This window comes from Loxodonta africana, chromosome 16, assembly GCF_030014295.1.
Source record: "Loxodonta africana isolate mLoxAfr1 chromosome 16, mLoxAfr1.hap2, whole genome shotgun sequence".
NCBI lineage: Eukaryota > Metazoa > Chordata > Mammalia > Proboscidea > Elephantidae > Loxodonta > Loxodonta africana.
This window is the reverse complement of record NC_087357.1, coordinates 1,250,042-1,322,130: the sequence shown is the minus strand read 5'-3', so window position 1 is coordinate 1,322,130 and position 72,089 is coordinate 1,250,042. Positions and strand designations below refer to the sequence as shown.

The 72,089-nt window shown below is 37.6% G+C and overlaps 3 pseudogenes; 1 reads left to right on the top strand and 2 right to left on the bottom strand.

Moving 5' to 3' along the window:
• Positions 1–3,851: 3,851 nt before the first annotated feature.
• Positions 3,852–6,073, bottom strand: LOC100657115 (olfactory receptor 6F1-like; annotated as a pseudogene).
• A 14,911-nt stretch (positions 6,074–20,984) lies between these two features.
• Positions 20,985–21,928, bottom strand: LOC111748875 (olfactory receptor 14K1-like; annotated as a pseudogene).
• A 26,014-nt stretch (positions 21,929–47,942) lies between these two features.
• Positions 47,943–50,342, top strand: LOC100656835 (olfactory receptor 2AK2-like; annotated as a pseudogene).
• Positions 50,343–72,089: the final 21,747 nt, after the last annotated feature.

The following is a 72,089-nucleotide window of genomic DNA, read 5'->3' as shown; positions in this document are numbered from 1 at the left end:
GTAAGGTTCATCCATGACGTAGATGCATCAGAACTTCATTTATCTTTATGGTTGAATAATGTTTCATTACACGTAAGTACAACATTTTGTTTATCCACCCACCAGTTGGCTATTGTGAATAGTTATGCAGTGAACATTAGTGTACAAATATCTGTTTGAATCCGTGCTTTCAGTTATTTTGGGTATATACCCATGAGAGGAATTGCTGGGTCAAATGTAATTTTTTGTTTAACTTTTTGAGGAATCACCAAACTGTTCTCCACAGTGGCTGCACCATTTTACATTCCCACTAGAAATGTCCAAAATTTCCAATTTCTTCACATCATCATTAGCAATTGATATTTTCCTCTCTCTCTCTCTTTATAATAGCCATACTGTTGAGTACAGACTGTTATCTCATTGTGGTTTTGATGTGCATTTGCCTAACGAATAATGATGCTGAGCATCTTTTCATGTGCATGATGGCCATTTGTAGTCTTCTTTGGAGAAATGTCTATATTCACTGTCCTTTTTTTATTGGGTTATCTATATTTTTGTTGTTGTCAGAGTTCTTTATATATTATGAATATCAAACTCTTTTTTTAATGTGCTTTAAGTGAAAGTTTGCAATTCAAGTAAGTTCCTCATACAAAAAACTTACACACACATTGTTATGTGACCCTAGTTGCTCTTCCCACAATGCTAAAGCACACTCCTTCTCTCCACCCTGTATTTCCGTGCCTATTCAACCAGCTCCTGTCTCCCTCTGCCTTCTCATCTTGCCTCCAGACAGGAGCTGCCCACATAGTCTCATGTATCTACTTGAGCTAAGAAGCACACTCCTCACCAGAATCATTTTATGTCTTAAAGTCCAGTCTAATATTTTAATCTTTGTCTGACGAGTTGGCTTTGGGATTGCTTTTAGTTTTAGGCTAACAGAGAGTCCAGGGGCCATGACCTCTGAGGTCCCTCTAGTCTCAGTCAAGACCATTAAGTCTGGTCTTCTGGTAGAATTTGAAGTCTGCATCCCACTTTCCTCCTGCTCCATCAGGGATTATCTGTTATGTTACCTGTCAGGCCAGTCATTGGTTGTAGCCAGGCACTATCCAGTTCTTCTGGTCTCAGGCTGATGGAGTCTCTGGTTTATGTGGCCCTTTCTTTCTCTTGGGCTCATATTTCTCCCTCATATTTTCCTTGTGTCTTTGTTGTTTGTCATTCTCCTTTGCTCCAGGTGCGTTGAGACCAATTGATGCATCTTAGATGGCCACTTGCTTTTACAATCCCAGATGCCACTCACCAAAATGGGATACAGAACGTTTTCTTAATACACTTTGTTATGCCAGTTGATCTAGATGTCCCCTGAAACCACGGTCCCTAGACCCCTCCCCCCCCCCCGCTACTCTGTCCCTCAAAGTGTTTGGTTGTATTTAGGAAACTTCTTAGCTTTTAGATTAGTCCACCTGTTCTGACTTCCCCTAAATATCAAATTCTTATTGGATATGTAATTTCCAACTATTTTCTTCTGTTACATAGGTTCTTTTAACTTTCTTGATAATGTCCTTTGATGTACAAATAGCTTCATGTTTGTTTTTTGGTAATGTCCATTTTATCTATATTTTCTTTAATTGCACAGGCTTTTGATGTCATATATGAGAATCCATTGCCATGTATGAGGTACTGAATATTTAACTTTATTTTTCTTCTAAAAATTTTATGGATTTAGCTCTTATATTTAGGTACTTAATCGATTTTGAATTAATTTTCATATATTTTGTGAGGTAGGGATCCAAATTCATTATTTTGCCACATGTGATCATTAAGATTGTGTGCCAGCTTGACTGGGCCATGATTCTCAGTGGTTTGGCAGTAATGATGTAGTTTGGTAGTCAAATAATGATGTAATCACCTCCATGATGAGATCTGATATAATGTGATCACCTTTACAATGGGATATACTGTGAGTAGCCAAGTAGTTGAAAGGGCATTTCCTTGGGGGTGTGGCCTGCATCCAATATAGATGGACATTCTGGCAAGGCCCACTGGCTTTTGATCACTCTTGATCCTGTACCTGGCACCTGTTCATCTGACCTCCAGTTCTTGGGACTTGAGCTAGCAGCTTACCTGCCTTTCTTGGGATACATCAGCCTCTGCAGTCTGTAAACCACTGGCTTGTCATTTTACCTGCCAATCTTGGGTTTGTCAGCCCCTGCAGCTATGTGAGTCAGGAGAGGCTTCCAGTCTGGCCCACAGACTTGGGACTTTCCAGCCTCTACAACTGTGTGAGGGGACGTTACAGGAGAAGTCAGCACAACTGGACTAAATCAAAAGCTAAGATGTTTTCTGAATACAGCCAAACGCTTCGAGGGACAGAGTAGCAGGGACAGGGGTCTGGGGACCATGGTTTCGGGGACATCTAGGTCAACTGGTGTAACAAATTTTATAAGGAAATATTCTGCAACCCACTTTGCTGAGTGGCATCTGGGGTCTTAAAAGCCAGCAAGAGGCAATCTAAGATGCATCGATTGATCCCAACCCACCTGGAGCAAAGGAGAATGAAGAACCCCAAAGGCAAAAGGAAAATATGAGCCCAAGAGACCCTGATGGAGCAGGAGAAAAAGGGGGTGCAGAACTCAAATTCTAGTAAAAAGGCCAGGCTTAATGGTCTGACTGCAACTAGAGGGACCCCAGAAGACATGGCCCCCTGACTCTCTGTTAGCCCAAAACTAAAACCATTCCCTGAAGTCATCTCTTCAGACAAAGATTAGACTGGGCTACATATAAGTCACAAAATGATACTTGTGAAGAGTGCGTTTCCAGTCTAATCTTTGTCTGCAGGTGAGATGAGAAGGCAGAGAGGGACAAGAGTTGGTTGAATGGACACGGAAAATACAGGGTAGAAAGGAGGAGTGTGCTGTCACATTATAGGGAGAGCAACTAGGGTCACATAACAATGTGTGTATAAATTTTTATATGAGAAACTAACTTGAACTGTAAACTTTCACTTTAACCACACACAAAAAACCTAAAAACTTGTTTTATTTTTATGAATGAGCACTTTATGTGTTTTTCTTTCATGTAAATTGTTCATAATAAACCAGTTTAAAGACAAAAATTATTTTAATTGCCAAAAAAAAAAAATCTAAATCGAAAGTATATCACTTTACAATATATCATGTATGTACTGCAAAATTACATTTAGGTATAGTTCATTAACATAGAAAGGAAATACCTGATTTAGTAAATTTTATTCTGTATTTTCCCAATGATTTTCTTCACTTAACATTAAATCTTGGATACAATTCCATGTCAAACTGACTTATCCATTTTAAAACTAAGACTGCTCTCTCCTTGTTTTTACTGTAGGGAGATGAAGAGCAGAAGTGGGAAAATGTGTTGAAGATAACTTTTATTGAGAGTGATACTAGACATTGCTTTTGTGGTCTTGAGAGCCAGTGACTCACCTTTGGAAATATAAATGCTATTTGTCTTCAAGGGAAGTGAGCAGGTTTACACCAGTAGTTTTAGTTATTTAGAAGTTCCCATTAAATAAGCTTAGAAATATTGAATATTTAGTCATGAATTTGAACCTTGTCCTCACAGTGAATAAAGTAGGGAAGCGGACCAGGTATAATTTGATTCATTATTATACCACAAGAGGTAGAACTTCAACATAGACATGCTTTTTGAATAATAATATTCATCACTCATACAATGAAATATTTTTTCGTATTTCCCTCAAACCCCTCTTCCACTCCATTTTTAACTGGAGACTTGGAAGAAGTTTCAAATAATGCAAACAAGGTTAAGGGAATAGCTGCTATTCGGCATAAAGGCTTTTCTCCTACGAGAAATCACCCTCATTGCATAGGTGTAAACTAAAGAAGAATGGGACACGTAGAATACAGCTGCAGCCTGGTTCAAGTTGTAGAGCCCTGGTCTGCTTCTTCTAACCCAGAGCCATAGGAAAGTGTTCAGATGAAGGGAAATGAACCCTTCATGTGTTGATGATTAAAAAGGGTCATACCTTGGTTCCCTAAGGGATGAGCCCCTTTGGAGAAAAATCAGTTAACTACTATAATTAGCAATCCCTTATTTTTCCTCTGAAGCCACAGGATGCCATGCCCTTGGTGACTTGCGTGGACTAATAATCAGAAGCTCATCACTCTTTTGGTCTCTATGAGTCAAAAATAGACTCCATGGCACACAACAAACAACACACTTATGCAAAGGGCTTCTACTGCCATATCCAAACCTTCCCCTGTCCTGATTATCTACTTTTTACTATTCATCACCCACATTTTGGACAGCTTAGTAAACTATCCTTGTTAAACAAATGTGGCACATTATACTTGCAGTTCCTAATTTCATCTGTATCTATTTTATTATATTTTATCCAAAAAATATTATGCTGAAATAATTACATGTTCTGATTTCAGTTATCCTTTTGTTTAAACTTTTCCTATTTCTCTCACCTCGTCATTCATAAATATCATTATTCTTAAATTGTTCACATTTGTGACAAAAAGAAAAACTTTAAGAAGGACAAGAATTTATAGTCCAATTAACAAAATATCCTTCTCACTGCATATGTGCTCCTAATTTTATAAATGGAACTCAAGGACAAAATTCTCCTTAAAAAACAAAGTCTGCTTACATCAAAAACAGTAGCACCAATTTACTCAGTTTTTTGTTGTTTTTCACTTTTTTTTCCCCTTCTCTGTACATAGGGTCCCTCATGAGTCTTAATCAACTCTGTGACAATGGGTTGGCTATCATGGATGGTTTACTTTGTCTTCTCATATTCTTACTTGAGACCTGTATACATTTGGACACAATTTACAGGAGATTTGTTATGTTACAGGCAATTTATTTTCTCTTCCATTTCTTTAGCACTGTTTCTCTTACGTCCTTGTTACTGAACATATAGATGAAGGGGTTTAGTACTGGAGTCACCACATTGTTCAGGACAGAGACGGCCTTGGTCAGATCTAAGGCATCCTTGATTGAGGTTCGGACATGAAGGAACATGGTAGATCTGTACCAGATGAGCACCACTGTTAGATGAGAGAAGCATGTGGAGAAGGCTTTGCTCCAGCCGCTGGCTGAGGGGACCCAGAGGATGACGCTAATGATGAAGACATAGGACACCAGGGTGATGAGGCAGGAACTTAAAATGACCACAAAAGCAATCACAAAGGCCACGAGCTCCACTATCTGTGTGCTGGTACAGACCAGGGCAATCGAGGGGGTGATGTCACAGAAGAAGTGATTGATGGCATGTTGGCCACAGAAAGAGAGGCCACTGATGAGGGCTGTGGGCACTGCAATGGCCAGGAATCCACAGACCCAGGAGCCTAGGGCCAGCTGCACTGAAAGCAAGCTGCTCTTGATGGCACCATAGTGTAGAGGATAGCAGATGGCAAGATAGCAGTGGTAAGCCATGGCTGCCAGGAGGAAGTATTCTGTGCAGCCTAATGAGAAAACAAGGTACATCTGCAAAAGCAGCCAGTGAATGATATGGTCTGGCTTTTCCCCAGGAGGATGGCCAGGGTCTTGGGGACTGCAGCTGTGGTATACCAAATCTCCAGGAAAGAGAGTTTACTCAGAAAGAAGTACATGGGGGTGTGGAGCTGGTGGGAGGTACTCACCAACGTTAAGATAGCAACATTACCACCGACTGTGAGGACGTACATCACTAGAAAAAACACGAAGAGAGAGAGCTGAAGGGCTTGGGAGCCTGGAAAGCCCAACAGAAGAAATTCCTGGGAGACAGTTCCATTGTCTGTGCCCATTGTGGTACTGAAATAAAGCAGGAAACAGAGACTCAAGACTAAAAGACTTTGAAACAAATTACACACTCCTAGAAAAATGAAAATAAATGAATTCATGAAAGAGCGTGAACTGAATGTAGATATTCAGACATTTTCTTACCTTTATGAATGCCTCTTCTGTACCCAGAGGAGTGAATGGTTAGTATCTGTTAATTTAATGCAGCAGTGAGTCATTTGTTACTATAACCAAGTATCATTTTAGGAAACTAATCTGCAAATAATTTTATCTTTGTTTGCAAAGATTGTAAATTTAAGATACAAGATTCAAACCCAGCCTCTCTGTCTCTATCAGCCTGTTTTAGGCATCACCATGCATTTGGTTCAGCCATAAATTACATCTAAACCCACAAGGACTACCGCATTTCATTTTGACTCACTATTTTCTAAGTCGACTTTTTGTGCATGGTCCTTGAATAAAAATGTATAATTTTGTCTTTGTTCAAAAATCTGCCTTCCAAACATAGGTTCTTGTCACATGCATATTTGACAGTAATAGCTTCCCAATTGCTCCTCTAATTCCTAGGCTTTGTGCTCAAAAGCACCCAAGTGTCTGTTAACAGATGAACGAATGAATAAAATGTGATACATACATACAATGGGATATTATTCATTCATAAAAAGAAATAAAGTCAAGATAAACCTGCTAAGACACGAATAGACCTTGAAAATGTAACAGTGAGTGAAATAAGTCACACAAAAGGACAGATATTATATGATCCTACTTATATGAAATATTTAAAATAGACAAGTGCATTAGTGGATACTGAATTTCTCTTAAAGATTGCAAGCATTTGGAAATGAATAGTTTTTATAGTTTCAGCATATGACTGACAATTGATTTTACTGAATTACATGTGAAAAATTGTTGAAATGATAAATGATTTGTTATATACATTTCACCACAATATTTTTTAAAATAGTCTTCAGAAATAAACTAAAAGAATTTGAAAAAAAATGGTTTCAAATTTTTTTTCCTCTTTCCACAATTTTACTATGGGTCTTGATTTTTCATGTTTAAACTCATTAATGTGATATTCAAAGTTCTCCATTACATGAATACATTGTTCACACCCAGAAATATTCCTATATCCAGCAATGCACTTAGGCAAACTGCTTCCTTTATTTAAGACACATGAAGCTTGCTTCCACTTTAGTAACTTCACTCGGTATTCCCTTTTTCCCCCTTTCTTCACCGCGAATCACACTCTTAAACTCAACAAATGTCCTATACTCCATCAATCTCAGTTTTCACTACATGTATTCAGTATCAGAGTGTATATATGGACTGAAAGTGTGTCTATAAAGTAAAGTGGTCTATACATCAGCCATACCTCATTTACAGAGGAAAGGGTTTTAAGGTCATCTAGATCTGAGCGTCACAAGTACTACTCAGTATGTCAATTACCTGGGGTTCTTGTCAAAACGCACCTTCCAATCCAGTCACTTGGGGTGGGGCCTGTGAGTCTGCATTTCACACAAGCTTCCAGAAGATGTCCCTGGTCAGAGCAGCAATGATTTAGTATTCTCCTAGTTTTTAAACAAATAACCTACAGATCAGAGAAATTGCATTAGTTTTCCAAGATGTACTTGGTTAATCCATTTCTGTCCAGCCTATTCTGACTCAGAGCGACCTAGTGGGACAGAGTAGAACTGAAACCAACTGGGTAGAAACCAACTGCCACTTCTTTCTTCCCTGGTTTGGTTGGTGGATTCGAAAAGCCCATTTTGATTATCAGCTGAAAGCTTAACCACAGTGCCACCAGGGCTTCCCTAGGTAGTGCAAGAACCTAGATCAATAGTTAATTATAAAGATAGAGAAAAAACATTTCAGCTGTCTTAACTTAAATTTTTTTATACATGTCTGTGGCATCTAATTACAAGATTCAAGGAAATGATAATTTATATTCAAGTATGAGTCACTGCTCAAAGTTATTTCCAAAATCCACTGATATGAACAGCTTCTATTTTAAATCACAAGATGTACGAAGAAAATAATAAGATTTATCATATTCCATTTTCAAAATTGAAAAATCAATTTGCAATGATGGTAAATAAGAGGATCAATAGAGTATTTATTATTATATTATGAGATGGCATTTTTCAAATTTTACTTTCAGTTACTCTGTTGAATTTGTCAGATCATGAACTCATCACATTTCCTCGAAATACGTGGTAATAATGCCACATATTTTACTACATATATACACTATTTTTATTTGATTATTTTTAGTATTAGTTGTAAGAGACTGTATATGGAACTCTATGCATACATTTTAACAAGAGTTAAAGAAAAGCAGAAAGAGAAATAATTTGATTTACTATTTTTAAGTAAATTACCTTTCGATTTTTCAAATTAATTCATAGCTTGATCTATTTTATATAGAGCATATCCAGTTCCTGAACAAGGGCAATAACTAATTACTAATTTTATTCTCTTGCATTTGGGGAGTGTTTGATTTTGAGTATACAAAATAACATGTCTTTTTCATACAAACATGCAATATTTTAGCAAAAATAACTGCATGTAGACTGTTTTTAAATTATAGCATTTTTGAAGTATTGTTTGTCATGATGGATCTATCAAACAGGACAAATTTGTGATTATGTATGTTCCCATTGATCAATCATTGGATAGAACATGTCAGATATGTGATAACCCCCATTCACTCACCCAGTTACAACTCTTTCTACCATAAATGCAAGTTCCATAGACTCTGTATTTTGATTTCACCTTTTCTCACTTCTCACATGATTTTCTTCTTTTAAAAGTTTTTTCATTTCCATCATTCTCTCTGTCTCTTTTTTCTTTTTGTTTATCTTATTATTTTATTAATATTAACACTTATTACCCTTCAATTAGCTCAATCTTTCATAGTCTTTGAACATTGTTAGTAGTGTTCTCTTGTTTCCTTTTGTCTTGTCTCTCTGACTTTGTCCAGTCCAGTTTCTGTCTAACCTCTCTCCCGATCTCTTACATTTTCTTTGCCTCACACGGCCTCATAATGAGTTCCCTATTGACTATTTGCTATTAAATTATGGCTTAAATATTTATGGATAAATATTCTGGGAGAAGGTAAAATATTACATCTCTGTCTTGGGTATTTAGGGCTAGTGCAAGGAGACATGGCCTTATTGATAGATTTTTGTTAGATCATTCTGAATGAGCGGTTTCAAAAACTTATCAATAAAATGATTTAAAGAACTAAACTATAAAGTTACTAGTACAGGAAAGGAGCATTTCCTTTGGGTTTTAAATATGTTAACCTAGTTCTTTTGTCTTGCCTAAAGCTCTTTAAAACTAATTAAGCATAATCCAATTAAACAAGTGAACTAATTAAAACATTGATAATTTAATATGAAAAGTGATGGAACTGAAAATTAAATAAAATTTATTTTCGGGATAAGAAAATTAAAAAAAATAAAAACCTGGTTGTCTATTAGACTAAAAAATAGCAGGCTGAGAGAAAAACAGCTTTAAATGGAAATAATTTCAAACAAGGACCTGTTGCTATTGTAAAGTATCATACAGCTCCCTTCTTTGAGTAATCACTGCTTTATTGCTGTGATAAGTTTTCTTCTTTAAAATTTTTTAACTTCTAGAAATTTTGCCGTTTGAAATTATATGAGTAAGAATGAAATATTCAACCCTTGCTGTTGTTGTTAGGTGTCATCAAGTCCCTTGCTAGGAAGCATTATATCACTTCTACACAACCTCAGTTTCTAACCCAGATGAAGAGCTTTAGACAAGGAGTTCCTGTGAAAAAATTGCAGATATATCTCTATATTGTATTTTCTAAAGTAACAATCTTTCGGTCCAGTTTATAGTTCAGATCTGATTTTGACCACTTTAACCATAGCCTTGCTTTTCTTTCAGGCTATCAGAATGCTCCTTCTATTAAATTTCACCTAAACTCCACCTTTCTGCAAAATCTATAGTAATTATTTTACTTTGTTGGTTCCTCTGGTTTTCAGTCTCCTTTATTGCAGTGAGTTTATAAATCTGAGTTTGTTGGACCAGTGCTCTGTCCCTAGTGGTCTTAGGCTGATTGAGTTGGGACAGAACAAAAGAGTGCAAACACATGCCAGAAATCATATACAGGATTTTTTTTTTTTTAACTCTAACTAGTTCTTCATATGCACTCACTTGCAAGCTTACATATTGTGCTGCTCAATTAACTTTTATCTTCAAGCTATTTGTTGATAAGCATTCTTTTGATAACCACTGAGAACTAAACCACTGTACAATGAAATTTAAGGGATAGAAGAGTTTCTATTTCTCCTTGTTTTTTTTCACATCTAATAGATTTCATTCATTTGTGAAGTGACCTGAAAATATTTTAAACGGTATCACCACTAATGCTTAATAAAAGTAGATTTATTTCATAACAGCCAAAAACATATGATGAAAATCAGAAATCAGATTACAGATCGAATGCTTTGAGTTTTAAGAGGATCTTCAAGTTGACAGAAGGTTTAAAAAAAGTGGTAGAAGGTATTTTAAGGAAAAAAATGCTCTTAGAAAAATGAGGCAGTAGGTTATTATTTTTTACATATTCATTTATTATTTTTTGCCTTAGTGAATGATTCCAGTTGGAGAGCCATAGGTATAGGAATTTTAAAAAGTCTTGAAATCTAAGACTAAGGTATAATATTCAGATACTGAATTTAATACATTAGTTGATAAGGTATCATGCGTGTACCTGATTAAAGCATGAAAAAGAAGGTATATGTTTCTTAAATTTTTTTTTTGCGTCATGTCTTTGAGATGTCCTATTCCTGAAATAGAGTTGAGTTTTTAAAAATGAAATAAATTAAATCTTTAAACTACAAAACTGTGTATTGATTCTGAAAAATAAAAAAATACAAAAAGTTTTATTTTTATATAGTTGTTTTGCAAGGCGATTTGGTGCATGTGTAGAAGCCTTCTCTCCATTGAGCAATGACTGACTGTGATGGTACGTTTGTGTGTCAAGTTGGCTGGGCCATGATTCTCAGTGGTGAGGTAGTTATGATGTACCTTTGCAGTCGTGGTTGGAGGTAATCACCTCCATGATGAGATCTGATATAGTGTGATCACCTCCGTGAAGGACAGTAGTGAAGGGAAATCCTCCCGATGAGATGAACTTTGAGCAATGCATGTGATTATTCACTTTGCTTGGAAGGAGAAACAGTCAGATGTGCAACTGTACACTGTTTCATGGGCTGTGGCCAGTGGTTTGGAGGAATGGTCAGGGACTTGGAAAGAACATGATTGGAAAATTGGAGACAAGGAGGATACACCCCCACACCTCTCTGAATGGGCCAAATAGGTGAAGATATTTGTGTCTCATGAGAATACTCACCAAAGAGTTTCTGTTCCTGCAACCCTATGTTTTGCAGGTCTAGGGGTAACAGTTCCAAAAGGAGGAATGCTCCCACCTAGACACACATCACTGATTCATTGAACTGGAAGTTAAGAATGGCACCTGGCCACTTTGGGCTCCTTATGCCTCTGCATCAACAGGCAAAGACAGAAGTTACCATATTGGCTGGTGTGATTGATCCTGATGACCAAGAGGAAATTGGATTGATACTGCATAATGGAGGTAAAAAAGAGAATGTATGGAATGCAGGAGATCCATTAGGGCATCTCTTAGTACTACCATACCCTGTGATTAAAGTCAATGGAAAACTATATGAACCCAATTCTGATATGACTACTAATGGCCCAGACCCTTCAGGTCACCCCACCAGGTAAAGAACCACAACCAGCTGAGGTGCTTGCTGAGGGCAAAGAGAATATGGAAAGGGTGGTAGAAGAAAGTAGTTCTAAATATCAGTTATGACCATGTGACCCGTTGCAGAAATGAGGGCTGTAACTGTAATGAGTATTACTTTGTGTGCATCAAATATATTTGTTTTCTTTACCTATAAAATAAAAGAGATAAACAGGGCTAGTGTATCTGGTTGTATGTGTGTTAGTTGTATCATGTTAGGCACAAGTATGACTTAATAAGTGTCTTTATTCAGAGACTATGTATGCTTGAAGATATGTGTACAGGTGCCAAGTTGACAAGGGGTGGACTGTGATGGTTATGTGTCAACTGGGCTGGGCCATGATTCTCAGGGATTTGGCAGTTATAATGTAGTTCGGCAGTCATATAATGATGTAATCACTTCCATGATGAGATCTAATATAGTATGATCACCTCCATCATGGGATCTGCTGTGTGTAGCCAATCAGTTAGGGAGGGCTTCATTGGGGGTTGCGGCCTGCATCCAATGTGGATGGACTTTCCAGAAAGGCTCCCTGGGTTTTGCTAGCTCTGGATCTTTCAACTGGGCTCTGCTCATCTAAACTTCAGTTCTTAGGACTTGAGCATGCAGCTTCACTTGTTTTGCTTCTCTACAGAACCTGCCCTAAGACACTGACAGTACATAACTTCTGGTACAATTGCTAACATTTTATTTACTGTAGTTTATTCTTCATGTTTGTATTCACAGTAATTATCTATATTAAGAATGGCAAAAAAAATTATTCTTTCAAGTGTTCCAAGAAGAACTGTATGAATGACTTACAAGGGGAGGAGGAGTGGGGCACTTTGATCTCCTATCAGATGTTGGCATAATGACTATCATGGTGTAAGCTGAAGGGGAGCGTGGCACTGAGATGTGATGGGTGGCTAGGATGGTCTGCAACTGTTCTCTCCGGCTCCACATCAACCCACCCATGAGAAGGAATGTCTATATCATACCTACTAGTTTTCCATCACAATTTGTTTTTGATATTTTTGTTTTGCTCTAACATACATTCTACCAATCATCTATCAGTTTGTTGTAATGTGATGGCTTGTGCGTTGCTGTGATGCTGAAAGCAACGCCATCAGTATTTTAAATTCCAGCAGGGTCACTGATGGTGGAAAGGTTTCAGCATTTTCCAGTCAATAGAGAACAGGAAGAAAGTCCTGGTGATCTGCTTCTGAAAATTAGGCAATGAAAACATTATGGATCACAACAGAACATTTCCCAACATGCTTGCTTTCTACATGTCCTCAGGAGGGACCAATCACTAAAAGAAAGGATTGTGTTTGGTGAAATGAAGACCCTACGTGGATGAAGGAGACAATCGCGGGATTGATTGGCACAGTAGCCTCAACAATCAACTCCAACATGCTGACCATGACTTGGAGTTGATTAGGCAGCAGCTATCTATCTCTAATATACCTTAATTAAAAAAAAAATTTCAAAATCACAAAAAAGTTAAAATGATATCACAAAGAATTCTAAAAAAACCTTACCCCAATTCCTATTTTTAATGCTTTGTCAGAGCTTGGGCAATAAAAACAGAAAACTGAATATTGATGTAGAACTTTTGTCTAGCTTTTGTCCATATCCCATTTTAGTACATTTTTAAGAAAAGTTTTAGGCTTACAGGAAAATTGTGCAAAAAGTGCAGAAAATCCTCATATATGTCCATTTACTCTTGCACACAGTTTCCCCTATTAATAACCTTCGGCATTAGTGTGGTGCATTTTTTTGCAATTGATGAATCAATACTTACATACTGTTATTAAATAAAGTCCATAGTTAATATTAGGGTTCACTCTTTGTTTTATATTCAAGGCATTTTTTGGCTCTCAGGGACTTTCTCTAATTTCTTCAGCTTCAACCTGAACTTCCATATGAGCAGTCAATGGTCTGTTCCACAGTCAGCCCCTGGTCTTGTTCTGACTGATGATATTGAGCTTCTTCTTCTCTTTCCACAGAAGTAGTTGATTTGTTTCCTGTATATTCCATCTGGTGAGATCCATGTATATAGTCACCATTTATGTCGTTGAAAAAAGGTATTCGCAATGAAAAAGTCAAATTGTATCGTGGGATATCCCGCATCGTTTTTATCACCAAGGCCATACTTTCCAACTACAGATTCTTCTTCGTTTCTGTCTTTTGCATTACAATCACCAATAATTATCAATGCATCTTGATTGCATATTTGATCAATTTCAGACTGTAGAAGTTGGTAAAAATTTTTAATTTCTTCATTTTTGGCCTTAGTGATTGGTGTGTAAATTTGAATAACAGTTGTATTAACTGGTCTTTCTTGTAGGCATATGGATGTTATCCTATCACTGGTAGTGCTGTACTTTAGGGTAGATCTTGAAATGTTCTTTTTGGTGATGAATGTGATGCCATTCCTCTTCAATTTGTTATTTCAGGCATAATAGACCATATGATTATCTGTTTCAAAATGGCCAGTCCCGGTTCATTTCAGCTCACTAATGCCTAGGATATCAATCTTTATGCACTCCATTTCACCTTTAATGACTCCCAATTTTCCTAGATTCATACTTTGTACATTCCACATTTCATCAGAATTTACAGACCATCTCAAGAATAGATTTGACACAGTGATCACAAATGACCTAAGACCAGACGAATTCTGGAATCACATCAAGGACATCATACATGAAGAAAGAAAGAGATCAGTAAAAAATGGGAAAGTAGAAAAGACCAAAGTGGATGTCAGAAGAGACTCTGAAACATGCTCTCAAATGGAGAGTAGCTAAAGCAAACAAAAGAAATGATGAAGTAAAAGAGCTGAACATAAGATTTCAAATGACAGCTCAAGAAGACAACGTAAGGTATTGTAATGGAATGTGCAAAGACCTAGAGTTATAAAACCAAAAGAGAAGAACATGCTTAGCATTTCTCAAGCTCAAAGAATTGAAGAAAAATTTCAAGCCATGTGTTGCAATTTTGAAGGATTCTACAGGGAAAATATGGTATTTTCTGTCACCTCATATGCATGCAGAAACCCTGGTAGCATAGTGGGTAAGGGCTACAGCTGCTAACCAAAAGGTCAGCAGTTCGAATCCACTAGGTGCTCCTTGGAAACCCAATGGGGCGGTTCTGCTCTATCTTATAGGTTTGCTATGAGTCAGAATTGACTGTTTCATATGCAAGCGAAAGCCGGACAATGAATAAAGAATACCAAAGAAGATTCAACGCCTTTGAATTGTGGTGTTGGCAAAGAATATTGAATATACCATGGACTGCCAAAAGAATGAACAAATCTGTCTTGCTAGAAGTATAGCAACAGTGCTCCTTGAAAGCCAGGACAGCGAGACTCCTTCCCACATACTTTGGACAAGTTGTCAGGAGGGGCCAGTCCCTGAAGAAGGACATCATGCTTGGTTAAGTAGAGGGTATTGAAAAAAGAGGAAGACCCTCAATGAAATGGAATGACACACTGGGTGCCACAATGGGCTCAGGCAAACAAAAATTGTGAGGATGGGGCGAGACCAGGCACTGTTTCATTCTTTCGTACGAGGGATTGCTTAGTCGGAACTGACTCGTGACACCTAACTACAACTTTACATTATACAGTTCTATAAGTTTTGACAAATACATAATACCATGTATTCTGCAAATTATAATATCATGCAGAATAATTTCACTGGCTTTTACAATGTTCCGTGATCCACCTATTCCTCTCTTTCCTTTCCCCTCTGAACCTCTGGCTACCATTGATCTTAATACTCTCTATACTTTTGTCTTTTCTGAAATGTCATAGAGATAGAATCATACAGTATGTGTGATACTTCTTTCACTAAGTAATATGCATTTAAGGTCTCTCTATGTCTTTTCATAAAGAGCCCTGGTGGCACAATGGTTAAGCACTCAGCAGGGAACTGAAAGGTATGAACTGATCAAATGGGAAAATAGTCCACTTTGTAAGATAGCAAGTCTCATCCAGTTCTAAGTTAGATTGTTAATATAATACAATACCAATAAAAATTCAATGAACTTTTTTTGTTGAGCTAGACAAATAATCCTAAATATCACTTGGAAAAATACATACACAAGATTAGCTAGGAAAACACTGAACAGGGAGATTTATGAGGGAGGGCTTACTGTACCAAATATTGAAAATAATTCAAAGACTGTAATAACACAGTGAACTATAGGTGCCTGTGTAAAAGTAGAAGAAAAGAACAGAACAAATGAAAGGAGAGAAGACAGTGGAATAGCAAAGAAACTTGGATCCTACTTCAGGTAGACATCTAATATATGGTTCAAATGGTGTTGCAAATCACTGGGGCAAAGATAATCTTTGATATGAATGACGTTAGAACAATTCTGTAGTCATTTGCCAATAGTAAAACTGGATCTATTACTCATGCCACTTACAAGAACAACAAATGAATCAGAGTTCTCAGTGTAAAAATTGAAATGATACAAATAATGCAATAAAAAATGGAAGAATTTCTCTATAAGCTAGGGAAAGGCCTTCTGACCAAGACCCAAAATGCAGTAGGAGAATAGTTTGGTAAATATGCCTACATAAAAATAAATGCATGAGGAAAAATATCGTAGGCAAAGTCAAAGACAAATATCAAGCCAAGAGAATATGTCTGTGACGTGTATCGCTCATAAATGGGCTAACATCTTAATGGAAGCAGATCAGCAGACCTTTCTTCTGAACCAGTGCTGAGTGGGTTTGAAGCCAAACCATCTTTAGGTTAGTAATGGAGCGTAAATCACTTGCATCACCCAGTGATCTTTTGATTAAAGATCACACAGGTAAAATTCCAGATGATCTATCTATCTACATACATATATATACACTTGTATTCAAAATTTTAGATGATTTTTTATAAACATACACCTATGTGTGTTTTCACACCTTCAGTTTCTGTTTTTTTGCAGTGGATAATCTATTTCTGAAATTTAGTATACACAAGATAATGTGTATAATGATATATTCTGTGTTTTACTTTTTTCCCCCTGCAATGTGTGTTTGTAGAATCCTCACCATAGATATGTAGTAATTGGCAATGTTCACCAAAGGTGGAACATATTATGAGCCAGATCTTGGTTTTCCTGGTTTGATGCACAGCTATCTGCATGCTGTTAGCAGGTTATCTAACCAAACAAAGTTTAAACAGGCTCTGAAAATTTGCTTCAGCCCATCTGAATTCCCCTGTGCTGGCTTCATTTTTGATGTGCAAAAGATACTTTTTACCTCCCCTTATGAAGGTGAAGGATGATGACAGGGTGACCAATACCAGAGTGGGAGTAACTGCGGTGAAATCAGTCTTTCACATATGTATAATTATTGTACCTTTGCAAATCGTCTTAAAATTCTATTGAATAGGAGGAGAATTAAGAATAGGGTGTTTTTTTCTTTATTACAATGGTTATTTGAAATCATACACATAGGAAAGTAAAGGGATTCATTTTCTTGCACTATTCATTAAACAAATAAAAACAGAGTCTCAACATAACCATTTAGTCAATCCTAATCAACACATAGATTATTGTCCACTATATTGCTGGAAGTTGAGCCTCCTAGGTTGGAAGACATTCAATATAGACATGGCTTCAACAATGGACTCACGCATGCCAACCATGGTGAAGATGGCACAGGATCAGAGCTTTGTTCTGTTGTGCATATGGTCACATAGAGCCAGAGCGACTCAATGCAACTAACAACAAATCAACAAACAGCCAGTACACTGAGTAATCTAATATGTTCCAGTTTCTTGCTTAAGAGTATGGACTCAGGAGTCAAATTGTTTGGTATGACCATGGGCTTTGCAAGTTACTAGTTTGATTTTCTCATTCTATTTTATTTATTTGACCGTCTTGGATGTTCATTCTGTCTACATTTCTATCTCCCCTTTGCTTCAAATTCAAACAACCAAAATAATGCTTTATATTTAGAGTCATCATTGAAATCATATTTCAGTCATTCTCTAATGGAAGATGGGGCCAAGATGGAGGAATAGACAGATGCTTCTGGCGAGCCCTCTTACAACAACCACCTGAAAAAACAAGTGAAAGAAACATTAAAGGCAAAGTTAGAAAACGAACTGAGTGGCAGGGGGAGGAAGAAGCAGTTCAGAAGCAGACAGGAGTTACCAGACCTGAATCGCTGGGAGCCCTCAGGCACCATTCCCAGGAGGGGTTGTGGTGGGCTGGTACTAGAATCAAGCTGCAGTTTCTGCAGGGAAAAGCATCCAGCCACGCAGTCTGCTCATACCTCTGGAACCAGAGAAGAATGGTGCTCTCGGCAAAAGCTAAGTACTTGCATACGTTTTACTGTACCCCCAGCCCCCAAGCCGGCTTCAGTGGCTGTCGATTCCCCTGGGCCTAAGATAGGCCCTGTTGAGTGCCTAGACGCATCCTCCAGCCTTGGAGATGGAGTAAATTCGCAACTGGGGGAAAAGAAAATTTGCCAGCTCCACTAACAGGGGGAGCTCAGGACAGAAGTGGCTCCTGTCCATGCATAAACAATCCATGGACTTTGAGTACCTTTCCCCCCTGCATGGACTTTTGTGAGTGCCTATTTCAGGAAAATAGGCCCTTGTTGGCAGACTACAATTGTTTCAGCTGTGCTGTAAAGAGGTGGGTGTTTGATGTTTGACACCGCTTTGCCTATTAAACAGGGTCCTCACCTACCCAAATCAAGGGCCTAAGGACTCATGGCTCCACTCAGGTTACCCAGCCACCTGCAACAGAGGTCCAAGGATAACTGGTACTTCTCAGTCCTTACAACCAAAAACTTTGGGTGCCCATGGTCCATCTGCAGAACCCCCCCACCTGTATGCTCTAGGGAAGGGGGACATGCTTTCCTCAGAGACACTTGTGGGATGATTCTCAGCCTTCTGCCTTGTTCAGAGTGTGACCCCCTGCTGCAACCAGATATTGGTACCTAGACCAATCACCCCTGCTAGGACTGTAGGACATCACCTGTACCACACACTCGTTGGTCAGCTACCAGGACACCTAAGCTGAATCTATACAAGAAAAGTGAATAGACTCCTAGACTGATATACCTGATAACAGCTCTAGCCATCTGGGGACAGGACATCAGAGCTCCAAAGGCAAAAATAATCTAGCTGGCTCAGTTAAGGAACCCATTTGGGCGTATCAAAACAAACAAAGCAAGAAGCTATGACACAGTAAGCAAACATAAAATAAACTAATACAATAACTTCTAGATGGCTCAGAGACAACAGTCACTATCAAGTCACGTAAAGAAACATACCATGATCACCTCAACAAGCTCTCAAAACAAAGAATCAAGGGATCTTCTAGATGAAAGTGCCTTCCTGGAATTACCAGATGCAAATTACAAAAGATTAATATACAGAACCCTTCAATCATTCTCCAATGTAAAAATAAAGCTGATAATCTGTGACAAGCACAGCTATTGTGGCTTTTTTAAGGAAAAATGCATAAAAGTTCTTATAGGGATGTCTAGTGCATAATTACATGCGGTTGTTATTATTGTTATTAATAACAGTTCTTATGTATGACAGTCTCTAAAGAGCTATTTGGTGCACTTCAAAAGTCAACAAAATTGACATATACATATCTATTCCAGATCAGGATTGTCCAATAGGAATACATGCAAGAAATATACATGTGTAATTTTAAATTTTAGTATTTTTTTTATATTAAAAAAATTTTAAAGAAACAATATGAAATATTTTAATAATATATTTTAACTCAGTGTATGTAAAATATAATTTAAATAATAAATATTTATAAACAATTATTATTGAGAAATTTTGCACTCTTTTTTATAAAAATTCTTAGAAACCCATTTAGAGAAACTCATTTTGACCACTAAACTTTCACTGGAAGCACTTAACTTGTCTTTAGATTTAATGTTTTCAGTTAAAAAGTGTATTCACATAGCCAAGTTGTTCCAAACATACTTTAAAATTTTCCAATAACTGAGTCGAGTATCAGTTTTTAAATTAAAATTAGTCAATTTCTTTGTCATATTATCCACATGTAAAGTACTCAATGACAACATGTGTTTAGTGGTACCATATTTGCTAGCACGGTTCTAAAGATAGCTCTGGTTTTACAGTTTACTTCTAATTATAGAATTTCTACCCCTAATTAAACTATTTTATTCTCAAATGAGTGTTTTCTGAGAGCTTGTGTTTTTATGCCCCTTTTGTGTGTTTTTCCATGTCCTTTCTGCTTGTATGTTTTGATGTTATGATGTACCAAATCATTATTTCAATAAAAATGTTTTTTAATTTGTAAAAGAAAATATTTATAATTTTTCTTAATCATCTTTTTGCATTACCATATTGCTCATCCTCTGAAATGCAGTCAATGCCATTTGAAGACCACTTTTCTTGAATAAGCAGTCAAATGACTAGAATTAGACATTTTATTCAATTATCTACTGGTGGAGTCTTTTAAATAAAAATTTTAATATGTTAAATCATTTTGTAAAATCCTGAACAGTCTTCACTCAGTAATATATATGTATGTATATGGATATATATAGTCACATATCTATGATATACAGAGATAAAAAACCATATTGCATGTCACATGGTTAAAGATAGCATTTGAAATAAAATAATAAATAAATCTGTTTTACACCACACCTAAGTATGCATCTTTAGGGTATTGCGAATATTACATGTTGATAGTCTGGGAAAAGTAGAAAGTGGGATTTATCACAATGGGAGAAGCAGTGCAGAGGATGCTTTCAGAAATTCCAATGAGTTATAAAAACAAGTAACTCAATGTCAGAAATCAACACATTAGATGAAAGGAAGTTTCAATAAAAATATGATTTACATCAAAAGAAACAAAGATGCAAAACCATTTTCTGAAATCTCAGGAATGGGTAAGCAATTGTAGTAAATGTATAATTTTCATCTTCAAACATGTATTAATCAAATAAGTGAAGCTCGTGATATAATTAACAGTACATTTTTTAAACAGCAAAATTATGTTAAAATTAAAATTAACAAATAGAGAAATTAAGAAGCTAGGAAGAAAGTTGAACCAATAAAATTAACAGATGGAAAAATCAAGGATATTAAAGCATTAAATAAAGAGAATGCTAGGGAAGATGAACGTTTTGGACAAACTAGAAACACATACAGACCTCATGTATGGGGAGCTTCAGAATAAGAGTCAAACGCATCAATAGGAAATGGGAATAATAGGAAAAACTTCATAATTTCTGCACATATAAGAAATGTAAAGTACATGATTATAGGAGAACGCTTACTTTCTGTTAAAACTGATAACCTGAGCTTATCATCAACAAGAATCCATGATATATTGATCTCTAAACAGAAACAATTGCAAACAGCTAGTTGGTGACAGAACAAGAAAGGTGATTTTACTTCCTAACTTCCACTTTGGTTACCTTTCCATTACTCAGGTGCTTCTAACATTCCACAGGATTTTATATAGAGCTGATTTAATGTCCTTGTTCCTCAGACAGTAGATAATGGGGTTCAAGGTTGATGGCGCCACAGAATAGAACGCAGGCACCAGTAGGTTTAGAAGACAAGGTGCATTAGAGACTGGCTTTAAATAAGCAACAGCACCTGTTACAAGGAACACACCACAACGAGATGAGGCGGGCAGTTGGAAAAGGCTTTTGATTGATTCTGTCTGGATGGAATCATTAACACAGTGGAGAAAATATACACATACGAGACCACAATGCAAACTAAACGTGAAAATGCATAACAGACCCCAATGGGCACACTGATGTTAATGGTGGCACATTCTTCAGAATAAGTGAGCTGTAGGAGTGCAGGAACATCACAGAAGAATTGATAGATCTTGTTGGAGCCACAGAAGTTGAGAGAGAATGCCCCACCTGAGTAGAAGATTCCCAAGGCCCCACCGTTGAACCAAGACACACCCATCCTCTGAACACAGGCCCTCTTGCCCAAGACAGCCTCATAGTGCAGAGGGCAGCAAATGGCAACATAGCAGTCATAGGACATTGCAGTGAGAATGCTGATCTCCAACTCTGCCAAGAGCACCAACAAGAAGAGCTGCAACGCACACCCCAGGAAAGAGTTGAAGTCAATGAAGGTGATGGAGTTGAGGATGGATTTGAGCACGGCGGCAGAAATGAGACACAGATCTAAGAAGGACAAATGCCTGAAAAAAAGTACATTGGCGTGTGGAGGTATTGATCAGGAATTGTGAGAAGCCTGATGAGAACATTTTCAATTGTGGCCACTAACTAGGTAGATCAGTGAAAAGAATGCAGCATGTAGCCTCTACAGCATCCAACTTTCAGTGAAGCTGATGAGCAAGAATTCCATGATTAGTGTATGATTGGTCATGTTTTGAAATTATAAGTCACCTATTGAGTAAAGCAAATAAAGTTATGTTAATATATTATTGTTAATTATTTAAGGTCCACCAAAAACATATACTACTATTAATTATTTAAGGTCCCCAGATGATGCAAAGGAGTCCTTGAATGGCAAAAATGATTACGTGCTCCATTCCTACCCCAAAGATTGGCATTTTTAACCCACCCAGAGGCACCTTGGAAGACTGTCCTGGTGGTCTGCTTCCAAAAGGCTACAGCTTTAAAAACCCTATAGAGCAGTTCTACTCTGCACAAATGGAGTCGTTATGAGTAGGAATTGATTTGACAGTGACTAAAAATAGGCAGTACGAACAATTTGAGCTTGACTGCCAACCTAATGGTTGACTGTTCGAGGCCATCCAGCAGGACTGCAGGAGAAAAGGCCAGCAATCTGCTTCCATTATGATTACAAAAAGAAAACCTTATGGGGCGCTTCTACTCTGTAACAGGTTGGGTCTTCATGAATGGGAATCAACTTGATGGCAACTAACAACAACAACAACAACATTAATTGTTTGGTCTAGACAAAAAAGCTTAAAAGTACCAAGACAGTCATATTTTTAGTCTTCTCAGGTATAAAACAGCTATGGGTATAATAGTCCAATTTACTTGGCCTTAAATTAATGTGAAAGAAGAAATGAGCTCTACACACTTCTCTAATTACTTAAAATGATCTCTATTGTTGTTGTAAGATGCCATTGAGTTGTTCTGACTCATAGTGACCCTATGCACAACAGAAGAAAACACTGCCCTGTCCTGAGCCATCCTTACAATCGTTGTTATACTTGAGCTCATTGTTGCAGGCACTGTGTCAATCCACCCCAGTGAGGGTCTCCCTCTTTTCCGCTGACCCTGTACTCTACCAAGCATGATGCCCTTCTCCAGGGACTCATCCTTCCTGACAACATGTCCAAAGTATGTAAGACACAGTCTAGCCATCCTTGCTTCTAAGGAGCATTCTGGTTGTACTTCGTCCAAGAGAGGTCTGTTCGTTCTTTTGACAGTCCGTGGTATATTCAATATTTTCGCCAACACCACAATTCAAAGGCATTAATTCTTCTTCGGTCTTCCTTGTTCATTTTCCACCTTTCACATGCGTATGATGTGATTGAAAATACCATGGTTTGGGTTAGGCACACCTTAGTCTTCAGGGTGACATCTTTGCTCTTCAACACTTTAAAGAGGTCCTTTGCAGCAGATTTACCCAATGCAACGCGTCTTTTGATTTCTTGACTGCTGCTTCCATGGCTGTTGATTGTGGATGCAAGTAAAATGAAATCCTTGACAACTTCTATCTTTTCTCCATTTATGATGATATTGCTCATTGTTCCAGTTGTGAGGATTTTTGTTTTCTTTATGTTGAGATGGAATCCATTCACTTTCAGCAAGCAAGGTTGGGTCAGCATAACACAGGTTGTTAATGAGTCTTCCTCCAATCCTGATGCCCTGGTTCTTCATATAGTCCAGCCTCTTGTATTATTTGCTCAGCATACAGATTGAATAGGTATGGTGAAAGAATACAACTCTGACGCACACCTTTCCTGACTTTAAAACAACCAGTATCCCCTTGTTCTGTCCAAACAACTGCCTCTTGATCTATGTAAAGGGTCCTCATGAGCACAATTAAGTGTTCTGGAATTCCCATTCTTTGCAATGTTATCCATAGTTTGTTATGGTCCACACTGTCGCATACCTTTGCATAGTCAATAAAACGCAGATAAACATCCTTCTGGTATTCTCTGTTTTCAGCCAGGATTCATCTGATATCAGCAATGATATCCCTGGTTCCATGTCCTCTTCTAAAACCGGCATGAATTTCTGGCAGTCCCCTGTCAATATACTGCTGCAACCATTTTTGAATGATCTTCAGCAAAATTTTGCTTGCGTGTGATATTAACGATATTGTTTTATAATTTCCACATTCGGTTGGATCACCTTTCTTGGGAATAGGCATAAATATGGACCTCTTCCAGTCAGTTGGCCAGGAAGCTGTCTTCCATATTTCTTGGCATAGACGATTGAGCAACTCCAGGGCTGCATCTGTTTGTTGAAACATCTCAATTGATATTCCATCAATTCCTGAAGCCTTGTTTCTCGCCAATGCCTTCAGAGCAGCTTGGACTTCTTCCTTCAGCACCATCGGTTCCTGATCATTTGCCACCGCTTGAAATGGTTGAACATTGACTAATTCTTTTTGGTACAATAACTCTGTGTATTCCTTCTATCTTCTTCTGATGCTTCCTGCATCTTTTAATGCTTTCCCCATGGAATCCTTCACCATTGCAACTCGAAGCTTGAATTTTTTCTTCAGTTCTTTCAACTTGAGAAACGCTGAGCATGTTCTTCCTTTTTGGTTTTCCATCTCCAGCTCTTTGCACATGTCATTATAATACTTTACTTTGTCTTCTCGAGCTGCCCTTTGAAATCTTCTGTTCAGTTCTTTTACTTCATCAAGTCTTCCTTTTGCTTTATCTGCTCGACGTTCGAGAGCAAGTTTCAGAGTCTCCTCTGACATCCATATTGGTCTTTCCTTCTTTCTTGTCTTTTCAATGACATCTTGCTTTCTTCATGGATGATGTCCTTGATGTCATTCCACAACTCATCTGGTCTTTGGTTGCTAGTGTTCAATGAGTCAAATCTATTCTTGAGATGGTCTCTAAATCCAGGCGGGATATACTCAATGTCATATTTTGGCTCTTGTGGACTTGCTCTGATTTTCTTCAGTTTCAGCTTGAACTGGCATAAGAGCAATTGATGGTCTGTTCCACAGTCCACCCCTGGCCTTGTTCTGACTGATGATATCGAGCTTTTCCATCATCTCTTTCCACAGATGTAGTCAATTTGATTTCTGTGTGCTCCATCTGGGGAGGCCCGTGTGTATAGTCACCGTTTACGTTGGTGAAAGAAGGTATTTGCAATGAAGAAGTCGTTGGTCTTGCAAAGTTCTATCATTCGATCTCCATCATTGTTTCTATCACCAAGGCCATATTTTCCAACTACTGATCCTTCTTCTTTGTTTCCAACTTTCGCATTCCAATCGCCAGTAATTATCAATGCACCTTGATTGCATGTTCGATCCATTTCAGACTGCAGCAGCTGATAAAAATCTATTTCTTCATCTTTGGCCCTAGGGGTTGGTGCATAAATTTGAATAATAGTCATATTAACTGGTCTTCCTTGTAGGTGTATGGATATTTTCCTATCACTGACAGCGTTGTACTTCAGGGTAGATCTTGAAATGTTCTTTTGACAATGAATGCAACACCATTCCTCTTCGAGTTGTCATTCCCAGCATAGTAGACTATATGATTGTCTGATTCAAAATGGTCAATACCAGTCCATTTCAGCTCACTAATGCCTAGGATACCGATGTTTATGTGTTCCATTTAATTTTTGACGATTTCCAATTTTCCTAGATTCATACTTTATACATTCCAGGTTTCAATTATTAATGGATGTTTTCAGCTGTTTCTTCTCATTTTGAGTCATGCCACATCAGCAAATGAGGGTTCTGAAAGCTTTACTCCATCCACGTCATTAAGGTCGACTCTACTTTGAGGAGGCAGCTATTCTCCACTCATCTTTTGAGTGCCTTCCAGCCTGGAGGGCTCATTTTCCTGCACTGCATCAGACAATGTTCCATTGCTTTTCAGAAGTAGACTGCCGGGTCCTTCTTCCTAGTCTGTCTTAGTCTGGAAGCCCAGCTGAAATCTGTCTTCCATGGGTGACCCTGTTGGTATCTGAATACTAGTGGCATAGCTTCCAGCATCACAGCAACATGCAAGCCCCTATGACAAACTGACAGACACGTGGGGGAAAATGATCTCTAGGTAAGTTTATTTCTATTTGGATTCACAGTGTTAGCTATGTAATTACAATCGTAATAAGGTGTAACTTTAGCCTACTTGATGGAAGTTTTGGTGAGTTAGAAGTCATGGATAGATTTTCTGCTTCCTGCACAGTGCAATCTTTTAAAATAGTCTCTTATGAGGAGATGCTATACTTGATTATTTCCCATTTTTCCTTAAATACATGAATGCTTTGCTAAAAATTTCATTATAGTGTGTTTTTTTTTTTCGTTTTGTGTACTTATCTGGTATAACACACACCACTCATTGTCATCAAGTTCATTACAACACATAGCCACCCTATAAGACAGAGTAGAACTGCCCCATAGGGTTTCCAAGACTGTAATTCCTATGGAAGCAAACTATCACATCTTTCTTTCTCAGAGAAACTGTTGAGTTCAAACTGCTAAGTGCTTTAACCACTGCACTACCAGGATTCGTTAGATACCTAGATATCTAGTATAACACACACACACCCACAAAATAGAAAGCTAATCTAGTTATTTGACAAATTGGTTTTCAAATGTATTGTGAACTTTTTCATGAAAAGAGCACAACCTGAGACTACAAGCCAGATGTTTAACATAATATTCTAGGTAGGATTTAATTAACTGTGAGAACAAACAAACATAGCTGAGGAGTGCATCTGAGAAGAGAGGCTGAGTATCCTCCTAACTTAAAGATTCACAGATCAGATCATCTGAGGTCACTGCTATTGTTAGGTGCCATCAAGATGGCTCCAGCTCATAGTGACCCTATGTACAACTGAGCAAAACACTGCCAGGTCCTGCACCATCCTCACAGTCATTATGTTTGAACCCATTGTTACAGCCACTGTGTCAATTCATCTCATTCAGGGTCTTCGTCTTATTTGCTGACCCTCTACTTTACAAAGCATGATGTCCTTCTCCAGGGACTGGTCCCTTCTGATAGCATGCCTGAAGTATGTGAGATGAAGCCTTGCCATCCTTGCTTCAATCCAAAATTGGTTTGGGGTCATGTTTCCCTCCTCAGAACACTCTTGTCTTAAGAGTCTGTCTTTGATTTTACTTCAGCATCGCTTGGATGACAATTTCGTCACTTGCCCATGCAGTCTTACTTCTGCTGCAATACTTGTGGCTTTTTCAGAAAACACTCTAAAATCAGAAAAAATAATCTGGCTTAACCTTTTTAAATGAAACTTGTCTCTGATACACATGGCTTTAATTATGCACTGACTACAAAAAGTTGGGGGAACTCCCTTCCTCACCCTTGCAGCCTCTTTTCATCCATCTGTTCTCAGTCAGGCTTCTGAGAAGTCCCTGACCTGGGCCCATCACTGCTACATTATCCTCCTTCTCTGTAACAGTTGTATTTATGGGTGATGTCAACATGGCAAAGTTTCTTCTGAAAGCTAAAGGTACTGGGACTCACAGTAATTTTCCTAGTTAGACTCTTCCACCTGTACAAAACCTTGCATTTAGTTTAAGGTTAGTACCTTCATTATCTTAGTTCCCCAGGACCTAACACAGTGATTGTACAACCAAAATGAGGGCAGCCATTATTCATTCTCCTTATGACAGTGACAGTCCCTCCGTGTCCCTACTTTTAATGTTCCTCCTCTCCACCTGGAAAAATGGACTTGGGATTTCCGTAGGCTCTTTATGTAGTTTCTGCAGCTTTCAAGTAATGGTTTCTTAACTATTGACAAATTCCATTTTGTTCATCTATTTCTTAAACTATAATTCCAAGAAGTGGAAGTCAGAATATGCTTATGTGATCTGATCTGAACAGTGAGGTTTTTCGCTCATATTCTAGACCTAAGTTTTGATGACTGAGACCAATATTTACGTTAATATCTGAAACATAAACCTACTGATTTCACCATCAAATATAGTTCTTAATGTTTTTCTAGTATGAAATTCTCCAATAGCTTAATATTATTATTCTATCTGAAATTCTAAAAAACTGAAATAAAATTTTTTCTATTTTTATCTTATAGAAAAAAATTTCTTGAAGTCAATTATTAACAATTAATACATGATCCAGAAAACAAACTGTCATATTTTAAAGTAAAAATTGCCGTATTTTAAAGAAAAAGCAAAAATATTTACATGTAAAAATCAAGCAGTTTAAAATAGTTAATGGACCCTCTATATATATTTTTTAGTATCCTGATTTCATATTTCTTTTCAAGGGTTTTGAATTACTAGCAGAAAATTGAATAAATAGCAGAACAAAACATTACATAGAAATATATCTTTTAGGAATTAGATTTATATTATTTTTAATTAAAAGCAAGGGTTAGTACTAAAAAGAGAGTAACATAAAGACGAAGAAGAAAAGAGAACAAAAAGTGACCTTAAAATACATTGTGGTTTTAGGATATCAAAAAAAAAAAAAGGTGAGAAATTTATGGCAAAGAGCCAAGAGAGAGATCTGGGGCACCTATCAGTACTTTGTGCATGCACACACACATACACACACCTCCCCACACAAAACATACACTCAGGCACATGTACATACACTCACACAAACATTGTCCCGGAAACACAGATACTCACAGAGGGCCACATGCATACAGAGGCATACGCCCAGACACACACTCAAACACACAGGCACATACACAAAGAAACACATACATGCCAGGCACACATGGACACATAGACACTCACACAGACACACGCATATTCTGTACCACTCTCCAGAAAGTGTGCTTTGTGAATCAGTCTAGATTTTCACAGTCATCATGTTAAGAAAAAAAAGTTATGATTTCAAGAATAGTAACGTGTTTACATAAGTTTTTTGTAAAACATTCAGTTATTTTCTAAGAATGATTTCTAATCTTCAGCACTTTAAGAATAATGATGTATGTAATTTTCATGCTATATGACTGACTTGAAGAGAATCCAGTGAAATCTTGGACAAAATAAGGGTGATGAGAGGAGGAAGAAGAGGGTGGTTTAAGAAAAAAAAAATAGAGAGATAACTGAAGTAATTGTAAGAAGGAAGAGAACCACTTAGCAAAGTTTACAGACATCAATTAAAAATGAGAGAGAGTTTCAAGGAAAAGGGAAACAGCATCATGTGCTGCAAAGATTATCACGAAATAACAAAAAATTAATCCTACCTCTGTTTATGACAGTAGCATTGGTCAATTATAAGGGAGCTAATTGAAAGAGTAGCAGGATATGAACTGGGTCAGATGAGATGAAGGGGCAACTAAACACATTCATTATATACACTATATATGCTGGCAATTGAAACCCAGGATAAATATAAAGCTAATTATTATGTGATCAGTGATGTAGTACAATTTTTTTTTATCTTGAGCATTGAACACGCAATTCCCTAAATTCAAAGACACAGGAAGAAAGAATGGACAAAAGGAAGAGAGAGTGAGAGAAATGGGGAAAGGGAAAGAAAGGAAAGGGAAAGGGAAAAAGAACAATGAGGATGATGAGGGAGCCAAAGAGAGCAGTACACATTAATGCAACAATGTTTTGGGAGAATGACGAGCTGTAGGAACAAGAACGTTTGAGGGGATAGAAGATATGATAGGGACAAAGAACGACTTTTCCTCTGGAAAAGGAAGAGAAGAATATAACCATAATCTCTTGAATGTAAGGGGACCATTTCAATAGGCCTTTATTTTGTTATGTCTCCCATCCACATACTAACAGGGTTAGCAAGAGTAGACACTGTTTCCAGGATGAGCACTCATATCCCTACCTTCAGAAAACCCATCCGTTCCAGCACAGATGATTTTCTGAGGAGTAAATTAACTGGTGCTTTGACGTTCAAAACTTATCAGCAATTGGCAATTTCATGGTATTTAACAAACTTTGAATAAATTTACTGGAGAAAGACGGCCCTGGTAAAACCTTCAGAGCGATGAAGGAGAGCCAACATATAACTCCCAATGAACTAGATCTGGCATTTGTAATTATGCTGTTCCACTGCTGGGGATAAAACCTGGAGCAGCGTCTACATGTCTACATACAATTCCACATAATTAAATAAGGGTTTAAAAGGCGTGTCCCCATCAGCCTTCTAACACTGTGAAATGTTTGTAATATATGCAACATTCCTAAAATCAAGGAGCGCTTAAGGGGGCTCTAAATATTGGGTACAACTAGAATGCTCCTTAGAAGCAAGGATGGCAAGAGTGCATTTTATATATTTTGGACATACTTTGGACAGGTTGTCAGGAGGAATTAGTCCCTGGAGAAGGACATCATGCTTGGTAAAGTATAGGGTCAGCAGAAAAGAGGAAGAACCTCACTGAGGTAGACAGACACAGTTGCTGCAACAATGAGCTCAAGCATAACAACAATTATAAGGATGGCGTAGGACCAGTCAGTGTTTTATTCTATTGTGTGTAGGGTCACCTAACAAAAACAACAACAAATATTGGGTGGAGCCAGGTACATATCTTTCTCCACTATTTATATATCAAATTGAAAATAGGCACAGAGTTTCTGTTTGAGGTGATTTAAAAAAAAATTTGGGAAGTAATAGTGGTGATGGTTAAAAACAAACAAATTTTGTCACAATGGGAAGGAGAGGAATGGTGTCCAAGGCTGGGTTCTCAAGAGAAGCAAAACCATAAATACACACTTCTATACATATATATTTATATATGACTATATAGAGAGAGAAGAAGAGAGAGACGTAGGGATTTATATCAAAGAAATGGCTCACACAGTTGTAGAGGCTGGAAAGTCCCAAGTAAATGGAAGAGGGTGGAGGCTTCTCCTGACTCTTGTAGCTACAGGGGCTGGGGAACCCAAGATTGGCAGGTAAAATGGCAGGTCACTGTTTTACAGACTGTAGAGGCTGATGAATCCCAAGATAGGTAGTAAGCTACTAGCTCAAGTCCTATGAACCAGAGGTCTGATGAACAGGAGCCACTGCAGGATACAGAGTGAGCAAAATCCAGAGAGCTTTCCCAGAGCGTCTACATATATTGGATGTAGGTGGCATACCCCTCCTCCGGAAACTCCCTTTCAACTGGTTGGCTTCTTATAGCAGATCTTGTCAAGGCGGTGATTTTAGTATATCAGATCTCGTTATGGAAGTGATTATGTCATACATAGCTGCCAAACTACATCATAACTGCAAAACCACTGAGAATTATGGTCCAGCCAAATAGACACACAACTGTAACTGTAACCAAATTCCTCAAGTTCTTGTCCTGTCCTATTAGTCCATTGAAATAAAATGGACACTGATTGCAAGGGAACCAGAAAGTGGCAATTTATTGTCTGCGCAGACAAGAGGCAAGTTGGGGCCTAGCATGAAGGTTTGGCACCAAATACAAACCACGGTTAGAGGCTGAGGTTTGCAAGGATGGCAAATAATGTTACAATTATCAAGCAAAGTCAGTAGAAGCAGCATTTATAGAATAAGACTGAAAAGAATGCTCTCTCAAAAACTTCTAGATTTCAAAATAGTTTAAAAGGAAAAGGTGGTAAAAAAATAAATAAGCAATTTGGAACTTCTCTTCTCTCCAAAGTTTTGGAAAAAAAAAAAACAAAAAAAACTCTTGTTTTTAAGTTACAGGAATAGCCAGAGAGCATTGCAATTATTTTCCTATGTGCTTTCAGACTTCTGTTTCAGATTTACCAATTCAAACTCATGATGATTTTGATTGAGCACCTCTGTCCTCTGCATCTCAGTCTGTGTGTTGTTGTTGTTGTTAGGTGCTGTCGAGTTGGTTCCAACTCATAGTGACCTCTTTTCTGCTGATCCTGTACTTTGCCAAGCGTGATGTCCTTCTCCAGGGACTGATCCTTCCTGACAACATGTCCAAAGAATGTAAGACGCAGTCTCACCATCCTTGCTTCTAAGGAACATTCTGGTTATACCTCTAGGACAGATTTGTTTGTTCTTTTGGCAGTCCATGGTATATTTAATACTCTGCCAACACCACAATTCAAAGGCATCAATTCTTCTTTGGTCTTCTTTATTTGTTGTCCAGCTTCCACATGCATATGACGTGACTGAAAATATCATGGCTTGGGTCAGGCACACCTTAGTCTTCAAGGGGACATCTTTGCTTTTTGACACCTTAAGGAGGTCCTTTGCATCAGATTTGCCCAATGCAACGCGTCTTTTGATTTCTTGACTGCTGCTTCCATGGCTGTTGATTGTGGATGCAAGTAAAATGAAATCCTTGACAATGTCAACCTTTTCTCCATTTATGATGATGTTGCTCATTGTTCCAGTTGTGAGGATTTTTGTTTTCTTTATGTTGAGGTGCAATCCATACTGAAGGCTGTGGTCTTAGATCTTCATCAGTAAGTGCTTCAAGTCCTCTTCACTTTCAGCAAGCAAGGTTGTGTCATCTGCATAACACAGGTTGTTAATGAGTCTTCCACCAATCCTGATGCCCCGTTCTTCTTCATATAGTCCAGTTTCTCGTGTTATTTGCTCAGCATACAGACTGAACAGGTACGGTGAAAGAATACAACCCTGACGCACACGTTTCCTGACTTTAAACAGATCAGTATCACCTTGCTCTGTCTGAACAACTGTCTCTTGATCTATGTAATGGATCCTCATGAGCACAATTAAGTGTTCTGTAATTCCCATTTTTCACAATGTTATGCATAATTTGTTATGATCCAGTCAATAAAACACAGGTAAACATCCTTCTGGTATTCTCTGCTTTCAATCAGTCTGTGTAGTCAGTCTCTAAGTTTTAAAATACAAAGGAAATGTGCCACTGATGTCCTATGTCTCAGGCAAATCTTGCTCCAATGAGGACCAAGGATTTTAAAACAGTTACAAATGGACCTTTGTAGACTACATAGAATTCTCCTGGGAGGTCAGACTTTCAGATACACTTAAATTTCATTTTCTAGACTCTAAAGCTTAGGAGACTCTGTCCTTCTTGTCTCCCATCTCAGATTTGAGAGCTGAGGGCATTGTCCTTTCCTCCAGTGAGAGAAAAGGGTTGATCTCTGGAACTCATTAGAAAGAACCCTTCCAGCAATCCTTTACTCCTTCTGTGTATGTGATTACTGAATCCTAAGACATTCATTTGCTTCTAAATCATGTAACAATTTAAATTTAGGTCTGCATCTACATAATCTTTTTCTTTCTTTTTTTGATTGTGCTTTAAGTGGAAGTTTACAAATCAAGTCAGTCTCTCATACTAAAACTTATACACACCTTGCTATGTATGCCTAGTTGCTGTGCCCCTAATGAGACAGCACACTCCCACTCTCCACCTTGTATTCCACATGTCAATTCAGCCAGCTCCTTTCCCCCTCTGCCTTCTCATCTCCCCTCTAGACAGGAGCTGCCCACACATTCTCATGTGTCTACTTGATCCAAGAAGCTCACCCCTCACCAGTGTCATTTTCTGTCTTATAGTCCAGTCCAATCCCTATCTAATGAGTTGGCTTTGGGAATGGTTTCAGTGTTGGGCTAACAGAAAGTCCAGGGACCATGACTTCTGGGATCCCTTCAGCCTCAGTCAGGCCATTGAATCTGTTTTTTTTTTTTTTAAATGAAATTGAGGTCTGCATCCCACTGTTCTCCTCCATCAGGGATTCTCTGTTATATTCCCTGTCAGGGCAGTCATCGGTTATAGCCGGGCACTGTCTAGTTCTTCTGGTCCCAGGCTGTTGAAGTCTCTCCTTTGTGTGGCCCTTTCTGTCTCTTGGGCTCATAATTACCTTGTGTCTTTGGTGTTCTTCATTCTCCCTTACTCCAAGTGGGTTGAGACCAATTGATCATCTTAGATGGCTGCTTTCTAACGTTTAAGACCCCAGACACCACTCACCAAAGTGGGATGCAGAATGTTTTCTTAACACTTTTTCTTATGCCAATTGACCTAGATATCCCCTGAAACCATGGTCCCCAAACCCCTGCCCCTGCTACTCTGGCCTTCGAAGTGTTTGGTAGTATTCAGGAAACTTCTTTGCTTTTGTTTTAGTGCAGTCGTGCTGAACTCTTCTGTATTGCGTGTTGTCTTTCCCCTCACCTAAAATAGTCCTTGTCTACTATCTAATTAGTGAATACCCCTCTCCCTCCCTCCCCACCCTGTAACCATCAAAGAACATTTTTTTCTGTGTTTAAACTATTTCTTGAGTGCTTATAATGGTGGTCTCATACAATTTATTTGTCCTTTTGCAACTAATGCCTTCCAGATTCCTCCATGTTATGAGATGTTTTGCTGATTCATCATTGTTCTTTATCATTGCATAGCATTCCATTGTGTGAATATACCATAATTTATTTATCCATTCATCCATTGATGGCCACCTTGGTTGCTTCCATCTTTTTGCTATTGTAAACAGTACTGCAGTGAACATGATTGTGCATATATTTGTTCATGTGAAAGCTCTTACTTCTCTATGAAATATTACGAGAAGTAGGATTTCTGGATCATATGGAAGTTCTATCTCTAGCCTTTTAAGGAAGCGCCAAATTGATTCCCAAAATGGTTGTACCATTTTACATTCCCACCAGCAGTGTCTAAGAGTTCAAGTCTCTTCACAGCCTCTCCAACATTTATTATTTTGTGTTGTTTGGATTAATGCCAGCCTTGTTGGAATGAGATGAAATCTCATTGTAGTTTTGATTTGTGTTTCTGTAATGGCTAATGATCTTGAATATTTTCTCATGTATCTGTTAGCTGCCTGAATGTCTTCTTTGGTGAAGTGTCTGTTCATATCCTTTGCCCATTTTTTAATTGGGTTGTCTTTTTGTTGTTGAGTTTTTGGAGAATCATGTAGATTTTTTTAGAGATCAGACTCTAATCAGAATAGTCATAGCTAAAAATTTTTTTCCCCCTGTCTGTAGGTAATCTTTTTACTCTTTTGGTGAAGTCTTTAGATGAGCATAAGTGTTTGATTTTTAGGTGCTCCCAATTATTTAATTTCTCTTCTGATGTTTGTGCATTGTTAGTAATGTTTTGTATACTGTTTATACCATGTATTAGCCCTTCTAGTGCTGCCTCTATTTTTTCTCCCATAATCTTTATTGTTTTAGATTTTATATTTAGGTCTTTGATCCATTTTGAATTATTTTTTGTGCATGGTATGAGGTATGAGTCTTGCCTCATTTTTTTTTTTTTTGCAGATGAATATCCAGTTATGCCATCACCATTTGTTAAAAAGACTGTCTTTTCCTCATTTAACTGACTTTGGGCCTTTGTCAAATATCAGCTGCTCATATGTGGATGGATTTATGTCTGGATTCTCAATTCTGTTCCATTGGCCTATGTGTCTGTTGTTGAACCAGTACCAGGCTGTTTCAACTACTGTGGCAGTATAATATGTTCTAAAATCAGGTAGTTTGAGGCCTCCCACTTTGCTATTCTTTTTCAGTAATGCTTTACTTTTCCAGGGCCTCTTTCCCTTCTATATGAAGTTGATGATTTGTTTCTCTATCTCATTAAAAAGTATCATTGGAATTTGAATCGGAATTGCATTGTATCTATAGATCGTTTTTGGTAGAATTAATATTTTTACAACGTTGAGTCTTCCTATCCATGAGCACGGTATGTTTTTCTCCGTATGTGGGTTTCTTGGAGTAGTGTCTTGTAGTTTTCTTGGTATAGGTGTTTTACATCTCTGGTTAGATTTATTCCTAAGTATTTTATCTTCTTGGGGGCTTGTGTAAATGGTATTGATTTAGTGATTTCCTCTTTGAAGTTCTTTTTGTTGGTGTAGAGGAACCCAACTGATTTTTTGTGTTTATCTTGTATTCTGATACTCTGCTGAACTCTTCTATTAGTTTCAGTAGTTTTCTTGAGGATTTTTTATGGTGTCTGTGTATAAGATCATGTCATCTGCAAATAGAGATACTTTTGCATCTACGTAATCTTTACTTTGGCTGTAATAATCTTGGTCTGAGATTGGGAGGGACACTAAGAAATATAGATTTTGGGAGTCTGTAGTGTGGATTTTGTTTAAGTCCTTGAATCACAAACACATTTTTCACTGATTTTTCTGGAGGCTGGATCTAAGCCAGTGCCCAGTGAGGATAACTTACTTTCAGATTGCCACTAATGACCAGAGATATCTGGGTAGAAAATTCCCAAGAGACTTAATTTGCAAGATCTGTAGCAGTTCTCAAGGAATGTCCATGGGGTACTTATGAGCATCCCGAGAATCACTGTTCTTCTTGGAAGCAACGTCATAACAAAACTCCAAAAACTAGTTGTCATCGAGTCAACTCCAACTCATGGTGACCCCATGTGTGCCAGAGTAGAATTGTGCTCCTTAGGATTTTTAATGGCTGATTTTTCAGAAGAAAATCACCCGGCTTTTCTTCCAAGGCACCTCTGGGTGGGTTTAAACTTCCAGCCTTTCGGTTAGCAGTCAAGCACATTAACCAGAAGCTCAGCAGGACTTTCCTACGTTGGAATAGGTGGACGTATTTTCAAAGCCTGACCTTGTAATGTTTTCTTTGTCTTCTAGAGAAGACACGAATCTCCCCTCATTTGTCCACTGGTTTCCTCTGAATTACTTCCCCTGAGGTTTTTGTCCTCCAGATGCTGTGGATGATACACCATCCATGTTGTTTATGCCTTGTTTCTGTCATCTCCAACCCCTTGTTCACACGCACGCATTCATCATGGAGTTGATGTTTGGATTATATCTTCCTCCTCATCATTTCTGATATCATCATGGTATTTTAAAAACACTTGTCTTAAGAACCATATTACAGTTGGCCCCATGGACCATCATCACGTTTAAACTCTCCCTTTGTCCATCTGAGGCAACTGCCATGCAAATTCTTAACCCTTGGACACTTGTTATTTATTGTTTATACATCCTAGTTTTTGAACATTGGAGTAAAACACACAACTGTAAATGAACATGATGCAATTTCTTATAGGACCACTGTAGGTAATGGGTCTTTCTTCTATTTAAAATTTCCCCCATTCTCTTACATGCTCCTTCAGAAACTCTTATGATATGTATGTATACACTGTCTCTGTTTTCTAAGCTTCTTTAAAATCCCTTTGTTACCATTGGGTTAATGACATATCACCCACTTTTTATGCCTCTGGACCTCAAAGGTAAGGGGTGGCATAGTGGTTAAGAACTCAGCTGCTAACCGAAAGGTTGGCAGTTTGAATCCACCAACCACTTCTTGGAAATGCTATGGGGCAGTTCTACACTGTCCTAAAGGGTCACTCTGAATTGGAACCGACTCCAGTGACACCTAACAACAACAACAGATGCATTTAGAGTAAAGGTGAGTCCCTTCTTGAAATGCATGTAGCTCAGCAGCCCAGAGTTGGAGCCTCATTGTTGTGTAGTTTGAGCACTCTAATTAGGTGATACTTCCTGGATGTGTTAGTTTTGTAAACTTTTGCCTTTTTTGCCTTTATTTCTGAGATATAAGGCTAGCAAGCATAATTATGGCTTTCCTGTGTGGTAGTTAGGGAGCCCTAATTTTTTTTTTTAATTTTTTTTTCCATGTTGTATTTGGAAAGCCAGAGATTCCCCATGTAACCTAACGGAAAAGCTTTTACAATAAATGATTTATAAAACTTTCATTGGTATATTGTCATACAACAGATCAGTGGTACCAGTGGTACCAGAGTGCCACTTGCCTCATTTGTGGCCAGGTGATATTTCTCAAAAACCATATTACCAACCAAAAATTTGAACATAGTAAGCACGCATTCCAATACTGAAAACACACGCAAAAAAAAATTAATGAGAAAAAAATGCAATTACAAAAGTTAATTGTCTTTAGTATTTCCCATCTCTTTGTATCTCAGTGTTCAATTCTTGATGGAGACGCTTTCTACAGGACTATCTCCTAGTTTCTCTCTCTCTCTTTTCTTCTTCTTAATTTGTGCTGTATCTGCTCTGGATTGAATTTTGATTTTCAGTTGTCATTTCTTTATTTCTAGAAATTCTGTTTCTTTTTCAACTCTTACCAACTATGATGTTTTTATCTGTATTAATACTTTATACTTTATTTTATTTTTAAAACATGTTGAAATATTTATCCTTGTTAAGTAATAGTTCTAAAATATAAAATATTTATGTGTCTGATTTTTTTTTACTCTAGCTTTGGCAGCTTGTCTTCTCATGTGTTATGTGTACGTGTGTGTGTGTTTTGTTTGTCTGTTTTTAATTGTGATCGTTTATTCCCTTGAATTTTTTCTGTTACTGAGTACTATATTTAAAGTGAGTTACATCGAGACATAGGAATATGTTTCTGTGGAGTGCCCCAGGGTAATATCAATCCAGAAATCCTCTAAACAAAGCTAAAATTTTCATATATTACAGGTTATATGAACTCTTGTCCCAATCTCTCAGAAGAGCAAATTGATTCCAAAAAATGACAAGAAAGGGAGAAATTCTGAAATGTTTTTCTACATATATTTACTGTTTAAAGACGTATGTGTCCCCACCATAACTTTTTGCTGAAGCATTTATTTTCTAATCATACAAGGAATTCTAGGTTTACCCGAATGGTGACCTTGTTCCAGGTTATATACTCTGTTCTCTGGGCACTTTCATCTAAAGTCTAGGTACCCAAGAAATGAGATTCCTCCATGCTTTTGCGTATCTGTAGTTTCTTTATTTTAATACTGAGTAGTATTCCATTATACGGGTATAACTCCATTTGTTAATCCATTCACCAGTCTAGGGACATTTACATGCAAGTAGTTGTGTACACATATATTTTTATTACTTGTGGGTAAATATTGTTGAATATTCTCTAGTTCTAATATAGTGCCACACTATTTTTCAAAAGTGGTGGAGCAATTTTGCATTCTTGCTAGCAATGTATGAAAATTATACTCATTCCACAACCTCACTAACACCTGGTATTACCAGTCTTTTTAATTGTACTCTTCTAGAGTGTGTACAAAGGAGTGCTGGTGGAGTGATGATTAAGTACCCAACTGTTAACCAAAAGGTTGGCAATTTGAACTTATCCAGTAGCTCCATGGGAGAAAGACCTGGCAATCTGATTCCATAAGGATTACAGCCAAGAAAACCCTATGGGACAGTTCTACTCTGTCACATGTGAGTCAGAATCGACGGAACAGTACCAAACAACAACAGTGTGTGTATAGCAGTATTTTGTAGCTTTTATTTGCATTTCCCTGATGAATAGTAATGTTGAGCATCATTTCATGTGCTTATTTGCCAACTGTTAATCTTTTTTAATGAAGCTCCTCCTTAAATCTCATGACCTTTTTTTAAAAAATAGAATTAATAATAGAACCTATCTCATAACATTGTTGTGACGATTAACTGAGTTAATGCATGTAAACCTCTTTAGAACACCACTGGCACATCTTAAATGTCCAAGAAGAATTTAGTTCTTTTTTTGTACTCCGCTAAGATTTTATGTAAATATACCTGGAGCAGGGCAGTGGCCCTGCTATAAGAGGGATGTGTAAAGGTCTGCTACCAAGAAGAGGAGCATATGCAGTATAAAACATCCAGGAATGTGACTGTGATCCCACAGTCAAATATTCTCTAGGCAGGAAGTAATCCCTGCCATAATGTATAAGGTCAAAGTGCTTTTCCTTGTGGTAGAGCCTTCCTTCCCCCACTCAGCTGGGTAAGGATCAAATTGCCTCTCTTGGTGATGAACTTGCCTATCCCCTGTGGTCTCTTTCATTTTTTTCATACTTTTTTGTGGAGATATAATTCACATACCATAAAATTTACCTTTTTAAACTGTACGATTCACTGTTTTTTTAATATATTAAAAAGGTTATCCAACCATTATCACTATTGTATACCCTGAATAAAAGTTTCTTAGCATATACATTTATGCTGTAAATATTTTCTCTCAGACGGTGGTTTCCATTTTAATTTTCCCCAATTTATACACTGCCTTATTTTTTGGTTGATGCAGTCTGTGTCCTGTCAACAAAAATCTTTACCTAACTCAAAATCATGAAGATTTTCTCTTGGGTTTTATTATATAAGTTTCATAGTTTTCGCTCTTGTCTATAGGACTATGATCTATTTGAGTTTATTTTTAATTATGATATGAGGTAAGAGCCAAGGTTCCCTTCATTTCTTATGGCCAGTGAATTGTTATGGGACTACATGTTAAAATAATTACTCTTTCCCCTTAAATTACTTTGGCAGCTTTCTTGAAAATAAGTTGACCAAAGATATGTGTGTTTATTTCCAGATGCACTTTTGTTTCATTTACCTACATTTATTTTCTTATACCAGGGCCACACTGTCATGATTATAGTCAGTGACAAAAAGAAAGGAGCTAACATATACGGAAGGACAGAACAGGCAGAGCCAAGATGGTGGAACAAAAGACGCTTCCGGCAAGCCCTCTTTACAACAGATACAAAAAAACAAGTGAAACAAGTATATTTATGACAATCTAGGAGCCCTGAAAATCAAAGGCAAGCTTAGGATATGAACTGAGGGGCAGGGGGAGGAAGAGACAGTTCAGAAATGGAGAGGAATTACAGGACCCGAACCATGGGGAGCCCTCAAGCATCATTCCCTGGAGTGAAGGCAGCGGGCTGGTACTAGCATTTGGCCTCAGTTTCCTCAGGGAGAAGCAGCCAGCCACACAGCGTACTCACACCTCCAGAGCCAGAGAAGAACAGTGCTTTTGGCAAAAGCTAAATACTTGCGTATATTTTACCATGCTCCCCCACTCTTCCCCCTCCCCCCCCAGCTGGCTTCAGTGGCTGCCTTCCCTGGGCATGAGATAGGCCTTGTGAACACCTAGAGCCATTCTCCCGGCCATGGAGAAGGAATAAATTTGCAATTGGGGATAGGATAAAGAAAATTTGCCAGCTCCACTAACCAGGAGAGCTCAGGACAGAAGCAGCTCTTATCCAGGCATAAATGGTCTGTGGCCTTTGAGTACCTTTCCCCTCTGCATGGACCTGTGTGGACCTGGTTCAGAAGAATAGGCCCTTGTGGGCAGACTCCAACCATTTCAGCTGTGCTGCAGAGAGGTGGGTGTTTGATGTTTGACATTGCTTTGCCTTATAAACAGGGTCCTCACCTGCCCACATCAGTGGACTAAGGACTGGTAGCTCCACTCAGGTCACCCAGCCACCCATGATGGGGTCCAAGGATAAATGGTACCTCCCAGTCCTTACAAACAAAAAGATTGGGTGCCCATGATCTGTCTCCAAAACCCACCAAACTGTACACTCTAGGGAACAGGGATATGCTTTCCTCAGAAACATGTGGGGGACAATTCTCAGCCCCCTGCCTTGTTCAGAATGTGACCCCCTTATGCAACCAGATACTGGTACCTACACCAATCACCCCTGCCCTCTAAGACTGTAGGACAGAGCCTATACCACACATTTGATGATCAGCTACCTGGACCTGAGCTAAATTGATATAAGAAAAGTGAATGGACTCTCAGACTGATATGCTTGATAACAGCTCTAGCCATCTGGGGACAGGACGTCAGCACTCCAAAGGCAAAAATAATCAAGCTAGCTCACTCAAGCAACCCATCTGGGCGTATCAACACAAAACAAAGCAAGAAGTTACAACACAGTAAGCAAACATAAAATAAACTACTATAATAATTATAGATGGCTCAGAGAAAACAGTCAATATCAAGTCACATAAAGAAAGAGACCATGATCGCCTCAACAAGCTCTCCAAACAAAGAATCAAGGGATCTTCTAGATAAAAGTGCCTTCCTGGAATTACCAGAGGCAGAATACAGAAGATTAATATACAGATCCATCAAGGCATCAGGAAAGAAATGAAGCAATATGCAGAACAAGCCAAGGAACACACAGATGAAGCAATTGAAGAAATTAAAAAGACTATTCAGGAACATAATGAAAAATTTAATAAGCTGGAAAAATGTATAGACAGGCAGCAATCAGAAATTCAGAAGATTGACAATAAAACTACAGAAGTGGGCAACTCAGTACAAAGTCAGAGAAGCAGAATTGAGCAAGTGGAAGTCAGAATTTCTGAACTTGAAGATAAAGCACTTGGCACTAATATATTTGAAGAAAAATCAGACAAAGGAATTTAAAAAAGCAAAGAAACTCTATCAAGAGAAATAACCTACGAGTGATTGGAGTACCAGAAAGGGAGGGATAACAGAAAATACAGAGAGAATTGTTGAAGATTTGTTGGCAGAAAACTTCCCTGATATCATGAAAGATGAGAAGATATCTATTCAAGATGCTCATTGAGCTCCACATAAGGTAGATTTCACAAGAAAGTCACCAAGACATTATAATCAAGCTTGCCAAAACCAAAGACAAACAGTCACCTACAAAGGAGAGCCAAGAAGAATAAGCTCAGACTACTCAGCAGAAACCATGCAGGCAAAAAGGCAATGGGATGGTTTATATAAAAATTGAAGGAAAAAAACCGCCAGCCAAGAATCATATATCCAGCAATAATGTGTCTCCAATATGAAGGTGAAATTAGGACATTTCCAGATAAACAGAAGTTTTGGGACTTCATAAAAACCAAACCAAAACTGCAAGAAATACTAAAGGGAGTTCTTTCATTAGAAAATCAATAATATTAGGTATCAACCCAAGACTAGAACACTGGGCAGAGCAATCAGAAGTCAACACAAACAGGGAAATAAAAATAAATAAATAAATCAAGATTAAAAAAAATGCTTAGAAGAGGGTAACAGCAATCTTATTATATAAAAGAAGACAACACTAAAGTAATAAAGAGGGACTAAGAAATGTAGTCATAGATATTCTATATAGGGATACAAAGAAATAAAATTAGGTTTAAATTTAGAAAAATAGGGGTAAACAATAAGGGAACCACAAAGGAGACAAACTATCCTACACATCAAAATAAAATACAAGAAAAAAATAGAGACTCACCAGAAACAAAATCAACAATAACGAATATGAGGAAAGGACTATATATAAAGATAATCTACTCAGCACATAAAATTAAGAAGGAAAAAGAAACCATCAACAACACACAAAAAAAGACATCAAAATGATAGCACTAAATTCATACCTATCCATAATTACTCTGAATCTAAATGTACTAAATGCACCAATAAAGAGACAGAGAATGTCAGAATGGATTAAAAAACATGATCTGTCTATATGCTGCCTGCAAGGGACACACCTTAGATTTAGAGACAAAAACAAAAACTCAAATGATGGAAAAAAAGATATCAAGCAAACAACAATCAAAACAGAGCAGGAGTGGCAATATTAATTTATGACAAAATAGACTTTAAAGTTAAGTCCACCACAAAGGATAAGGAAGGATACTATATAATGATTAAAGGGACAATATACCAAGAAGATATAACCGTATTAAATATTTATGCACCCAATGACAAGGCTGCAAGATACATAAAACAAACTCTACCAGCATTGAAAAGTGAGATAGACAGCTCCATGATAATAGTAGGAGACTTCAACACACCACTTTTGGGGAAGGACAGGACCCAGAAAGAAGCTCAGTAAAGACACAGAAGATCTAAATGCCACAATCAACCAACTTGACCTTGTAGACATATACAGAACACTCCACCCAACAGCAACCAAGTAGACTTTCTTTTCTGGTGCACATGGAACATTCTCTAGAATAGACCACATATTAGGTCATAAAGCAAGTCTTAGCAGAATCTGAAACATTGTAATATTACAAAGCATCTTCTCTGACCATAAGGCCATAAAAGTGGAAATCAATAACAGGAAAAGCACGGAAAAGAAATCAAACACTTAGAAACTGAACAATACCCTGCTCAAAAAAGACGGGATTATAGAAGACATTAAGGATAAAATAAAGAAATGCATAGACTCCAATGAGAATGAAAACACTTCCTATCAGAACCTTTGGGACACAGCAAAAGTAGTTCTCAGAGGTCAATTTATATTAATAAATGCACACATCCAAAAAGAATAAAGGGCCAAAATCGAAGAATTATCCCTACAACTTGAACAAATAGAAAGAGAGCAACAAAAGAATCCATCAGGCACCAGAAGAAAACAAATAATAAAAATTAGAGCAGAACTAGATGAAATAGAAAACAGAAAAACAATTGAAAGAATTAAGAAGACCAAAAGCTGCTTCTTTGAAAAAATCTACGAAATTGATAAACCATTGGCCAAAATGACAAACAGAAAACGGGAAAGAAGAAAATAACCCGAATAAGACATGAGATGGGTGATATTACAACAGACCCAACCAAAATTAAAAGAATCATATCAGATTACTATGAAAAATTGTACTCTAACAAATTTGAAAACCTAGCAGAAATGGATGAATTTCTAGAAACACACTACCTACCTAAACTAACACAAACAGAGGTAGAACAAGATTGAAAAGGTAATCAAAAAACTCCCAACAAAAAAAAAGCCCTGGTGCGGACGGCTTCACTACAGAGTTCTACCAAACTTTCAGAGAAGAGTTAACACCACTACTACTAAAGGTATTTCAGAGTGTAGAAAAGGACGGAATACTCTCAAACTCATTTTACGAAGCCAGCCTATCCCTGATAGCAAAACCAGGGAAAGACACCACAGAAAAAGAAAATACAGACCTATATTCCTCATGAACACAGATGCAAAAATCCTCAACAAAATTCTAGCCAGTAGAGTTCAACAACATATCCAAATAATAATAATTCACCAGTCAGCCCACGTCATTGAGAGGTTTAAATTCTCTCATAAGGATGAGAAAATGAGTTTGAACATTTGACTCTTTTCCACTAAATTTTTTCATTGTAAGTGATTGAAGCCTTGTTGTCTGAAGCAAAAAAAAAAAAAAATAATAAGCAATCGTGCAAACTCATAGGTTGGTAACGTTTCCTAAAATGCATTTCAAATTAGAGACTTCACAGTTTTGGATTTCTTTGTGAATTTATTTTTATGCCACCTTGTAGAAGTGTTAAGTAGCTTGATTTTCATAATATAAACAGCTTTGTCTGTGACTTTTTAATACATATGACAAACAAATTTAATTTAATGTAAAGTTTTTTGAAAGACAGGCTCGATGTGTCTCTCTGATACTATGCCCAAGTGGGTTGACAGGAAAATCTTCTATGTAATTTTGAAGATCCATTTCCCAACTCCCTGTTTAACGTTTTATTTAAAAAAAAAAAATTCTAGGAGAATGAAATGTATCTCTATATGAAAGGTGATAGATCTCAATTGAAAAAAAATTTAAACCATTTTATATATGTAAAATAGTCTATATATCTACATATCCAGTGAAAAAAAAGAATATGCTTTTAAACCTAGTGGCTTATTTTTCAGCTTCAAAACCATGGCCTGCTGGAGGTAAACCAGTCTCATTCATAGTAACAACCATTAAGATTTCAAACAGCTCTTTCAGGCCACTAATTACTCCGAATTAAACCTAAAATATTATAATACCTTGAAGACTTTACTACAATCTAGGTAAAAAAAATGAATATACAACTAATCTCAGGAACCCTATTTAAAGGAATTTGTTTTATTTGATATATTATGTAGAGTGAATTGCATTATTTTTCTTGCATGCCCCTTTCCTTTGATTTGGACAATTTCTGGGCTGGCTAGATTATCCACATTACATTTGAATGATTTCTACAAAAATGAATATCTTTTACCTGAGATTGATTTGGCCATATATTGATTTTAAATTTTCTCAGGACAGCAATCACAAAGGAGCAAAGTGAGTGATGTATCTTTGTAAAGTGAGAAAAAGGTAGGATTTGAAGGTCCAGTGGAACCCCTACTGGGCAGCATGGCCCTGGAGGCATCACTTGTAGTCTTGATTGGAGTAGAGAAAAAGGTTCTTATTTTTGCCTTACCACCTTGCTTTATGCTCAGGGCATAGTCATATTCCACAAAATTATTGGAATGGTGAAAGGTTGTAAACTATATAAAATATTTCAAGGCATACAAATTCGAGGTGAGAACCTTAAGCAGTTGTATTAAAATATTTTTTAAATTAAAATTTTATTTTAAGTGAAATACACACATACATAAAACCCAAAACCCACTGCCATCGAGTTGATTCCGACTCATAGCGACTCTATAGGACAGAGTAGAACTGCCTGACAGAGTTTCCAAAGAGGGCCTGGTAGATTCGAACTGCCGACCTCTTGGTCAGCAGCCGTAGCACTTAACCACTACGCCACCAGGGTTACCTATACATACATACATATGCATATATATTTCTCTGTATAATGTGTAACTGTCTAGTTTTCATAACTGATTTTGAATACATGCATCTTATCTCACCAAGTTAATATTTTTTAGTTCCCTTCTCCATTTTTATCATGGCCTCATCATTCCAAATTCCTCTTGTAGATTATATCACGTTTACTATATTTCTACAAATTTTTTACGCAATGAAAATTCCTAATGTGAAACTGTTCAAAAAAAAAAAAATCCCTTAGTTTATACCAACTTGGCTGACTATACCACTACCCACTGCCCTCGGCTGACTATAGATAACATAAAAAATAAAATTTCTACTAGATTAAATTTGCATATGAACTCATAAGATTTATTTGCAACTCATGAATAGAAAGTTTCAGACAATAGCTTCCCAATTCATGAATAGAAAATACAGCTTATGAGCTCATACACAAATTAGATTAATCTTGTAGAAATATCATTTTCAACAGATCTAGTGATGGGGGTGGGATTTATGGGACATTTTGAGCTAGGTTAAGCCCAGCAGGCAAGCCCTAACTGATTAACTCATGTTTTGGCTTCTGAGGTCAGGCATTTACAGAAAAAAAAAAAAAAAAAAACCCACTGCCTTCAAGTGGATTCCGACTCACAGAGTAGAGCTGCCCCACAGAGTTTCCAAGGAGCGCCTGGCGGATTGGAACTGCCCACCCTTTGGTTAGCAGCGGTAGCACTTAACCATTCTACCGCCAGAGTTTGCTCTACACTTACAGATGCTATATATAGAACCACCAATTTAATTCATTTATAAGAGCTAAAATATTCCTGACCTACAAATGTTAACATAACTTTTATTAAAATGTATAGGAAAAACAAAAAACAAACCCATTGCCGTAGAGTCCATTCCAACTCATAACGACCCTAAAAGAGTAAAACTGCCCCATAGAGTTTCCAAGGAGCGCCTGGCGGATTTGAACTGCAAACCTCTTCATTAACAGCTGTGGCACTTAACCACTATGCTACCAGGGTTTCCATTACAATGTATAAAAAACATTTATAGCCAATACAAATTCAAAATTGAAAAACGGAGTCAAGAAACATCTTTTTAAAGAATATTATACCATGTTTAACCAACACTGCCATTCTAAATTATATATATGTATATAAATGAATTGAGTGAAAAATTTTTTCACAACATGTGAACATGTCTCTAGTCTATCATCATGAAGATATTTACAAGGGGAGTAATAACTCATGTTGGCAAATCATCAAATGTTTTATTTCCATATTATATTTTTATTCTGTGATTAATTAAAAAAAAACTAATTTTATTTTATTTTTTCAAAGTGTCCATTGCTCAATAGACACAGATTCAGTGTACAGAAACAGGGAGAGACATAGTCATCCAAGGTGATTAAAGGAAATTCTACTGCATTTAATAATCATTTTTGTTTTCTCTCAATGAGCAATCAATGTTGTTACACGGAATTTTTGGATATGGTCTGCTTTATTTTGATTTAAGCCGTTGTGATGGTTAAGACTGTGTGTCAACTTGGCTGGGCCATGATTCTCAGTGTTTTGCCAGTTGTATAATATTGTGATCACTTTCCTGTTGAAATTTGATATGTGATCAACCCCTTGATGGAATCTGCTGAGTTGTACTGGTGGGGGTGGGGCCTGTGGCAGCTCACTGCCCCCTCAGCCTTCATCTCTCTGCCTTCCACAGCCTACTTCCTTCCTGCTTGCCTTGCAAATGTTGTTGGCTTGTTCTGGACCAAGCAGCTGTCTCTTGCCTGACCTCTGGTTCTTGGGACTTGAGCTAGCAGCTGACCTGTCCATCTTGGGAATCGCAGATCCTCACAGCATGTGAGCAAGAGTCCTGCTCCCTGACCTGCCTATCTTGGGTTCACTAGCCCCTGTAGCTAAGTGATTCGGGAGAAACCTTGTGATCTTCCCTGCTGACTTGGAGATTACTTGACAGTCACAACCTGTGACCAGGATCCCTGCTCTCCAACCTTCTCATCTTCGGTTCACCGGCTTCTGCAGCTCCGTGAATTGGGAAAGGACTCTATCCTTATCCAAGGATTTGGGACATTCTAACCCCTACAATCGTGTGAACTGTTTCCTTAATATAAATCTCTCTATATATATTTATAGGCATTACTGGTTTTGTTTCTCTAGAGAACCAAGCCCAAGACAGCCATGAAGACAGAAAATCAAAATTTTGGAGCAGAGTTTACACTTCTTGGCTTTTTCCAATATGGCCAAATGAACACTGTCCTCTTTGTTGCTATCGCTGCCATCTTCTTAGTGATTTTGATGGGGAACATCGTACAGATCCACTTCATCCAACTGGACACCCGACTCCACATTCCCATGTACTTCCTCCTCAGTCAGCTCTCCTTCATTGACTTGATGTACATCACCACAGTACCCAGGATGGCAGCAAACTTTCTGTCAAAAAGTAAGTCCATTACTTTTTTAGGTTGTGAGATTCAAACATTTGTGTTTTTGACCCTTGGTGGAACTGAAGCTCTTCTTCTTGGTTTTATGTCTTATGATAGATATGTAGCCATCTGTTACCCTTTACATTATCCTATGCTCATGAGCAAGGCTTTCTGTATGTCCATGGTCACATGTGCATGGGCCAGTAGTTCTATCAACGCTTTAATACGTACACTGTATGTATTTCAACTTCCATTCTGTAGATCTCGGATCATTAACCACTTTTTCTGTGAAGTTCCATCTCTATTGCCTTTGGTGTGTCAGAACACCTCCCAGTATGAGTATACCATCCTCTTTAGTGTGCTTATCATTCTGCTACTACCATTCATGGCCTTCTGGCTTCTTATGCCCGAGTACTTATTGCAGTGTACCAGAGGAGCTCAGGTAAAGGGCAGATGAAAGCCATCTCCACGTGTTCCTCTCACATGATTGTGGCAAGCCTGTTCTATGGGACCACCCTCTCCACCTATACAAGACCACACTCCTTGCATTACCCTGATGAAGGTAAAGTGGTGGCAGTGTTTTACAGCATCATTATACCTCTTCTGAACCCATTTAACTACAGTCTGAGGAATAAGGAGGTCACAGGAGTCATTAGAAGAGTGCTGGGAAAATGAATATTTGTATAGAAAATATGACTTTTGGAACCCTTTATAGTTTGAGACTGAACAACATGATTAGAGTATTGTCTAGAGAGCTGTAAGCTACAAGAAATGTTTTAAAAAAATAAATGTAATGATGCTCTGGTTTCTTCTCTTTTCAGAAATAACTAAAGCATTGTTATTATAACTGGATGGAATTGCTGTGTAAAAGCTAGAGAATGTTTGCCATTATCAACTTGGTCTTCTAGAGCAATAGATTTAATCCCTGTCAACACAATACTCCCATGTCATAACAAATTTTTAGTACCTTCTTTAATATTCTGAAATAAAATGCATATGATATAATTTATCATATAATACATAATATCGAGAAAATATATATGATGACCCAACTATAACATAGAGCAAAATGAATACATCCACTTACTTATTCTTTCATTGAACAAAGGTTTTAATGCTTTAACTGTGTATGTGACACTGTCATAGGCACTGGTGAAATGGGATGAAACAAGATAAAACTGACATAAATCTCTGCTCTCATGGAGTTTATATTTCATTGTTGGGAGAAAGACAATATATAAAATTAACTGGTAAATTTTGCAGTATACTGAAAAGTATTAATTGTGTGAAGAGAAACTAAGTGGAAAATTGGAATAAGGAAAGCAAAGGATGTTAGCAATGTTAAGTACAATAGAGAAGAGAGAGCCTCGAATGTGACATTTGTCAAAAAATAAAAGGAGTTGAAGAAGAGAGTCAAGTGGATATCTGTGGACAAATGTTCTGGGAAGATCAAAGAACAAGTGAGAATTCCCTGAGGTGGGAATATGCCCAGCATAGTCACAGAAGATCAAGGAGTAAACTGGTGAGGCATAGGAAACAGGTAGATGTTTTCGGGCCAGGCCTTACGTGTAAATTAGATCAACGTGAGGATTGTGGCTTTTAACCTAAAACAATGGGCTACCATTGCTGAGTTGTGAGGATGTGGGCAGAAGAAAGTCATTGCAGTAGACCAGCTGTGACAAGGTATTACCTTGGATCAAGGTGATATTAGTGGAGGAGCAAAAACTGGCCAGATTCAAGAGTCTGAGAGAAAGCATACATTTGAGTTTTGTGGACACATGGGATGTGAAATGCTATGAAATAAGAAGCATTCAGAACTGGGTTAAAACTTGAAATAAACAACCGGAAGTATGGAATTGTCATCATTACAGCTTGAGGAAAACCACTGGTGGAGCATTTTCACCATTCTTCGTCTCTTGTGCTACTTTCATGTTAATGCCTCGGGCCCACGATTGCAATCGTTATTCTGACTTCTATCACCATTAAATAGAAGCTCTTATTTCTCACCACCATTGGGTAGAAACTTTTAAATCAGGAAATAAGTTCTCTTTGATGTCTTCCTTCTTTGCCTCAATATATTTATAAGGTTTAACCATATTTTTGAGCGTCTCCATCGTTTTCATTACAAAGCCGCATTCCATCATATGGCTTAGAACAATTATTTCCATTCTGATGCCATAAATATTTAGCTGTAATGAATAAAACTGCCATAAAACTTCCTGTACAAGTGTTTTCTGAGAACATATGAACTCAATTCTCTTGTATATATACCTAAGATTGAAATTGCTGGATCATAAATTAGGCACATGTTTAGCTCTGAGTTACCAAATTGGATTTAATCACTTATATTTCAATCAGCAATATATGAGAACTTCTTGGACTCTAAGTGTTGATAATAAATAATGCAGTGGATTGCTAAACTACCTGGTGCTAAATATAAAGTTGGATATAAACCATGACAACAAAACACAACCAGTGGCCCATGAGTGTATGAACAATGGTATTGGAAAAGATTATATATTTTCTGTGAAGTATTTTAGAAATTCACTGACAAGATTTTTTGGATCCATTGTCAATAATTTTAATAATAATGATTTGTAATGGCCTTTAGGAGCACTGGAGACCCTGTTGGCGTAGTAGTCAAGTGCTACGACTGCTAACCAAGAGGTCAGCAGTTCAAATCTGCCAGGCGCTCCTTGGAAACTCTATGGTACAGTTCTGCTCTGTCCTATAGGGTCGCTATGGGTCAGAATCGACTTGACGGCAGTGGGTTTGGTTTGGTTGGGTTTTTGGAGCACTAATTTTTGGTTCAAGACAAAATGTATTTATTGGTTTATGAATGCCTTATTTTGGTCTGTTTGTTTGTTTATAATGTAATGTATACTTGTAAGTATACATCCAACCCAACAACTAAAATAGTAAATTTAATCTTTAGTACTTCTGCATATACCTATAGCCAAAAAAAGAAAATGAACCAGTTGCCTCTAAGTAAATTCTAACTCATGATGACCCCATGTGCGTCAGAGTAGAACTGTACTTGATAGGGTTTTCAATGGCTTATTTTTCCAGTGTAGATGACCAGCCCATTCTTCTGAGGTGCCTCGGGTAGACTTGAACCACCAAACTTTCAGTTAGCAGTGAATATGTTAACTGTTCATACCACCCAGGAACTCCTCATATCCTCCTGTACCTCCACCATCATTTTGAATTTTTAGTTTTTTAATTCTCTTGCTATAATTATAATATCACCAAATATGGAATTCATGGGATATTAGAAAATATTTTAGGTGATGTAGAACTTAATAAAGAAGTCTTAAGTTGTAGTTAATCTTTTTGGAAATTGATTGTTTTTCCAGTTGACATTACTTTAGGCACTATCCAAGCTGAATGAAATGATAGCCCATTCTATTTTATTGTTGAATGGCATTCTATTTTAAGACTATACTACACATCTATCCATTTGTTGTTGTTGCTGATAGATACTTGTTTTATTTCTAGTTGTCTACTATTACATATAATTCTCTTAAGAACACTGTTGCATTTGTCTCCTGTTTCTCATAAAGATAGTTTATACTTGGTGTATACCTATGAATGGAATTGGTGATGAAATTGCTTAATTGTGTGAACCATTTGTGTTTTATATAAATTACTTGTTGAAAGAAGTTTGAAATACTGATTTACACTTAGTATCAAACACTAAAACAATAAATGCATATTTTAATAAGTGTACATTCATATTTAATGAATTTTAACATATTTAAATATTTTTCACACAGGCTGCTTGCATGAAAATTCACATCTGTAGACCACATAAGCCACTGAAGTATATGGTTGCATGTCCAATTACTAGCTTCAAGTTGCAGGTAGTCTCCACCTCCATCTTCTTGATCTTGGCCTAAGAGTTTTGTACATCCTTATCTTTTATTGTTGTAATTAATTTTTTTTTTGTTTTTCACCATTTTCATGTTTTTTTATTGTTTTTCACCATTTTCATGTTTTTATTTATGAGTTCCAAAAGAGCCTAAACCTGACTAAACTCGAATAGCTATAAAAAAAAAATAGCGAACTATTTTTAAGTAAATAGTTATTTGAAGGATGATTTGTGTAAGTTATACAGAAAAAAGAAATCCATATACAGTATATGCACAACAAATCAGATCAATTATCACAAATTGAACAAACCTATATGAAAGTAGTAACATATTACTAGCACTTGAGAAGACTCTTCATGCCTCCTCCTATCTGCTACCCATAATTACTTGTAATGAAACCATTATATTTAGGCGCATTATCAGTCGACATTCTTGCTGTGGCTTATTGGTGCCAGGGTTTGGACAAGATTGATCTTTATCTAAAAACTTTGTTGTTTATTTTGACTGATCTGGCAGTTCCCAGAGATACCTGCTCTGAGACATGCCTTAGCTTTACACCCCTCAGACATGAGTGGCTACTGGGTAGTGTCTGTCCATCAAAAGACTTAAAGACATATCATGTCACAGCCAGCTGAGGTAAGGAATGGAGAACAGGGAAAGAAGCAGACAAACCTGGTAGCCTGGGAAAGAAGAGTCTGAAGAGATAGATGCATGGGAAAATAAGGTGTTTGTAGATCCAATGTTGATACCCAGGGTTGAATGTGTTAACTCCAAAAAACAGATTCTGTAGCCTACCTAGTGCTTGCTGTTATTGTTGAGGGCTGCATTCATCTGTTTGTTTAGTGACATTTCCAAACTATTTTTTTTGTTCACTTGTTTATATTTATTTATTATTTTGCATAGACTGTATTCTTTGCCATGTGTGAATTAGGTATCCTTTCAGTGCTTACACAGGCCACCTACAATTGGGCCCTAGTCTATACCTCCTGTTTGTGCAGAGCCCAAAGATCAGCCAGAGGTTCAAACCCAGTGTCCTCTCAGGTCTTGTTGGCTACAGGAGGACATCACTTCTCCTCACCCCTGGGAATTTCTTGCCCTCTTCTCCTGATGCTCCCTATGCCACTAGCCTCTGGAAGACCTTCTGCTGTGGGGGACCATGCCCTGCATGTGACTTTCAATGTATCGTCCCCTCTGAATAGCTTGTTCTGCAGCACCGTCTCATAGTCTTACCTCTTTTCTCGATAAGCCCTAAATTCCCTTGACTTCCGTATACTTCCTTAACTTGATAAGTTGTGAAAAACCCACAGTTAACACTATACTCAATGGTGAAAGACTGAAAGACTTTGCCCTAAAATCAGGAACAAGACAAGGATATCTGTTTTCACTATTTCTACTCAACATTGATCTTTTTTTTTAATCACATTCATGAAAGTGAAAACTGGACAATGAAAAAAGAAGACAGAAGTATTGATGTGCTCAAAGTGTGGTGTTGGTGAAGAATCATGAATATACCATGGATTAACAAAAGAACAAACAAATCAGTCTTATAATAAAACAACCAGAATACTTATTAGGAATGAGGATAGAAAGACTTTATCGTGCTTACTTTGAACGTACCATCTGGAAACACTAATCACTAGAAAAGGAAGTCCTATTAAGTAACGTAGAAGATTACACAAATGAGTGAAACCCTCAATAAGATGGATTGAAACAATAACCACAAAAATGGGCTCAAACCTGCCTATAGTCATTAGGATGGCAGAGACCCGGCAATATTTCTTTCTGTTATATACTAGATTGCCATGAGTAGAAGCCAACTAAATGGCAAGTGGTAACAACAACATTCAACAAAACAACATCATAGCTATAGCTATATCTACATATAAAACCAAAGGAAAAAAAAAAAACAGTTGCAATAGAGTCAAACCCAACTCATGCCGAACCCATGTGTGTCAGAGTAGAACTGGGCTTCTGGGGTTTTCAATGGCTGAGTTTTCAGAAGTAGATGGAAAGATTTTTCTTCAGATCTTCTCTGTGTGGACTAAAACTTCCTAATTTTTTGGTTAGTAGTTGAGTATGTTAGCTATTTGTACCACCAGGGGACTCTGTGTCTACATGTAGAATATCCTAAATATCCATTAAAAAAAAAAAAACTGTTAGAGCTTCTAAACAAATTCAGGAAACTTGCATAATATAAGATCAAAAGACCAAAGTCAGTTGTACTGATACATACTAACAATGAAAAATCAAAAAAAAAAAAAAAATTAAGAAAGCAATCCATTTACAACTCATTTAACCAAGGATGTGCAAAAATGTGCATGTTGAAACCTAGAAAACTTTGCTCAACAAAATTAAAGATGAAAATAAATAGAAATATATTCGGTCTATAGATTTCATTCATTCCTTATCAAGATCCCAAAAGACCTAAATTTAAGAGCTAAAACTATAAAACTCTAAGAAGAAAACATAGGGAAAAAAATATTCTTGACATTGGATTTGCCAATGGATCCTTAGATATGGCACCCAAAATACAAGTAAAAAAATGAAAAAAAAAAACAATAGATAAATGCAATTTCATAAAAAGTTAAAACTTTTGTATTTTTTGTGAATCAAAGAATATTATCAAGAAAATGAAAAGACAACCTACAGAATAGGAGAAAATATTTTTAATATTTTCCAGTACCCATAGTATATAAAGACCTTTTTCTACTCAGTAACAACAAAACCAGCAATGCAATTAAAAATTGAGCAAAGTACCTCAGTAGACAATTGTTCAGGGCAGTTATAAAAATGATCATAAATGACAAGATGCACAGCATCATTAGTCATTCAAGAAATGCAAATCAAAACCACACCTCCACTAAGATGGCAAAAACAAAAATAAAACACACATAATAAAACAGAAAATAACTAGTATTGATGAAAATGTGGAGAAATTTGAACACTCATACATTTCTAGTGGGAATGTAAAATGGTGCAGCCACTTGGAAAAATAGTTTGTTGTTTCCTCAAAAGTTTAAACATAGAACTAACATATTGTTGTGTGCCCTCCAATTGATTCTGACTCACAGCCCCCCTATATGACCGAGTAGAACTGCCTGCCTAGGATTTTGTAGGCAGTAACAGATGAAGGCACTTATAGATGAAGATCAAAGACCACAGCCTTCAGCATGGATTACACATCAACATAAAGAAAGCCAAAATCCTCACAACTGATAAATGGAGAAAATACTGAGGTTGTCAAGAATTTCATTTTACTTTGATCAACAATTAGCACCCATGGAAGCAGAAGTCAAGAAATCAAAGGATATATTGCATTGGACAAATCTGCTGCAAAAGAACTCTTTAAAGTGTTAAAAAGCAAAGAATGCTCTTAGAGAACTAAGATGCACCTGACCCAAACCATGGTATTTTCAACTGCTTCATATGCATGTAAATGTTAGACAATGAAAAAGGAAGACCAAAGAAGAGTTGACACCTTTGTCGTGAAGGGTTTCCCTCACTTTTGCTGACACACTATCAAATGGGATTCCTTTTCTAGCAATTGGCCTTTCCTGATGATCCATCCAAAGTAAGCAAGATGAAGTCTCACCATTGTCAATTTTAGCAACATTCTGGCTGCATTTCCTCCAAAACTGCTTCATTCTTACTTCTGATAGTCCACGTTTTATTCAACTTTCTTCACCAACACCACAATTCAAATGCGTCATTTTTTTTTATTGTGCTTTAAGTGAAAGTTTACAAATCAAATCAGTCTCTCACACAAAAATTTATATACACCTTGCTATATGCTCCTAGTTGCTTTCCCCTTAATGAGACAGTACAGTCCTCTCCACTCTGTATTCCAGTGTCCATTCAACCAACTTCTGTCCCCCTCTGCCTTCTCATCTCCCCTCCAGACAGGAGCCGCCCACATAGTCTCATGTGTCTACTTGTGCCAAGAAGCTCAGTCCTCACAAGTATCATTTTCTATCTTATAGTTCAGACCAATCCCTGACTGAAGAGTTGGCTTTGGGAATGGTTCCAGTCTTGGGCTAACAGGAGGTCTGGGGACCATGACCTCCAGGGTCCTTTTAGTCCGAGTCAGACCATTACGTCTGGTCTTTTTACGAGAATTTGAAATCCACACCCTACTGCTCTCCTACACCATCAGGAATTCTCTGTTGTGTTCCTTGTCAGGGCAGTCATCATTTGTAGCCAGGCACCATCTAGTTCTTCTGGTCTCAGGCTGATGTAGTCTTCGATTTATGTGGTCCTTTCAAAAAAAAAAAAAAGTTTTTTTTTTTTTTTTTTTTTCCGTATGAGTCAGAGTCAACTCAACGGCACTGGGTTTGGTTTTTGTCTTCGGTTTCTTTCTCTTGGGCTCATAATTACTTTGTTCCAGATGGGCTGAGATCAACTGATGCATCTTAGATGGCCACTTGCTACTGTTTGAGACCCCAGACGCCACTCACCAAAGTGGGATGCAGAATGTATTCTTAATAGATTTTATTATGCCAATTGACCTAGATGGCCCCAAAGCCCCCACCTCTGCTACTCTGGCTTTCGAAGCATTCAGTTGTATTCAGAAAACTGCCTTTGGTTTAGCCCAGTTGTGCTGACCTCTCCTGTATTGTGTGTTGTCTTTCCCTTCACCTAAATTAGTTCTTATTTACTATCTAATTATTGAATACCCCTATCCTTCCCCTCCTTTCCTCCCTCCACTCTCTCGTAACCATCAAAGAATATTTTCTTCTCTGTTTAAACTATTTCTTGAGTTCTTATACTAGTGGACTCATACAATATTTGTCCTTTTGCAAATGACTAATTTCACTCCAAAAAATGCCTTCAAGTTTCCTCCGTGTTATGAAATGTTTCACAGATTCATCCTTGTTCTTTATTGATGCACAGTATTCCATTTTATAATAATTTATCTATCCATTCATCTGTTGATGGGAACCTAGGTTTTTTCCATCTTTTTGCTGTTGTAAACAGTGCTGTAATGAATATAGGTGTGCATATATCTGTTTGTGTAAAGGCTCTTATTTCTCTAGGATATATTCCAAGGAGTGGGATTGCTGGATCCTAAGGTAGTTTGGTTGCTAGCTTTTTAAGGAAATGCCAAATCGATTTCCATAGTGCTTGTACCATTTTACATTCCCACCAGCAGTATAGAAGTGTTCCAGTCTCTACACAACCTCCCCAACATTTATTATTTAGTGTTTTTTGGATTAATGGAGCCTTGTTGGAGTGAGGCAAAGTCTCATTGTAGTTTTGATTTGCATTTCTCTAATGGCTAATGATCATGAGCATTTCTTCATGTATCTGTTAGCTACCTGAATGTCTTTTTTAGTGAAGTGTCTGCTCATATCTTTTGCCCATTTTTAAATTGGGTTGTTTTTTCATAGTTGAGTTTTTGCAGTATCATGTAGATTTTAGAGATCAGATGCTGATCAGAAATGTCATCCTAAAAACTTTTTCCCAGTCTGTATGTAATTGTTTTACTCTTTTGGTGAAGTCTTTGGATGAGCATAGGTGTTTGATTTTTAGGAACTCACAGTTATCTAGTTTCTCTTCTGCATTGTTAGTGATGTTTCGTATACTGTTTATGCCATGTATTAGCTCTCCTAGTGTCGTCCCTATTTTTTCTTCCATGATCTATAGGTCTTTGATCCATTTTGAGTTCGTTTTTGTGCATGGAGTGAGTTATGGGTCTTGTTTCATTTTTTCGCACATGGATATCCAGTTATGCCAGCACCATTTGTTAAAAAAACTGTCTTTTCACTATTTAACTGACTTTGGAACTTTGTCAAATATCAGCTGCTCATATGTGGATGGGTTTATGTCTGGATTCTCAATTCTATTCCATTGGTCTATGTGTCCGTTGTTTTACCAGGCTTTATTTGACTACTGTGGCAGTATAATAGGTTCTATAATCAGGTAGAGTGAGGCCTCCCACTTTATTCTTCTTATTCACTAATGCTTTACTTATCCGGGGCCTCTTTCCCTTCCATATGAAGTTGATATTTGTTTCTCCATCTCATTAAAAAGTGTCGTTGGAATTTGGATGGGAATTGCATTGTATCTATAGATGGCTTTTGGTAGAATAGACATTTTTACAATGTTGAGTCTTCCTATCCATGAGCAAGGTATGTTTTTCCACTTGTGTAGGTCTCTTTTGGTTTCTCGCAGTAGTGTCTTGTAGTTTTTTTTTTTTTTATTGGTCTATTACGTCTCTGGTTAGATTTATTCCTAAGTATTTTATCTTCTTGGGGGCTACTGTAAATGGCATTGATTTGGTGATTTCCTCTTCAATGTTCTCTTTGTTGGTGTAGAAGAATCCAACTAATTTTTGTATGTTTATCTTGTTTTCAGATACTCTGCTGAACTCTTCTAATAGTTTCAGTAGCTTTCTTGAGGATTCTTTAGGGTTTTCTGCATATAAGATTATGTTATCTGCAAATAGAGATACTTTCACTTCTTCCTTATCAATGGCAACCCTGGTGGTGCAGTGCTTAAGTGCTACGGCTGGTAACCAAAGGGTCAGCAGTTTGAATCCACCAGGTGCTCCTTGGAAACTCTTTGGGGCACTTCTACTCTGTCCTATAGGGTAACTATGAGTCAGAATCGTCTCGAGGGCACTAGGTTTGATTTTTTTTTTCTTCCTTATCAATCTGGTTGCCATTTATTTCTTTACCTAGCCTAATTGCTCTGGTTAGGACATGCAGCACAATGTTGAATAAAAGTGGTGATAAAGGGCACCCTTGTCTGGTTCCCGATCTCAAGGGCAATGCTTCCAGACTTTCTGCATTTAGGATGATGTGCGTTGTTGGCTTTGTATAAATGTCCTTTTTTATGTTGACGGATTTTCCTTGTAATCCTATTTTGCTTAGAGTTTTTATCATGAATTGGTGTTGAATTTTGTGAAATGCCTTTTCTGCACAAACTGATAAAACCACATGATTCCTGACTTTTGTTTTATTTGTGTGATGGATTACATTAATTGTTTTTCTAATGTTGCACCATCCCTGCAAACCTGATATGAATCCCACTTGGTCACAGTGAATTATTTTTTTGATATGTTGTTGAATTCCATTGGCTAGAATTTTGTGGAGGATTTTTGCATCTGTGTTCATGAGGGATATAGGTCTGTAATTTTCTTTTTCTGTGGTATCTTTACCTGGTTTTGGTATCAGGGATATGCTGGCTTCATAGAATGAGTTTGGGAGTAGTCCGTCCTTTTCTATGCTCTGAAATGCCTCTAGTAGTGTTGTTAATGCTTCTCTGAACGTTTCAAAGAACTCTACAAGGAAGCTGTCCAGGCCAGTGCTTTTTTTTTTAATCTGGAGATTTTAGTTGACTTTTCAATCTCTTCTTTTGTTGTGGGTTTATTTAGTTGTTCTACCTCTGTTTTGTGTTAGTTTAGGTAGGTAGTGTGTTTCTAGAAATTCATCCATTTGTTCCAGGTTTTCAAATTTGTTAGAGTACAATTTTTCATGGTAATCTGATATGATTCTTCCAATTTCAGTTGGGTCTGCTGTGATATCACCGATCTTATTTCTTACTGGCTCTATTTGCTTCCTCTTCTGGCTTTCTTTTGTCAGTTTGGCCAATGGCTTATCAATTTTGTTTATTTTTTCAAGGAACTGGCTTTTGGTCTTGTTAAATCTTTCAATTGTTTTTCTGTTCTCTATTTCATTTAATTCTGCTCTAATTTTTATTATTTGCTTTTTCTGATGTCTGAGGGTTTCTTTTGTTGCTCTCTTTCTGTATGTTCAAGTTGTAGTGATAATTCTTTGGTTTTGGCCCTTTCTTCTTTTTCTATGTGTGCATTTATTGATGTTAATTGACCTCTGAGCACTGCTTCTGCTCTGAACCAAAGGTTCTGAAAGGAAGTGTTTTCGTTCTCATTGGAGGTTTTGAATTTCTTTATTCCATCCTTAATGTCTTCTATAACCCAGTCGGTTTTTACCAGGATATTGTTGAATTTCCAGGCGTTTGATTTCTTTTCCCATTGTTGATTTCTACTTTTGTAATTTATGGTCAGAGAAGATGCTTTGTAACATTTCAATGTTTTCAATTTTGTTAAGGTTTGCTTTATGACCTAATATGTTGTCTATTCTACAGAATGTTCCATGTGTGTTGGAAAAGAAAGTATACTTGGCTAGTGTTTGATGGAGTGTTCTGTATGTGTCTATGAGGTCAGGTTGGTTGATTGTGGCATTTAGATCTTCCATGTCTTTATTGAGCTTCTTTCTTGATGTTCTGTCTTTCACTGAAAGATGTGTGTTAAAGTCTCCTACTATTATTGTGGAGCTGTCTATCTCACTTTCCAATGCTGTTAGAGTTTGTTTTATGTATCTTGAAGCCCTTTCATTGGATGCATAAATATTTAATATGGTTATATCAATTCATTTTTGATCTTCCTTTTACAATATCCTGCTTTCACAAGCATATGAGGGCAATTAAAAATATCATGGCTTGGGCCAGGCAGTTCTTTGTCATCAAAGTGATATGTTTGTTAACATTTCAAAGCTGTCTTTTGCAGCAGATTTGCTCAATGTAATACAGCTTTCTATCTTGACTGTTGCTTCCATAGACTTGATTGTTGATCCAAGAAGAATGAAACCTTTGACAGATTCTATTTCCTCATCATTTATCACGATGCTGTTTATTGGTTTAGTTTTAAGGACTTTTTTTCTTTATACTCAGATGTAATCCATACTGAAGGCTATAGTCTTTGATTTTCATCAGTACATGCTTCAAGTCATTTATATTTTTGGCAAGCAAAGTTGTCTCATTTGCATATCACAGGTTGCTACAGAGTATTCTTGCAATACTGAAGTCACACTCTTCTTACATAGCCCCAACCCAGTAACCCAGTGCCGTCCAGTCCAGCTTCTCTAATTATTTGTTCAGCAAACAGTTGAATAAGTAAGCTTAAAGGATCCAACCTTGCCTCAGCATTTGCCAATTTTAAAGCATTCGGTATCCCCTTGCTCAATTTCAATGACTGCTTCTTGATCCATGTATAGATTCCACATGAGCACAATTAAGTATTTTGAAATTTCCACTCTTCTCAATGTTACTATAATTTGTTATGATCCATACAGTCTAATGCTTTCAAGTAGTCTATAAACATAGGTAAATTTTTTTTTAGTAATCTCTGCTTTTGCCCAAAATCCATCTGACATCAGGAATGATATTCTACTTTCCATGTTTTCTTCTATATCTGACTTGAAGTTCTGGTAGTTCCCTGTTGATACACAGCTATAGTTATTTTTGGATTATCTTCAGCCAGTTTTTTTAAACAATTTTTTTGGTAAAAATATTTATACATAAATTTAACAATTTCTATATGTACAATTTGGTGACATTGATTATATTCTTCAAGTTATGGAATCATTCTCACTATCTTTTTTCAAATTATTCCACCACCATTAAAGCAAACTCACTGACCCCTAAGTATCTCATCTGATCTTTCAGGTTGACATTGTCAATTTGATCCCAAATAGTTCTTGAAAAGAGCACAATGCTGCAGACATTTTTTACTAATTAAACTAAACTATTGTTTGGTTTAAAAATGACTTCAGGGGATAGTTTTGGTGAACGGTTCAGGGATTATCTCACACCAATAGCTTCAAGGAGTCATACATACTAAATGGCTCCAGAAATCTGGATTCCATGAGGATTTTAAAATCTGTTCCATGTTTTTTTCTGTTTTTGTCAAGATTATTCTATAGCATTTTTTATTGAAATGCTCAGTATTGGTAGCTGGGCACCATCCAGTTTTTCTGGTCTCATGGCAAAGAAGACATTTTTTCATGGAGGCAATTAGACACACATTCCAATTCTTCCTTGGATTCCTGACTCTCCTTCTTCCTCTGCTGCATCTAGCTAATAGATTGATAACAAATGCTGTACCTTGAATGGCTGCGTATAAGCTGTACAGCTCGAGACACTACACAATGAACTAGGAGATAGAACAAAAACACTGAAAACGGTATTAGGCCAATTGACTGGGATGTCCACTGAAACCATCCCCCTAAACCTTCACATCAAGAAAATAAATCCCATGAAGTGTTTTCTTGACATAAAAAATTGCCTCAGCAGCCAGTTACTGTTTGTTTTATAAATACATATATATATAAATATATGTGCATATATATACACATATATTATGTACACACGCTTATATACACACAGAGTTATGGATTGAATTGTGTCCTCCAAAAATATGCATTGTAAAGATTAACCCCATACCTGTTGTTAGAAGGAACCTGGTGGTACAGTGGTTAAATCCTCTGCTGTTTACCAAATGGTCAGCAGTTTAAACCCACTTGCTCTTCTGGAGAAAGATGTGGCAGTCTGCTCCGGTAAAGATTACAGCTTTGAAAACTCTACAGGGTAGTTGTACTTTCTCCTATAGGGTCACTATGAGTTGGAATCCACTTGACTGCAGTGAGTTTTGGGTATGCCTGAATTTATAATCCCATTTGGGAATGGGTTTCTTTGTTATGTTAGTGAGGCACTATTTAAATCGATATCTTGGGTGTGTCTTAAACCTCTCTTGGTGGCACAGTGGTTAAGAGTTCAGGCACTAACCAAAAGGTCCCTAGTACAAATCTGCCAGCTACTCCTTGGAAACATTATGGGGCAGTTCTACTCTGTCCTGTAGGGTCACTATGAGTCAGAATCAACTTTTTTTTTTTTTTTTTGTATGAGAAAGAGCAAATTAAGCAAGGAAGCAGCGATAAAGCTACATGAATATCTCCAAGGAACCAAGGAATAGGGACCTTCCCTCAGTTCCAAAAGAAAGAAATCCTTCCACTACAGCCCAAACCCGTTGCTGTCAAGTTGATTCTGACTCATAGCAAGCAACCCTATAGGACAGAGTAGAACTGCTCCATAGAGTTTCCAAGAAGCACTGGTGGACTCAAACTGCTGACCTTTTGGTTAGCAGCTGTAGCACTTAAACACCACACCACCAGGGTTTGCTCTACTAGAGCAGGCATCCTGAATTTGGACTTATACCCTTCTAAACTGTGAGAAAATAAATTTCTGTATGTTAAAGTCACCCACTTGTAATATTTTTGTTATAGCAGCACTAGATAACTAAGACACATAACATTTGCCAATTCAACCTTTTTCCAGTCTATAGCTTAGTGGTATCAATTGCATTAACTCTATAGCAAAATTTTGCTATCGTGTTATATTAATGATATTATTCAATAATTCCCACATTTCCTTTGATAACCTTTCTTTGGAATGGCCATGAATATAGCTCTTGTCTAGTTGGTTGTCTAGGTAGCTGTCTTCCAAATTTCTTGACATAGATGAGTAAGCACTTCAAGAGTTGCATCTATTTGTTGAAGCATTCAATTGGTATTCCGTCTATTCCTAGAGCCTTGTTTTTTGCCAGTGTCTTCTGTAAGGCTTGGATTTGTTCCTTCAGTACCCATGGTTCCTGATCATGTGGTACTTCCTGAAATAGTTGAATGTCAATCGATTATTTTTGGTAAAGTGACTCTGTGTATTACTTCCACTGTTTTTTGATGCTTTCTGTGTCATTCAATACTTTGCTTATAGAATTCTTCAATAATATGACTCAAAGATTCAGTATTATCTTCAGTTTTTTCAGCTTAGAAATGCCAGTCACATTCTTCCCTTTTTGTTTTTTAATGCAAGGTCTTTTCACACTAAATTATACTACTTCACCTTGTCTTCTTGAGCCACACTTTGAAATCTATTTAGCTGTTATGACTTCCTCAGTTCACTTTCAGTATTCTGCTAAGGAGCAAGTTTCAAACTCTCTTCTGACATCCTTCTTTTTTCCCATCTTTCTAATAATCTCTTACTTTCTTCATGTACGATGTCCTTGATGTCATCACACAACTTTTCCGGCCTTCAGAAATTAGAGTTCGATGCATCAAATCTATCCTTGACATGGTCTGTAAAGTCAGGCAGGATGTACTCAAGATTGTACTTTTTTTTTTTTTTTTTTTATAATAACTTTTATTAAGCTTCAAGTGAACGTTTACAAATCCAATCAGTCTGTCACATATAAGTTTACATACATCTCACTCCCTACTCCCACTTACTCTCCCCGTCTTGAGTCAGCCCTTTCAGTCTCTCCTTTCTTGACAATTTTGCCGGCTTCCCTCTCTCTCTATCCTCCCATCCCCCCTCCAGACAAGAGTTGCCAACACAATCTCAAGTGTCCACCTGATATAATTAGCTCACTCTTCATCAGCATCTCTCTCCCACCCGCTGACCAGTCTCTTTCATTTCTGATGAGTTGTCTTCGGGGATGGTTCCTGTCCTGTGTCAACTGAAGGTCTGGGGAGCATGGCCGCCGGGATTCCTCCAGTCTCAGTCAGACCATTAAGTTTGGTCTTCTTATGAGAATTTGGGGTGTGCATCCCACTGATCTCCTGCTCCCTCAGGGGTCCTCTGCTGAGCTCCCTGTCAGGGCAGTCATCAATTGTGGCCGGGCACCAACTAGTTCTTCTGGTCTCAGGATGATGTAGGTCTCTGGTTCATGCGGCCCTTTCTGTCTCTTGGGCTCTTAGTTGTCATGTGGGCTTGGTGTTCTTCATTTTTCTTTGCTCCAGGTGGGTTGAGACCAATTGCTGCATCTTAGATGGCTGCTTGTTAGCATTTAAGACCCCAGACGCCACATTTCAAAGTGGGATGCAGAATGATTTCATAATAGAATTATTTTGCCAATTGACTTAGAAGTCCCCGCAAACCATGCTCCCCAGACCCCCGCGCTTGCTCCGCTGACCTTTGAAGCATTCATTTTATCCCGGAAACTTCTTTGCTTTTGGTCCAGTCCAATTGAGCTGACCTTCCATGTATTGAGTGTTGTCTTTCCCTTCACCTAAAGCAGTTCTTATCTACTGATTAATCAATAAAAAAACCCTCTCCCACCCTCCCTCCCTCCCCCCCTCGTAACCACAAAAGTATGTGTTCTTCTCAGGTTTACTGTTTCTCAAGATCTTATAATAGTGGTCTTATACAATATTTGTCCTTTTGCCTCTGACTAATTTCGCTCAGCATAATGCCTTCCAGGTTCCTCCATGTTATGAAATGTTTCACAGATTCGTCACTGTTCTTTATCGATGCGTAGTATTCCATTGTGTGAATATACCACAATTTATTTAACCATTCATCCGTTGATGGACACCTTGGTTGCTTCCGACTTTTTGCTATTGTAAACAGAGCTGCAATAAACATGGGTGTGCATATATCTGTTTGTATGAAGGCTCTTGTATCTCTAGGGTATATTCCTAGGAGTGGGATTTCTGGGTTGTATGGTAGTTCTATTTCTAACTGTTTAAGATAACGCCAGATAGATTTCCAAAGTGGTTGTACCATTTTACATTCCCACCAGCAGTGTATGAGAGTTCCAATCTCTCCGCAGCCTCTCCAACATTTATTATTTTGTGTTTTTTGGATTAATGCCAGCCTTGCTGGTGTGAGATGGAATCTCATCGTAGTTTTAATTTGCATTTCTCTAATGGCTAATGACCGAGAGCATTTTCTCATGTATCTGTTGGCTGCCTGAATATCTTCTTTAGAGAAATGTGTGTTCATATCCTTTGCCCACTTCTTGATTGGGTTGTTTGTCTTTTTGTGGTTGAGTTTTGACAGAATCATGTAGATTTTAGAGATCAGGCACTGGTCGGAGATGTCATAGCTGAAAATTCTTTCCCAATCTGTAGGTGGTCTTTTTACTCTTTTGGTGAAGTCTTTAGATGAGCATAGGTGTTTGATTTTTAGGAGCTCCCAGTTATCGGGTTTCTCTTCATCATTTTTGGTAATGTTTTGTATTCTGTTTATACCTTGTATTAGGGCTCCTAGGGTTGTCCCAATTTTTTCTTCCATGATCTTTATCGTTTTAGTCTTTATGTTTAGGTCTTTGATCCACTTGGAGTTAGTTTTTGTGCATGGTGTGAGGTATGGGTCCTGTTTCATTTTTTTGCAAATGGATATCCAGTTATGCCAGCACCATTTGTTAAAAAGGCTGTCTTTTCCCCAGTTAATTGACACTGGTCCTTTGTCAAATATCAGCTGCTCATACGTGGATGGATCTATGTCTGGGTTCTCAATTCTGTTCCATTGGTCTATGTGTCTGTTGTTGTACCAGTACCAGGCTGTTTTGACTACTGTGGCTGTATAATAGGTTCTGAAGTCAGGTAAGGTGAGGCCTCCCACTTTCTTCTTCTTTTTCAGTAGTGCTTTGCTTATCCGGGGCTTCTTTCCCTTCCATATGAAATTGGTGATTTGTTTCTCTATGCCCTTAAAATATGACATTGGAATTTGGATCGGAAGTGCGTTAAATGTATAGATGGCTTTTGGTAGAATAGACATTTTTACTATGTTAAGTCTTCCTATCCATGAGCAAGGTATGTTTTTCCACTTAAGTATGTCCTTTTGAATTTCTTGTAGTAGAGCTTTGTAGTTTTCTTTGTATAGGTCTTTTACATCCTTGGTAAGATTTATTCCTAAGTATCTTATCTTCTTGGGGACTACTGTGAATGGTATTGATTTGGTTATTTCCTCTTCGGTGTTCTTTTTGTTGATGTAGAGGAATCCAAGTGATTTTTGTATGTTTATTTTATAACCTGAGACTCTGCCAAACTCTTCTATTAGTTTCAGTAGTTTTCTGGAGGATTCCTTAGGGTTTTCTGTGTATATAATCATGTCATCTGCAAATAGTGATAACTTTACTTCTTCCTTGCCAATCCGGATACCTTTTATTTCTTTGTCTAGCCTGATTGCCCTGGCTAAGACTTCCAACACGATGTTGAATAAGAGTGGTGATAAAGGGCATCCTTGTCTGGTTCCCGTTCTCAAGGGAAATGCTTTCAGGTTCTCTCCATTTACAGTGATATTGGCTGTTGGCTTTGCATAGATGCCCTTTATTATGTTGAGGAATTTTCCTTCAATTCCTATTTTGGTAAGAGTTTTTATCATGAATGGGTGTTGGACTTTGTCAAATGCCTTTTCTGCATCAATTGATAAGATCATGTGGTTTTTGTCTTTTGTTTTATTTATGTGATGGATTACATTAATGGTTTTTCTGATATTAAACCAGCCTTGCATACCTGGTATAAATCCCACTTGATCAGGGTGAATTATTTTTTTGATGTGTCGTTGGATTCTATTGGCTAGAATTTTGTTGAGGATTTTTGCATCAATGTTCATGAGGGATATAGGTCTATAATTTTCTTTTTTTGTAATGTCTTTACCTGGTTTTGGTATCAGGGAGATGGTGGCTTCATAGAATGAGTTGGGTAGTATTCCGTCATTTTCTATGCTTTGGAATACCTTTAGTAGTAGTGGTGTTAACTCTTCTCTGAAAATTTGGTAGAACTCTGCAGTGAAGCCGTCCGGGCCAGGACTTTTTTTTGTTGGGAGTTTTTTGATTACCGTTTCAATCTCTTTTTTTGTTATGGGTCTATTTAGTTGTTCTACTTCTGAATGTGTTAGTTTAGGTAGGTAGTGTTTTTCCAGGAATTCATCCATTTCTTCTAGGTTTTCAAATTTGTTAGAGTACAATTTTTCATAATAATCTGAAATGATTCTTTTAATTTCATTTGGTTCTGTTGTGGTGTGGTCCTTCTCATTTCTTATTCGGGTTATTTGTTTCCTTTCCTGTATTTCTTTAGTCAGTCTAGCCAATGGTTTATCAATTTTGTTAATTTTTTCAAAGAACCAGCTTTTGGCTTTGTTAATTCTTTCGATTGTTTTTCTGTTCTCTAATTCATTTAGTTCAGCTCTAATTTTTATTATTTGTTTTCTTCTGGAGCCTGATGGATTCTTTTGTTGCTCACTTTCTATTTGTTCAAGTTGTAGGGACAGTTCTCTGATTTTGGCTCTTTCTTCTTTTTGTATGTGTGCATTTATTGATATAAATTGGCCTCTGAGCACTGCTTTTGCTGTGTCCCAGAGGTTTTGATAGGAAGTATTTTCATTCTCGTTGCTTTCTATGAATTTCCTTATTCCCTCCTTGATGTCTTCTATAACCCAGTCTTTTTTCAGGAGGGTATTGTTCATTTTCCAAGTATTTGATTTCTTTTCCCTCGTTTTTCTGTTATTGATCTCTAGTTTTATTGCCTTGTGGTCTGAGAAGATGCTTTGTAATATTTCGATGTTTTGGACTCTGCAAAGGTTTGTTTTATGACCTAATATGTGGTCTATTCTAGAGAATGTTCCATGTGCGCAAAAAAAAAAAGTATATTTTGCATCAGTTGGGTGGAGAGTTCTGTATAAGTCAATGAGGTCAGGTTGGTTGATTGTTGTAATTAGATCTTCCGTGTCTCTGTTTAGCTTCTTACTGGATGTCCTGTCCTTCTCCGAAAGTGGTGTGTTGAAGTCTCCTACTATAATTGTGGAGGTATCTATCTCGCTTTTCAGTTCTGTTAAAATTTGATTTATGTATCTTGCAGCCCTGTCATTGGGTGCGTAAATATTTAATATGGTTATGTCTTCCTGATCAATTGTCCCTTTTATCATTATATAGTGTCCTTCTTTATCCTTTGTGGTGGATTTAAGTCTAAAGTCTATTTTGTCAGAAATTAATATTGCTACTCCTCTTCTTTTTTGCTTATTGTTTGCTTGATATACTTTTTTCCATCCTTTGAGTTTTAGTTTGTTTGTGTCTCTAAGTCTAAGGTGTGTCTCTTGTAGGCAGCATATAGATGGATCGTGTTTCTTTATCCAGTCTGTGACTCTCTGTCTCTTTATTGGTGCATTTAGTCCATTTACATTCAGGGTAATTATAGATAAATAAGTTTTTAGTGCTGTCATTTTGATGCCTTTTTATGTGTGTTGTTGACAATTTCATTTTTCCACACACTTTTTTGTGCTGAGGCGTTTTTCTTAGTAAATTGTGAGATCCTCATTTTCATAGTGTTTGACTTTATGTTAGTTGAGTCGTTACGTTTTTCTTGGTTTTTATCTTGAGTTATAGAGTTGTTATGCCTTTTTGTGGTTACCTCATTATATACCCCTATTTTTCTAAGTAAAAACCTAACTTGTATTGTTCTATATCGCCTTGTATCACTCTCCATATGGCAGTTCAATGCCTCCTGTATTTAGTCCCTCTTTTTGATTATTGTGATCTTTTACCTATTGACTTCCATAATTCCCTGTTATGTGTATTTTTTTTTAATTAATCTTAATTTGTTTGTTTTTGTGATTTCCCTATTTGAGTTGATATCAGGACGTTCTGTTTTGTGACCTTGTGTTGTGCTGATATCTGATATTATTGGTTCTGTGACCAAACAATATCCTTTAGTATTTCTTGTAGCCTTGGTTTGGTTTTTGCAAATTCTCTAAACTTGTGTTTGTCTGTAAATATCTTGATTTCGCCTTCATATTTCAGAGAGAGTTTTGCTGGATATATGATCCTTGGTTGGCAGTTTTTCTCCTTCAGTGTTCTGTATATGTCGTCCCATTCCCTTCTTGCCTGCATGGTTTCTGCTGAGTAGTCAGAACATATTCTTACTGATTCTCCCTTGAAGGAAACCTTTCTTTTCTCCCTGGCTGCTTTTAAAATTTTCTGTTTATCTTTGGTTTTGGTGAGTTTGATGATAATGTGTCTTGGTGTTTTTCTTTTTGTATCAATCTTAAATGGGGTTCGATGAGCATCTTGGATAGATATCCTTTCGTCTTTCATGATGTCAGGGAAGTTTTCTGTCAGAAGTTCTTCAACTATTTTCTCTGTGTTTTCTGTCCCCCCTCCCTGTTCTGGGACTCCAATCACCCGCAGGTTATCCTTCTTGATAGAGTCCCACATAATTCTTAGGGTTTCTTCATTTTTTTTAATTCTTTTATCTGAGTTTTTTTCAGCTATGTTGGTGTTGATTCCCTGGTCCTCCAGATGTCCCAGTCTGCATTCTAATTGCTCGAGTCTGCTCCTCTGACTTCCTAGTGTGTTGTCTAATTCTGTTATTTTATTGTTAATCTTTTGGATTTCTACATGTTGTCTCTCTATGGATTCTTGCAACTTGTTAATTTTTCCACTATGTTCTTGAATAATCTTTTTGAGTTCTTCAACAGTTTTATCAGTGTGTTCCTTGGCTTTTTCTGCAGATATCCTAATTTCATTTGTGATATCATTAAGCATTCTGTAAATTAGTTTTTTATATTCTGTATCTGATAATTCCAAAATTGTATCTTCATTTGGGAAAGATTTTGATTCTTTTGTTTGGGGGGTTGGAGAAGCTGTCATGGTCTGCTTCTTTAAGTGGTTTGATATGGATTGTTGTCTCCGAGCCATCACTGGGAAACTAGTTTTTCCAGAAAATCTGCTAAAAAAAACTGCAGTCAGATCCCTATCAGAGTTCTCCCTCTGGCTCAGGCTATTCAGATATTAATGAAGCCGCCTGGGGAGGGTGGGGGAGGGAACAGAGAGATAGGAGAGTAGCACCTCAGAATATAGCCAGAGTTGCTTGTCTTGCTTGGAATGACTGTTATATCTGAGATTCCCGCGGGCGCGTAGCCTATGTGTGCTGGCTGTGTGGAGATTGCCCCCAGGGAGTCTGGCCCGCTGGAGTCACGGTCAGATCCTCCCCTTCCAGCCCCACGCCCAGCGTCAAGGCTCCCCTACTGGGACGGTGCACTCTCAACTCCAAAATCAGTCGCTGCCTCCCAGGGACTTCTCGTCCCTCCAGCCGCGTGGCCGTGCCGCCCCCGTGAACCAGGTGGGCCCCCTCCCGGGGTTAGTTCAGATGGGTGGAGTAGCTCCCCGTGCTTGTGCCGCGACCAAGTGTCCCGGCTGGAACGCTGTTCTCCCCACTCCAATACCAGTTGCTGCCTCCCGGGGACTTCTCCTACCGGCTGCGTCCCACGCCGCCCACGCGACCCGGCTGGTCCCCTTCCCGGGGTTAGTTCAGGGGGTGGAGCAACTCTCCGTTTTTATGGCGTACCTGCGAGCAGTCCAAATCCCTGCGGGACGGTTCCCCGGCTCGGATGCTGCTCTTTCTGCTCCAAGATCAGTCACTGCCTCCCGGGGACTTCTCCTACCGGCTGCGTCCCACGCCGCCCGTGGAACCGGCTGGTCCCCCTCCCGGGGTTAGTTCAGGGGGGTGGAGCCGGTCTCTGTGCTTGTGCCGTACCTGACTGGTACGCTGGCTCCAGGCTCTGGAAACTATCGCTGCTTCCCCGTATTAGTTCGTTCTCCGTCTCTAAATCGGTGTTTGTTGTTCAGGGTTCGTAGATTGTTATGTATGTGATCGATTCACTTGTTTTTCCGTGTCTTTGTTGTAAGAGGGATCCGAGGTAACGTCTGCCTAGTCCGCCATCTTGGCTCCCAAGATTGTACTTTTGCTTTCATGAACTTGCTTTGATTTTCTTCAGCTTCATCTTGAGCTTGCTTATGAGCAATTGATGGTCTATTCCATGTTCGGTCCCTGGATTTACTTGACTGATAATAATCGAGCTTCTCCATCATCCCTTTCCACAGATGTCGTTGATTTGATTCTCACATAATGCATCTGGCAAAATCCAGGTGTATAGTCATCATTTTGTTATTGAAAAAAAATATTTAGATGAATAAGTCATTGGTCTTACAGAATTCTATTATGTGATCTCTGGCACAGTTCCTATCACCAAGGATGTATTTTCCGACACTTTATCCTTCTTCTGTGTTTCCGGCTTCCATATTCCAATCATCAGTAATTATCACTGCCTTCTGATTGTATGTTTGATCAATTTCAGACATCAGCAGTTCACAAAAATCTTCAATTTCCTCATTATTTGCATTTGTGGTTGGTTCTTTAATTTGAATTATAGTCTTATTAACTGGTGTTCCTTGTAAGCATATGGTGATACCATGCAATCTGAGCTCTTCAACATGAGCTGTGCTATAGCCAGCCCATCAAAATTTGGGTATGTACTACACTAC